Source organism: Tenebrio molitor, chromosome 3 (genome assembly GCF_963966145.1).
Source record: "Tenebrio molitor chromosome 3, icTenMoli1.1, whole genome shotgun sequence".
NCBI classification, from domain to species: Eukaryota; Metazoa; Arthropoda; class Insecta; order Coleoptera; family Tenebrionidae; genus Tenebrio; species Tenebrio molitor.
This window is the reverse complement of record NC_091048.1, coordinates 19,270,698-19,342,786: the sequence shown is the minus strand read 5'-3', so window position 1 is coordinate 19,342,786 and position 72,089 is coordinate 19,270,698. Positions and strand designations below refer to the sequence as shown.

At 34.3% G+C, this 72,089-nt stretch overlaps 2 protein-coding genes and 4 long non-coding RNA genes across 9 annotated transcripts; 3 read left to right on the top strand and 3 right to left on the bottom strand.

Annotated features, from left to right (window-relative positions):
• Nucleotides 1-37,716: 37,716 nt before the first annotated feature.
• LOC138126476 (uncharacterized) lies at nucleotides 37,717-38,681 on the bottom strand. Its single transcript, XR_011157847.1, has 3 exons — nucleotides 38,542-38,681; nucleotides 38,106-38,486; nucleotides 37,717-38,048 (listed from the first exon to the last, which is right to left on the bottom strand). It is a non-coding gene; the product is annotated as an uncharacterized lncRNA (long non-coding RNA).
• A 5,331-nt stretch (nucleotides 38,682-44,012) lies between these two features.
• LOC138126579 (uncharacterized) lies at nucleotides 44,013-44,873 on the bottom strand. The gene is made up of 2 exons (XM_069042370.1): nucleotides 44,815-44,873; nucleotides 44,013-44,742 (listed from the first exon to the last, which is right to left on the bottom strand). The coding sequence occupies exons 1-2, from the start codon at nucleotides 44,871-44,873 to the stop codon at nucleotides 44,013-44,015; spliced, it is 789 nt and encodes a 262-aa protein (XP_068898471.1).
• Nucleotides 44,874-52,962: 8,089 nt separating this feature from the next.
• LOC138127221 (uncharacterized) lies at nucleotides 52,963-54,053 on the top strand. Its single transcript, XR_011158149.1, has 3 exons — nucleotides 52,963-53,182; nucleotides 53,232-53,338; nucleotides 53,400-54,053. It is a non-coding gene; the product is annotated as an uncharacterized lncRNA (long non-coding RNA).
• Nucleotides 54,054-55,560: 1,507 nt separating this feature from the next.
• On the top strand, nucleotides 55,561-65,297 carry LOC138125612 (very long chain fatty acid elongase AAEL008004-like). Of its 2 annotated transcripts, none has more exons than XM_069041038.1 (8): nucleotides 55,561-55,920; nucleotides 60,348-60,416; nucleotides 63,387-63,577; nucleotides 63,639-63,719; nucleotides 63,795-63,972; nucleotides 64,027-64,163; nucleotides 64,216-64,401; nucleotides 64,458-65,297. In XM_069041038.1, the coding sequence occupies exons 2-8, from the start codon at nucleotides 60,356-60,358 to the stop codon at nucleotides 64,641-64,643; spliced, it is 1,020 nt and encodes a 339-aa protein (XP_068897139.1). In that variant the 5' UTR covers nucleotides 55,561-55,920; nucleotides 60,348-60,355; the 3' UTR covers nucleotides 64,644-65,297. The 2 variants fall into 2 exon arrangements, with proteins under 2 accessions (XP_068897139.1, XP_068897140.1); XM_069041039.1 differs by having other exon boundaries at nucleotides 55,568-55,920; nucleotides 63,810-63,972.
• Nucleotides 56,596-57,712, bottom strand: LOC138125614 (uncharacterized). Its single transcript, XR_011157499.1, has 2 exons — nucleotides 56,880-57,712; nucleotides 56,596-56,830 (listed from the first exon to the last, which is right to left on the bottom strand). It is a non-coding gene; the product is annotated as an uncharacterized lncRNA (long non-coding RNA).
• Nucleotides 65,298-70,780: 5,483 nt separating the features above from the next.
• Nucleotides 70,781-71,748, top strand: LOC138125613 (uncharacterized). 3 transcript variants are annotated; one of them, XR_011157498.1, is made up of 2 exons: nucleotides 70,781-71,425; nucleotides 71,530-71,748. It is a non-coding gene; the product is annotated as an uncharacterized lncRNA (long non-coding RNA). The 3 variants fall into 3 exon arrangements; XR_011157497.1 differs by having other exon boundaries at nucleotides 70,781-71,445; XR_011157496.1 differs by having other exon boundaries at nucleotides 70,781-71,455.
• The last annotated feature ends 341 nt before the right edge of the window (nucleotides 71,749-72,089 follow it).

Here is a 72,089-nt window from a genome sequence, read left to right as displayed (position 1 = left end):
TAAATCTCGGGCAATTTACAAAACCTCGGGCCGGAGGCCCTCGGATTTGTAAACTATTGCCCTCGAATATAAACATCGTCATTATGCCCTTGGTACATAAATAACTATTATGAAAAAAATGGGTCAAAAATAAATCATAGTAAACTTTTTTTGTTGTCATTTAATTCAAAATTAAGTCACTTTGACAACAACAATTAACGTTGGGTTGGGATTGTTGAAAATCACCTCGTAGGTCCCTATGTTTTACCTCGCCTTTTGAATGTAGACGGTTATCATCAATTTTTAAAGTTTCGCCCGAATTACTCTAGTAGTTCGAGGAAAAATGTGGCACCTTTACGAAGATGCACCGCTTCGTTACATTCAAAACGCCGCACAATGGGAAACATTAGCCAAAAGCTGGCCAAAAGTCGAAAGAATCAAAATAATTTATTGAAAATTGAGAAATAGAGGTTTTCGAAATCGCTGATTACGAATTTGTTCTTAGTTTTTCCAAAAACGGCGAATACAAAATGATGATTATAATAACGGGTGACTATTAAAATTTTCACTTGGAGTTGGCTTTGAGCGAGTTTTTATTTTTTCTGTTACTTTAGACACACGCAAGAACGAACGACAAATGTCAGTCAGTACTATCCGTTTATTAAACTCCCGCACTGTCAGTGTCAAATTTTTTATTTTTCTTTGGAGTGTACCTATGGTGAGATACCTTTTCAGTTGCCTGTACACAAAATCTAGTTATAAAAACGTCAACAAGAAAAGTTTGGTTATGTTAATGGAGTTAATTCTCTTCTTTCCAAACAATAATTAACAATACCCTGCTTCTCTCTGGCCGTTAACAGTATTCTTTTACATTTTATATCTTCTTTTTGTTTAGCCATTTCGTGTATATAAGTAATACTTTGAATGAAAGAAGCGAATTTATTAAACTTAACTTCAAATTTGAAAGTTCACATTTTTGCGCCAACGTTAAAGTAAAAATTACTTGTCTCAGAACGGCAGTGCGGCAACTTGCAAACACTTTGACAGTGCGGGAGTTTAGTAAATGGATAGTACATACAATTGAAACATAACCATAATATTAATTATAATGTCAAACTTGTCAGTGTCTAAGGTGTAACGGAAAACAAAGAATGATTCATAGTCAACCCTAAGTGAAAATTTTAATAGTCACCCGTTATAACGTTCAGAGTTTCAGTTAAACTTGGTTTCATGAGCCTGAAAAATTGCAATCTCGTGAGATAAACAGCTTTGTTGTCGTCCACAACCGTAACAAAGAAATTTTGATTATGAAAAAAAATACATGATCAAATGGATCTGTAAACATTTTGCTTTTTACACTTCATCACCATTTCCGAAGAAAAATTAAAAAAAAAGAAAAAGCGCAGGTGGTAAAGCTGACTCACAGGTGAATGAACCCAATTACGAGTCAACTGAAAAAGATCAGCTATTAATACTACTGATTCTCATGGCGAGAAGAGTATGGAGACTCGATTAGGTTGTATAGGAACTTAGTGCTCTGATCTCCTGCCAGTTGGTACAAAACACGTTTAACTTTCCCTCCACATCAGAGTAATTTTTGACCATCTGATATAGGCTAGAATATTGTAGCAGATTGGTTCTTGCAGTATCCAGATAGAAGGTATCATGCTTACAACTAAAAGAGGGAATTCTAATTCAAAACTGAGATAACAAGTAGGGGCAATCAACTGAGCAATTAAAAACGTCTGAGATAAACTTAATGCTGGCTAATTTACGCCTAAAAGCTAGGGATGGAATCTGCACCTGCTCTAAAAGGGTCTCGTGTAGCATACCTCTCTGTGGATACTCACCAGAAGAAAAATACATGAAAGATATGGCAAACCGTCTCTGGACTTTTTCTAGAGACCAAGTATGAACTTTGTAACAAGGTGACCAAACAATACTGGCGTACTCAAGTGTAGATCTTACATACGTTTTATAGAGACAAAGGAGAGTTTGTGGATTATCAAATAATTTCCCATTTCGTATTACAAAGCCCAGAGATTTATACGCTTTAGACAGAACATATTCCACGTGTCTCCGAAATGTTAGTTTGAAATCGAATACAACTCCCAGATCTTTAAACTCATTAACACGCTGTAATGCCGAATTTTCAATCGAGTAGTTGAACTTGATAATAGTGTCCCTCCTCGACTAACTTACTACATTACACTTATTAATATTAAGAAGAAGGTTGTTAGTTCTTGCCCAGTTTTGAATCAGATCAATATTGCGCTGTAGTTTAAGACAGTCTTCGTTAGTTTCTATGACATTATAAATTTTTAGATCATCTGCGTATAGTTGAAAAGGCACATTCAGGAGGTCAGTCATGTCGTTGCTAAATATAACAAAGAACAAAGGACCAAGGACAGATCCCTGAGGAACTCCAGAAAGTTGCTGAAACAGCCCGGAACTAAAACCTCTGTACTGAACGAACAGGGCCCTGTCACTAAGATAAGACGCAATAAGTTGAATTAGATTGTCCGAAAAACCAAAACTATCCAGTTTAGTCAAGAGCAACTTGTGATCAACACGATCGAACGCTTTTGAGAAATCGATGTAGATGACATCAATCTGTTTACGAGCGTCCAAGTTTACTTGGAGAAAATGCGTTACCGAAAGTAAATTTGTAACCGTAGATCTTCGGGCCTGAAAACCGTTGAAAGAAGGATGTCATATGTGCAACATGATTGTAGATGCGATGAAAAAGTACAAGCTCAAATATTTTTGAAAAGTTGTTAATAATGGCAATAGGTCTGTAATTAGTTATCTCACACCTGTCACCATTTTTATAAACCGGAGTAATTCGTGATTCCTTCCACTTAACCGGAAACGCAGAACACTTAATTATGGAGTTGAAAATTACTTTTAACGGAGGTGCCAAAAGATGTCTAGAGTCACGAATCAGGAAAGAAGGTATCTGATCAGGACCGCAAGTTTCATTGTTCTTTAGCTTACTATTACGCTAATACTATTTCCCTTTCTGTTAACCGGTCAACATACAAAACATTTTGATTGACTGTTCGGGTGTGTGTACTAATACTAGAATTGCTGTTTCTATTAAACGACTGAGAAAAGTAATTTGCAAATTTGTTCACAATATCTTTAGGATCTTTGATTATTAATCCTCTATAATTCATAACAGCCGGAATTGAAGTTGTTTTTCTCATTGAATTCAGATATCCCCAGAAACATTTAGGATTCGTCTTGATTTTATCGTTCATGTTTACTATAAAGTTCCTATATGCAGCTTTTATTTTAGTTTTCACTTCCGATCTAAGGCTCTTAAAACAAATGTAGTCTTCAATTGCCCTTGAATGTTTGTACTTCTTTAATGCTTTATGCTTTCTTTTTATCAGACCAATGATTTCCCTATTAAACCACAACGGATATGAACCAAGTGATTGACGTTTCTTGGGAACGAACTCGTCGAAAATCGAGAATAGTGCTTTATACAATAAGTCAACACCTTCATCTGGATTAGGAATACTGTCAAGAACCGTCCAATCAACATGAGACAATGCCAGATACAATCCACGGAAATCAGCTTTTTTATAGTTGTACATGTCGCAAGTAGAAGTGGGAAAATTTTCACAAAATTCAGCACAAACTTCGATGTGTAATGCAGGATGGTATTTATCCTCTCTAAGAAGGATATCATTAGCTTTGGTGACACAACATGAACCATTACTCAAAACTAAATCCAACAGTTTTCCCATGTTATTAGCTACATTATTGAATTGATTCAAAGTAAAAAAATTGCAAAAGCATGAAAAATGTGTGTAAATTGAAGATGACGATTTGCTCTGAGACCACAGAATGTAATCAGGCATATTGAAATCTCCCAAGAAAATCACGTCTGTATCGTAGAATAGATTGTTCGAAATTAGGAAATCAAGAAGTGTTGTGTAGCAGTCAACCTTAGACCCCGGGGGAATGTACAATGCGCAAATAACCAAAGACTTGTACCAAGAACAGCCTCAACAGCTACCAAGTCTACACAATTGACTTCAGGCAAATTACCGATGTTGCTAGTGTCCAATTTTACAGCCTTTATGTTACTTTTGATTGCTATCAACACCCCACCACCCCTTTTAATTTTGCATGTGCCAAAGTCTCTGTCACATCTTACATTGTAGGAATTTATGTCAAATATTTCACCATCCATTACAGACTGAGACAGCCAGGTCTCAGTCAATACAATAAAGTCATAGAGGGAGGAGTTACTGGATAGGGACAACTCTTGCAATTTAGAATTCAAACCTGATAATAGATGTGTAAATTTTTAGTCCGCAAGGAAGTATTACCTACCCTATTTGAGTAAGATACTTTTAATTGCTATTTTATATCACCAAAAATGTCATCCTTTAATTTCTGAACATTCCTCTTGTAACATGGGCAACGATCGTGATCCCAAGCTGCATGAGCAACTTCCTCAGAATCGGTTTCCTCCCTATTCATGGTGTTGTGAGTTAGGCAGTTAACACATTTTAACATGTCATCAGTGGCTTTGCACTCTTTAATCTCATGTTTACCAGCACATCTTGGACAACTAACTTGATTCTTACAATTTTTTATCGAAAGGTTATACCCATTACATCTGTAGCATCTTGTAACATCTAAAGCATCATAAATGGTACACCCATCCAATCCAATCATACAGTGCCCACTCTTCAAAGCCATATTATAATTAAGTATATCCACCTCCAACACAATTTGGTAGACGTCGTTTCGTTTCTTAATGGGCGAGTACTTAATTAGTTTACAGTGGGAAGTAGTGGAGAAAATATGTTTATTCTGTTTAACCAGAAGCGACGGGATATGATCTTCCTGGATGTCTCTCGATATACCAGAAATACGCAGATGTGGCTGAATAACTTTAACATCATGAATGTCATAATTCTCTTTCATATTTTCCTTAGAAACTAATTTCTTGAATTCCTCCTTAGGATCTGAGCACTTCAGTAATACTCCTCCATCTTTTATTGATTTAACTTTAACAACATCAAGTTCGGAATCAATGATAGGATTTAAGTTGGATAATATCTATATCCGTTTTTGTTTTAGCAGCTGATTGAGCAATATTTTTCGGTTTGACTACAATCGTTTTTAACCTCTGAGCATAAGTAGAAGAAGGAGGCTGTTGCCTAAGCGGGACATGAGCAGAAACATTCTCACGAATTTTTTTGATGAGGTTACCGATTTCAGTTCGCAGAAGTTGATTTTCATGTTGTAGGTTGGAAACCTGATTACAAAGTAATGCAAAACTCTCCGAAATCTGTTTTGAAAAGTCTGATAACACATCTTTCAATCTGTCCGGAAGATTATTTAAGTTCACATCAATTAACAGAGGCGGCAAAATAGTAGCTCTCTTATCACCATCATCACCGTCGTGCTCAGACACAGGAGTGCAAAAGCCACAGCTCCAAGTTTTTACATTCCCCGATTTTTTCATGGTAGCTAACATCGATTTAGTAACTCCAACGAAAGTAACATGATAAGAACCATTGCAACTTTCACGCCGACAACTCAAGTATTCATCATTTTTCCCAATGCATTTGTTACATTTGCGACACTTCACCGCCATGCTAGCAGGCAAGAAACCCGACAAGTTCAGCAAAAACGAATTTGAAAATAGATAAGGTTGCTGTGATAGCAAAAAATACTATCAGCAGCAACAAGGAAGATAACAATCTGCCAAGAGCCACTAATGTTTCCACTCCCAACAAATTAGATAACAGTGAAAAATATTTAATGAGAAAGTACTTATCTTTGCAGTAAGCAGGATGCAAATTTCAGCACACCACGGCACGGCACCATCGAACGCACGCATATGATTCAATATTATTTCAATTTAATAAACAATATAGGAGTGATAAGAGAGTATGTCACTTTTAATTCAAAAATTTTGAATGAGATTTGCGAAAAATACAGCTAAAGTTTGTCTCAATTCTAAATTTCCAACACCTGTTGAATTATGTTGGCAAAATAAAAATATTTCTAAATTGGGGATTCTTATAACCAAAGTTGACGATATAATTATTTTATAAACATGATTCGAAAACATTAAAATTAATTATCATTGATTTATTTTGCTTTTAGAATTCTATTTTCTACCTACTTACTTGCTGCATTTTAAAAAAGGTTTTCGTTCTTTTCCTTTATTCCAAAATTTTGAGTTGTAAAAACGGAAATTGACAGATAACCTAACAAATACAATCTGACGCATTTTTCACCAGACAGTGTTGCCGGTTGTATATTTCCAACGTAGAATGCAGTGTTGGTGGAAATTTAGAATTGAGACAGACTTTACATTCATCATTACACTAATTACAGGTTTGCAATTAATAAATATTTTGTGGTACCTACATTTCATTCTACATTCCTTGGGGAAGATGATCCATTTTGTTGCATTTTATTAACGTAATTTCTGACGAAATAAGAAGCGAAACAATTAGCAGCACGTTTGACGCTCAGAAACACGGATCATTTATTCGTTTCAATGCTCACTTTTTAAGCGATGCCACGAAGGTATAAGGGACAACTGTGACTTATTAATCGGTTTATTTTATGCCAGAGGGCCTCTAGGAACATAAAAACTTGACTTTTTAGGTTGGTCGTTCGTCAAAACTGCCCGCCAAATTTGAAATTTTTCAGTATTTCCCAAACAACGTGGTTTCCTTGATTTTCTTGTAAACCGTTAACATTTGTATCGGGTGTTTTTTAAAATTTCACCTCATAGTAGGCGTTGAAGTGTCGATTGTGAACGCACTATACAGGTTACGGATCACAGATCAGCTGTTTAAATCTTATGCTTTACACGAGTGGTGCGTTCACAATCGACTCTCCAATGCCTACTACGAGGTGAAATCTAAAAAAACACCCGATATTAGGCAAGTCGGGTTGTTTTGCCTTCTTTTAACACGTTCTCTAAGGTTAAAATATATCTACACAACTTTTAAAGTCACTCTATACAATGTATATCAAATCTCAAACTTTTTTTTAACTGTACTGCATAAACATGACTTTTGTATGTTGCGTATTCTCTGTTGAATAAAATTTCAACACGAGTTTCTACAATAAACTTACTTATATAACCAGGGTATTACTGTTTAATTATCGTCAAATAAAGTAAACAACAAAAGTATAAATTTACAGGAACGTATTGATTCCAAATATTTAGAGACACAATATTATAAAGCGATTTTACACCTTGAACTTCAACTTGAAATCGTACCACGATTGCAAATATTTACAAAAGTCTTATGCAATATACCTACACAACTATTAAACTAATAATTAAACGACGTTATAATGGGAAACTTTGAAATTTTCCTTGTAGTCAAACGTTCTTTAAAAGATGTCTCTGCCGACCACACTTACCATGGATTTATTAGTACCTACTGAATACGGCAATACCCTATAAACATTACTTACACACCATGAATTTATTTGTGAGTGACATATGTAGTTGGACATACTCGGTGCAACATGAAACAATTTTCTAGAACACAATGATTATGCAATAATCTTTATGACATAATTTTTAAATGAAAATATAAACATTCGTTCTAGACCACAGGCTTTTGCTTTTTCCTGGATGACTTTCACCCACTGAATCAAAAATATAAAAGAAAAAATAACTTTCACTAAGTGAATATTGCGCAGTTTAAATAAAATATACAGACAAAAAATTCCCAATTATCACAAACATGTCTTTTGAGAGGCTTATTCAGTTATTACGCTTCTAAATGGCCATTTCCATAGTGCATAAAGTTTCATTATATGTAGGTGTAAATATTAATAAGTTTTATAGTTTGTAATCTTATATACAAATGCATATTTATAAATGCAAAGGAAAATGTCCTTCCTCACGAAAAATTATTTCATTTTTTTTAATTGCGGCAAAATTTTAAGGGGTCAAATAGTTTATTAACCTTTGTGTATAAATTTCTTTCCGAATCGATAACAATAGGACGGAATACTACTCATTAATATGGGAAAATTCCCATTTCGGTCAAAACAAGATCTGGTAGTTTTGGTATTTCTGAAGGATGACTGGACCAGCCACAGAAATTTTGTTAAAATGTATCGAGGAGATTTCATTAGATACCTAGCGGAAGGATAAAATTAAATTGCAACAAATTATTAAGTTGTGGATCGCTCGAAATATACGTATACGTAACATCATTTCCATTTTTTACAGTAGAAAAGGATGGTTGAGCGTCTTTGTATAGTGTTAATTAAAATATTGCGCAACAAAATAATTGACTTTACGTAAGTACATACTACCTTTTTGTTCAATACATTAAAAAAAATTAGATCATATCTAAGCCAAAAATTCGTGTGGACGTAAGTAGCCTTCAACTGTTAAATATCTGCCCAAAAACAATGTTAATTGTGTGTAAAAATACAGTCTGCATCGTTGGCAAAAAACTCATGAATATTGCATTTTTACCGAGTCAGACAAATTCAAACTTTCCCAAGGACTTTGTTTTTCAAAAAAAACTCCACATAGGGTCAACATTCCGTTGCTGAAACAAGTATTAATTTGTTTTGTTTCGGTTCTTTCTTATTGTACCGATTTGTCCCCTTCAGAACTTGACTTTCAAGATTTTTGACGTCACTGGGATTGTAGCAAAATTCCTTGTGTGGGTAGGTACTGTCGCAAGCAATAAACTTTGGTCGTCAAAGTCATTTCAAAATTTGGTTAGATTGTCACAAATTAAAAAATCTTCTCTGCCTGATTATGCCCATGTCAACAAAATGTCAAAAAAAAGACAAAAAAAATTACAATTAATGCCATTCAACATGATGATAGGTTATGGTGTTTATGACCGTTTTACAATGGAGCATTTTCCATTGCGTCAAACAGTGACATTGACGACCAAAATTTATTGTTCGCGACTGTACCTACGAGTGTACAGGCTGATTCACGTAGCCCGTTCTTTGGAAGCTTTCTGTTTTCCCAAAATCGTATTAATATGATTATTTTTTCATGTTTATAACTTCCAATAGTTCATCAGCATTTTTGATCACATGTTCAAATCTGTCCAATTGCATCATTTTATAGTGAGGATAATCTAAGTACAGTATCCAAGTGAGAATAATTATAGTTTTTTTTTGTTCAGTGACAACGTATTTTTCAATTTGACAGTAAGTGTCATCAATTGTTGAAAATGAACGAAAAACGATTCAGTGCGATAATATAATTTATTTTGTACTCATGAAAAAATAATCCTACGAATACCCCTCGAGAGTGAGAATAAATTGAAAACAACGTGAAGTCTAAAAATGACATTTCCACATTTTATCCAACACCTCTCTTAAACATATTTACATAATTTTCATTTTTTCGTGAGAAGTCATTTCATTTGGCATCTGCTTTTAGAAATTATGTAAAAACCCCCTGGACTAGTTGGTATGGTAAGTTGTGTTTGTTATTTATTGTTTTTTTATGCAACGCAAATGAACAAACCTATAATAATTATTCCTGCGTGACTTCCTATTATTTTCACTAGTGAGTAATTGTGAAAATTATTTATTTCAAATTACCACAGTAATATGCTTATTACGAGTAGGTGTTGTATAAACAATTTTATCGTATCATTAACGATTATGATCACTTTATGTTACACATTTATTGATAATTATGAAGTCCATAATATTCGAATAACTCAGCTTCCTTAGTTACTTATAATACGTTAGTTAGTCATAATAATACATTAGTTACGCACTCATAATACGTTAGATACAATGATACGATAAAGCTTGAAATATAACTCGAATATTATGAGATTTAAACAACACTCGGACGTTGAGCAGGTGACTCGGATAATCGCCTCGTCACCTGGCAACGTCCTCGCATATTATAAATCCCATAACTTTCTCGTTATATTAATAGCTATTTTTTCTATTTTGCACCTTTAATACAGTCAGTATAACACTCAGACGGGTTTCGAAAAGAGTTCTTTTCGATACCGGTTTCAGGAACATTTAAATTTTTAATGTTGGTAGCAACTCACAGTGAGTAGTTGCTACGTGATCACTGCACTTCACGACACTTTCAACTCAAAACTTGCAATTGTTCGTCGAGTTACCAGTGCCACCAACCCCTTATATTTTCCAAATATAATTTTCCTAGCATTGTGTTTTGAACTTTTTTTTTAATTTAAAATTTAAAATAAGGGCAAAATAGAAAAAATATTGTATTATACTCGTTTTATAAGCCATTTTGTCGCACTTGTTTACTTTATAGCACTCCTCGCTGCGCCCCTCGTGCTCTAAAAAACGCGTGCGACAAAATGGTGGTATAATAATAGTAATTTATTATACGAGTTTTATAAGACACTCCTCGTGCTCTAAAACACGCGTGCGACAAAATGGTGTCTTATAGATAAAACTCGTATAATAAATTACTATTATTATACCACCATTTTGTCGCACGCATTTTTTAGAGCACGAGGAGCGCAGCAACGAGTGCTATAAAGCAAACAAGTGCGACAAAATGGCTTATAAAACGAGTATAATACAATATTTCTATCTATCTATCTATTTTGCCCCTTAAATTTAAAAAAAGTTTTGAATTTAAAGTGTCGTCAAAGAGTAGGTAAATGTTCCTGAAACGCGTATCGAAAAGAGATCCTTTTCGAAACCCGTTTGTGTGTAATACTGACTGTGTTATAGGTGCAAAATAGAGAAATTACTATTATTAACTTAAAAATTTTAAAATTTGATATTCTATATTTTATTGTTTGCCACAGGAATAAAAACGTAATGCAAACAATTATCATTATCATTAAATAGTTGTAAACCGCTTTAAAAACTATGTGTAATTATTGTGACTTTGGGGAAAAAATACTATGTAATACACATGCAAAAGGACTTACAACTTGCATAACGATATACATACTATACTTGGGCCAACCAACAGATATAGTAGTAAAACCGCCCCCTAGTGCCCGCGTATTTAAAATAGCAGTTTCCAATTGGCTTATTCAAAACGTGCGCAGATTTTGGAAAGCCTGATGTACATCCACAAAAATTACTTCTCATTCGTTTTAATCTCGCTTCGGGAGTTTGACCACGTGTTTATGTTTGTTTGTTTTCCTTGGCATTTTCGATTTGTATTACAAAATATTTTTTTTCAAGACTTACAAGAATGACAAATGGCAAAGAACCTGCTTCATTGTGAAGCAGGCTTCGGCGTATATCGTTCTACGCAACTAGGCCACATCCCCCTTTTTTTATTACTATATCTGTTGGTTGGCCCAAGTATAGGTACACTGGCGGCCATTAATTTGGAAACACCGGCCTAATCTAGTTTACTGGATATTTCTAAAATTTGATAGTGTAAGCGTTATGTCATAAACTCATGTCACTCATGTCATCGTTGAGCGCATTCAACAGACTGTCGCAGCCGAAATTGATATGTTAATAACATTGTCAAAGTGACAAAGGATTTACAATAGAAAAATCGTGGTGTTTCCAAATTAATGGCCGCCACTGTACATATTTTGAAGATGTTAATTGCTAAGCGGTCACTAAGTTGTTGCCTGTAATATTTTTCATAAATAGACGTTCAAAGAATACCTTCAGGGACAATAATAATTACAACTTTATAAATAATTGACTGCGGTGAGGGTCACTGGATGGTCGATTAAAGTTGCATGATACAAATTAATTTCATAAAATTAGAATATTTTTAGTTACAAGTTGTTTCACAAGAAGTACACAATAAATTCTTATAAATATATTTTTTTTAAATAAAATATGTCAATTGAAAATTATTGTCATGTAAAATTGTTAATAAAAATTGTAGGTATTGTATTATGACAATGAAATATCCTTCAGTTGTTAGTTTATTAAAATTTTGCATTTTAATAAGTCTTCGAATTCATATACATATCTAAATATAAATAATAATAAAAGGTAATTGCCAGTGGATGGATAATAATGAACTCAACTTTAATACTCATAAAGATAGCAACACACATACATACAGTGTGGAAACTGCTTATGGAATACATTCAGTAATTTCAAAACTAATGACATTTGTCGATAACGCTGAAACAGGTCAATTTTTATTTATGATAATGCTTATTTTAAGTAGCTTCACTTGTTCATGACGTCATCCATTTTTGAGCTATGACGTCACACTCATTTTTTTTAAATGACAACTCCCACTTTTTTCTTCTCTTTCTGATAGACCTTAATACTAGCTAAACGATTAATGAAAAAAATTGGTACGTTACATAACAATTTTTTTGAGAAAATGACAAATTTTACTTCACAAAATTCAATTTAATTTTTAACGTCAAAATTCTTTTGTATGGGTTTATTTAAATTAGAAACACCAAACAATATAGAAGATTTACGCCAGAGAATTTGCGCTGAAATGAAATAAATCAGCCGGGACATTATTGAGCGCAGTGTACAAAGTATCGGTGGGTGCCAAATAGTTGGCGGGGGACAATTTCAACATTTGCGTTACATTTTATTGTTAACCTTAGATCTTTGTTTGCTTTTGTTTAAGGTCAATTAAAATTTTTACATTAAAAATTAAATTAAATTGTTAAAGTAAAATTTGTCATTTTCTCAAAAAAATTGTTAAATAAGGTACCAATGTTTTTCATTCATCGTTTAGGTAGTAGGAAGGTCTATCGGAAACAGGAGAAAAAAGTGAGGGTTGTCATCTAAAAAAATTGGTGATGACGTCATAACTCAAAAATGGATGATGTCATGAACACGGGAAGTATAGTCCAATTTTTACCCTTTTGAGGTGACGTCACGATTTCCTTCCTCGCTTTCTCTTTATTGAAACGACAGAAACAGAAAAAAAAAACAAAAAAAAAGGCACTTTTATTTATTGATGGTCACTTTGAAGTTATTTTATGCTCCTGTCAATTTGACAATTTTTAATTTCTTTCACTTATTACATTGATTACAAACATAACATTTCGAAGCAATTGTCAACAAATTTGACACATTTATAGTTATTTATGATCGATTCAAATTTGTTTCTGATCCTAGCTCAAACATACGTAAAGTTACTAGATAATGACGTCATCGCAAAAGGGTAAAAAATGGACTATAACTTAAAATAAGCATTGTGAGAAATAAAAATTGACCTGTTTCAGCGATTTCGACAATTATCATTAGTTTTGAAACTACTGAATTTATTCCATAAGTAGTTTCCACACTGTATACTTATGATTGTTAGAATATAAAATCAAAAAATTGACTAATTGACAATCTGACATGCATACTTATACAGGCTGATTCACGTAGTCCGAAACTTTCTGATTTCCAAAAATCGTATTAATATGAAAATTGGTAGCCGACTATCATGCTCCAAGTAAAAATAAAATATTTTCAAAATGGCGACACTTCCGGAAATGCCGGAAATCGACGCCATCTTAGTTTTTTTTAAATGGAAAGGCCCCATTTTGACCCCATATTTCGATTCTATGTTAAATTTTGAGTTTATAACGTCCTTTTGTCGATACTTATGTGTCATCATTTTTGACCTATTTCATCTTTTTCATAAAAAAGCGGGGTTGCAGTGCTTCATTAAAAAATGTATAACTCCTGCACCATTGGAAATAAATAATTGATTTTTTTTATTGAATTCCTAAAGGCTTGGCCGATCAGTTGCCCCATTAGTGAAATTTTTTTGTTTCATACGCCTACTGCAATTTTTCAAAGTAGGTAATCAAAAAATGTCGAAAACTTCATTTTTTTTAAATGGCAACTACTATTTCTGTCAAGAGATGTATCTGTAAAATTTAATTTTACGGCAGTCGTAAGAAGTCAAACTGTATACGAAGTCTAGCAATCAGAGAACTGGAACCAGTGTATAAACATTTTGTTTTTAAATATCCAGTGTTTACGAAACAAAATTGGTGCAATCGAAATGGTAATGGAATCACAACCTTTAGATGCTCTATGTTTTGGAGAACACTGGCTCAAGCCAGCGGAAAGTGACATTGTGCGAATAGAATCATTCACGACAGCGGAAAGCTTCACTAGGTCAAATCATACCCATGGAGGTGTCATCCAGTTTATTCTCAGTTGCCATCAGTTCAAATCCCTTCAATTTGTCAAGAGCCTGTCATCCGAAATTGACTGCGAAATAATTGGCACTTATCTACCAGAATTCAACTTGTATTTGATTGTCGTCTACAGATCACCATTGGGTAAATTCGAAGTTCTATGCGAAAACATTTGTAAAGTATTGGATGTAATTGATTATAAAGATAAGAATGTGGTTTTTGGCGGGGATTTTAATATTCATTTTAACTTGAAAAACGAAAATGTTCAACAACTAACAGATTTATTCAGTAGTTTTGGGTTATATGCCCTTGTAGATTTTCCCACTAGAAACAATTCCCATATTGATAATGTTTTCACAAATATACCGTGTGATTTTGTGCGCACATCTCCACTGGAAACGGATTTTTCCGATCATACAGGAGTTTTAGTGCAGGTAAAAAATTGTTTCTTCAATCGTAAGTGTAAAATGGAAACAAAACGTGTTAGACCCATTACACAATATGGAAAATTCATTTTTTACCACTGCTTAGACAATATTGACTGGGACTTTTTAACTTATGACTTCGATATAAACCATAAATTTGATATGTTTTTAAATAACATTTTGTCTATATTCAATACTGCTTTTCCTGAGAAAATGGTTACATTTAAACGTAATTCTAAAGTCTCTTGTAGTAATAATTGGTTTAATTCTAACTTACAGAAAATGCGAGAAACTCTTGGTTTACTAAATGACGCTTATAAACTTCATGAGACTATAGAAACTAAACAACTTTTGTCTAGTTTTAAAAAAAGATATCTTGGCGCCATAAAGGAGGCAAAAGTGAAAGCAAATGAATGTTTCGTAAGACATAACAAAGGTAATCCCAAAGCCCTTTGGAGCATCATAAATCAACATAAACCTAAAAAAGACCTTCAGTGTACCATAACAGCAAACGAGTTTAATGATTATTTCTCATCTATGGCCGATAAAATTATCTCCAGTTTACCGACAGCCACAGATAGTCCCATAAATATAATGAGGTCCACGAATGTTACTGATGCCAAGTGCAGTGGTTTTTTTTATTTTCACGAAGTTTCGGAAGTAGAAGTCAGAGATGTAATTAAACAATTAAAAAATAATAACACCAAAGACATTTTTGGATTTTCGACGTCTCTTGTAAAAACGGTGCAGAACTGTTTGATCTCGCCTATAACTAAATTATTCAAATGTGCTGTTAAACAAGGGTTATTTCCCGACCAGCTTAAAAAAGCAGCAGTGGCACCGATTTTTAAGAAAGGCGACGCTGAGGATGTAAATAATTATAAACCCATTTCAGTATTGCCCATCTTTTCTAAAATTTTTGAAAGACTTATGTTATCTCAAATCATCAAGTTCTTGGATAATAATAAACTACTTACACCCTACCAGTTTGGTTTCAGAAAGAACTACTCAACGACTTCAGCAATTCTCCATCTTACGTGCAACATTTTAAACAGCTTCCAACAAAATGAATTTTATCACACATATTTTCTTGATTTAACCAAAGCGTTTGATTGTGTATCGCATGAACTATTAATCAAAAAACTTTTATTATATAATTTCCACCCTGCAAGTACAAAATTTATTTTGTCATTTTTAAGTGATCGTACACAAATTGTTCGTACAAATGGGTCTTACTCAGTTGAAAAGAAGATTATCCACGGTGTACCTCAGGGATCTATACTTGGTCCCATTCTCTTTTTAATTTTTATTAATGACCTCCCAGGATATTTATCAAATAAAAATGTCACAATGTATGCCGACGATACGACTGTCAGTAATAAGGCCAAATCTTTAACTGAACTGTTGATTGATCAAAAGAATCTTCTTACACTTACTGAAAATTGGTTCATATCCAACAAATTAACTCTAAATAAAGAAAAAACGATCTCTATAATTTTCACATTAAAAAACTATGCCACTGCAGAAACGTTTTCTAATGTTACAAAATACTTGGGGGTATTTATAGATAAACAGCTAAATTGGAATAAGCATGGTGATGAGGTGGCCACAAAGATATCCAAAAATTTGTATCTCTTACGTAACTTGAGCGATGTCTTGTCCCAACAGTATTTAAAAATTGCTTATTACGCTTTAATTCAGAGTCATCTACAGTATGACATTTTGGCATGGGGTCATTCATCTTCGCGGCATAGACTGTTTAGGTTGCAGAGAAGAGCCATTAGAATAATTGCAAAATTAGGGTACAAGGATCACTGCCACGAATATTTTCAGAAACTCAATATTCTCACTCTACCCTGTCTATACATCTACAAGTGTCTAGAACATATTATAAAAAATCTTGATTCCTACCCTACTCTTGGTGCATTTCATGACTACCACACCCGAGCCGAAGCCATTAGCTTTAAAACAATAAGATTATCTAAATCCAAGGATGGTATAAATTATTTTTGCATAAAATTTTTTAACAAACTTCCGGTGAAAATAACAAAAACCATTAACGAAAAGATGCTGTTGAGTAAAATCAAATCATATCTTATAGAAAAACAATTTTATTCGTTTGAAGAGTTTTTAGAGAATAAATTCACTGATTTTACATGATATGGGTGCACAAAGTCTTGTAGTTGATCAATAATTTTTCTTTGCTTTCATTTTTGCTCTTTTACGTCTTATTAATTATAATTTGATGTACATATATTATTATGCTTAGTTGAATTTTTTAGCTGCATTCTCTTATAGGTAGTTAAATCTAGTTGGTTGACGTGTGCAAATACGCTGTATCTTGGCATGAATAAACTTATTATTATTATTATTATTATTATTATTATTATTATTATTAACATTGTGTATGCCTATTCCCAGCCGTTTTGGCATAATTTCTAATTTTTGAATAAAATATTCTTTTTTTATCAAGCAATTGTTTTATTTGAATTTTTATTCAAAAATCGCATTGCAATTAATAGCAGATAACAACAAAATAAAAAAAAAATACTTTCAATGAAAACGGTGCACACATTTACATTAAAATATTTTTTTGTTAATTTGCTTGTTTTTTATTATTTTGTTATCTACTATTTATTGGAATGCTATTTTTGAATAAAAATTCAAATAAAAATTGCTTGATAAAAAAAAGAATATTTTATTCAAAAAATTGAAATTACATCAAAATGGCTGGAAATAGGCATACACAATGTTAATAACAGTAGCCTTAAAATTAAATTTTACACTTATATCTAGTATGAGAAATGGTAGTTACCATTTCGACATTTTTTGATTATCAATTTTGAAACATTGCAGTAGGCGTATCAAACATAAATAAAAAGTTGCTAATAGGCAAAAAATTTTTTGGCTACGTGGTTTTGTTGTAAATACTAAATAGTGACATGCAGGGAACCAACATAATGCGAATTTACAAATGTTTGGCTAACTAGCTCTTTTTACAAAATAACGTTTTCGAATAAATTAAATCATATTTTATTATTTTTCTCGATTTTTTTCTGATGTAAGTGTCAACTTTTTTTACACATTCAAATATAGAAAAAAAACTTTACAAGAATAGGCTAAGAAATGTATAGTGAACTATTTAAAAAAAATGTTAACTATCTTAACTTTGACATATGTCATCGTAGAGAAGCTTTGACAACATCATCTATTGTAGTTTCACAAGCGATTTCCAAATATAGTATATGGTTTCCTATACTTTTTTCTTAAAACAAAAAAGATGTAGGGGCGCGAATACCAATCTGAATCACCCGGTATTAGATAGTGACTGAGATACAATCGACGAAAGATGCAATTTAACAAAATTTTATCTCCAAAAAACGTCAAAAATCAAATATTTTGTGTAATGTAATACTGTAGTATACTATACTATTAATTATACAGGGCTTTTCACAACTCGCGCCCTAGGGAAAAAGAGGAAACAAGAGATCGCATTTGGATGTGTAATTTTGAAGAAAAAAAAATCTAGCTTAAAAGATATTCGAAAAAAGACAACTTAAAGTTAACCAATCAGAGATCTACACCTTCAAGGTGTGTTTTCCGTAATTTTACGTTGTTTGGGTTTCATTAAAAAAAACATCCTTAAAATATTTGGACGACTGGAGTTGTTTTTGAAAGATGTCACTGTCAAATTAAATTTGTAATAAAAAAAGGCAAAACCTTTGTTTATTTGGTTACAATCATGTATTCAGCCGTTAATTATTTAGAAATGATAATAATTTTTGGGGAATGTGAGCGTAACGCAAGGGAGGCAGCAAGAGCCTTCTAAGAACGTTTTCCGGGCAGAAATGACAATTATTTATTCGTTTGCAACACATTTATTATTTTTTTCACGATCGGGAGTAGAAACCAACTTTTCGGATGTCAACATCGTGACAGAAGTAGAGCATTTTCTCCCTAGGGAGCAAATATTTGCAAATACTTGCTCCCTAGGGAGTTTTCATTTTTTTTACAGTTGTGACAAAAATCCAAAAATCTAATGGGAGTTTTCATTTTTTTTGACTGTTGTGACAAAAATCTAATTGTGTTGTCAAGGCAACTACTAATTCCATTAAATTCATCGAAAGATGACAACTCATTTGTCATCATTTTTTTATTCTTAAAATTTTTGTGCTGTTTCTACTCCCTACCGTGAAAAAAATAGTATATATACTTCTGGAGAGAATGCTCATTTTTCCCTCGGTGCTTTGTAGCCCTCGGGCTTCGCCCTCTGGCTACAAACTGCACCTTAGGAAAAATCATGCATTTCTCTCCCTCAATATATAATATACTATTTTTGCTACAACACATTGTAATAATAATTGAAATGACCTAGAATGCTATTTAGTTGCGACTATCAAGCGTCAACCACTACCCCACGAGTCCGAGGCCTGCGGCCCGTCCAAGACAAAACTTGAAAGCGCCACCGACCTGGTCATACCAGCCAAAAATCATCGGTGGGTTTTGCGCATCGACACTGGTGGAGTGGTGGCTCAGCTCAGATCCGTGGAGTCGCTACACTCCAAGGATCTCCTAGAATCGCCCATAGACTTTGCTTAAGCAGTAGACATCTGACAGCTAACATTTCAGATTGTTAACATAAATTTGTTGAGAATGAAAAGTCAAATCTAATAGTGTCAAAATCACAGTAACTCAAACATTTTTTGTAGCTGATGGTATTATTTTTGAAACCTAGCAACTGGCTTAATTTGGTTGAAATAACATCACACCTCGAGCTGCCCTTCTGGGATTGGTAGAATTACAAGTCTTGTAACTCAGTTATGTAAGCAGTAGTAAATTCTTTGTTTCTATTTTTTGACAACTTATTGTCGTCGGCAGGTGCCCTTTTTCTCTAGGGCGCGAGTTGTGAAAGACCCGGTATATATAACAATATTTATTGACCGCACTCGTAAGTACAAGCCAAAGGGCCATTGACCGAGGTCTTTCAGCCCGTGAATTTATCGAAGCAATGAGTTAGTCTTCTTCTTCATGATCGGATCCGAAGATTATTCTTAGAAGTGATTCTTCTTTGCCGTCTACGTCGAAACTTAGTGCTAATGTAGATAGTATGTCGAAATTGGATTTTTTGGCGGCGAATCTCCTTTTCAGTCTAGTCACAATTCGGTGTACGATTGGTTCTACGAGTATTGCCAACTTGTTGTATAGGAACGCATTCGATGGATTGTGCAGAGGATTGTTTAAATGTCTCATTTTGGTAATTTTCCTTAGGCAAGTGGTCTCTGCTACTTCTACTCTTCTTTTGGCTGGATTCTTTGTTTTGAGTAAGAGTAACGCTCCATATTCTAACATTAGTCGACAAAGCATTTTGTAAATTTTTGCTGCTGTGGTGTTATTGATTCCTCTGTTTTTATAGGTGAGATTGCGAAAATGTTTGGCCCTAGCAATAGCATTTTGTTTCACTACTTCGGTATGCTTGTTAAAATTCAGTTTTGCGTCGATGTTGACTCCCAAATATTTGACAACCCGGCAAGGAATCGATTTTGTACCGCACATGATGATGGTGGGAGAGTTTTCTGATATCTTGTGGTAAAATATAAGGAGTTGCGACTTCTTTGGATTAGGCTTTAGTCTCCATCTACGGAACCACTGGACTGTATGCGAGTAATTCGAGTTGTTCTATTGTGTTTCCTAGGTTGTTGCTGTGCGATATCAGCACAGTTTCATCGGCGTATTGCAAGATGTATAGTTGGGAGTTTAGATAGTTACCTTCTTTGTGTCTGAAGTTATAGATGTCGTGGCAGTATATATTGTACAAGATTGGTGCCAGAGGAGACCCCTGAGGAACCCCCTGCTCTGGCTTGAACTCTTCCGATACATGATTATTTATTCTTACTGATAGGGTTCGGTCTTCTAAGTAGTTCTTTACTATTGACACCAGGTATTTTGGGCAGTTTAATTTGAATAGTTTGTATAAGAGACCCTTGTGCCAAATGCTGTCGAAAGCCTTATTTATATCAAGAAACAGAGCCGCTGACTTTTTCCCTACTTTCTTATTTTCTTGCACGTTGTTGACCAAGTAATTAACGGGTGAATGGTTTTCCTTAAACCCAAATTGATAATTAGGAATATTGTTTGCGGTTACTTCAAGCTTCATTTTAATTATTAATTCAAAGTTTTTTCCTAACACTGGTAGCAAAGTAATCGGAGGATAGCCAGACGGTTCCTGATAGTTGTGATTTGGTTTGGGAATAACGATGACAATACCTTTTTTCCATTCTTTTGGGAAGTATCTTTCTCGTAGACAAAAATTGTATATTTTTATTACGTGTTTGTGTATTTTGTCGTCGAGCTTGCGTAGAATATTGTTTGAAACTAAATCGTGTCCTGGCGCTGTACTCTTCCCTCTATGTTCTATTTCTGAAGTATTGTTGTCCGTAACGCTGTCATTAGCAAAATATCGGTTATACCAATTCGTTACTTTTTGAAAGGTCTGTGTATCAAATTTGGGATTAATTTCTTTACGGAATGCCGCAGTGTAGTAGTCCTTGAATATCCTTGCTTTGTCTGCGTCCGTATCGTATCATCTATTATTTTCTTTGATGCTTTGGATTGAAGTAGAGTTCTTGTACCGTGACAGTCTCTTGACAGTTTCCCAGTACCTACTTTTTCCCTTTCTTTTCATTAGTTGATGCAAAAAAATGTTGTTACACAGTCTAGGACTGGTTTACAAATCTATGAGGGGCATGATGACCAACTCAGTAGACCGGGACCAATGGCTTAACGTGACTTCCGAATCACGAGATAGATGCATACTATTAATTATTAATATTATATTTAACAAATAATTGAATTTTTCAATATTATTAGTAAAGAGCGATCAAATTAATTTGTAATCGAGTTTATCCATGAATCCAAAATCGTATGTCGTTACTTGAACTCTACGCTTGAAACACAGGTACACAGGTTAGATCTCGAGATATCAATTGCAAAGACATAGGGATTCAAATCCATGGATGACTCGATTACAAATTAATTTGATCGCTCGATACCTACTAGTGTATATTAGTATGAACATTTCAATTCAAATTTCATCGCTATGTTAACGTGTTTTGCAGTAAATATGGTCGAGAGCAGGTATAAACGAATGTTATTCGATCGAATTTTATTAATATGATACAATAAAAAAAATCAAAATACATAATTATGTAGTATATTTTTTTAGTTCGTCCCCGTATCGTTTTTCCAATTAAACTTTCACATACGCTAGTACTAATAATATTGATAAATTCCATTATTAATAGTTATTTATTACACAAAATATTTGATTTGATCATTTGCAAAAGTTACTAACAATAAAGTTTGACGATTTTTGGAGTAAACATTTCGTTAAATTGCATCCTTCGTTGATTGTATCTCAGTCCCTATTAAACTTACAAGAAAAGTATAAATACAAAAATGTTGCCAAATTTTTATCCTTTACAACTTTTATTTTAATATTTTTCTCATATAATGAACGGTTATCGAGTTATTCTGTGAAAACCTGTTTTGTACACCTTTCAATCAAGATGGCGGCTCGCGCTCACCACCCCCAAGGTCGAAAACTTGTATTTTTCATCAGGGTCACTACTCAAACAACATATTTTAAAATGATTACTACCCCACCCTTTCTAAGGCAAAATCCCCTGCTGAGTGGACTAAAGAAAAATTATAAAATTAATGCGTTAATCTCTACAGCTTCCCCATTGTAGCCTGAGCTGTGAGAGCCGGATGCGCAGTGGTCTAACTCTAATTTTGTCGCATTTCTTTGCTGCTTCCAGGACCTGTTTATCGGACCTCTTTATTCAACTTTGCGCATCCCTCACAACTCAAGCTACAATTGGCAAGCTGTATATACTCTGATTTACTAACGGTTCAGCCTGCAAAGGGACGAAATCGTTTGGAAAATTGATCCTGTTGCTAAAGCAAATTATTTCTTGTATGACAGATTAAACTTCTTCAAGGGTAATATCCCAAAACCTTATAATAATTTAATCGATATATTATTATTTTATATAAAAGCTTCGTTATTTAGCAACAAAACGAAAACTAACTGCATGGTAATGTTGTCAGTTAGTTCGAGTGTTGTTGCTTACAATAACAAAACTTGTGCGTATTAGAATTTAAAAAATTCAAAAAAAAATTAGAAGGTCGTTGGTTATTTAAATAGATTATTTCCCGAACCAAACCAAAAAAAAACAACAAAAATGTTTTATGCTTAGGGATATACATATTTTTATTTCTTGTCAACCAAAATGCATATGCAGTTACCTATATTTTCTTTGAAACAATTTCCAAAACGTGTTTTGTTACTCACTAATCATTATGCATAATAAACTGCCTGCAATACAAAATATGTAATGTGAAAGAACGTATGATTATTTTTGAGTTTTCGTCAATCAAGCTGCAATGATTTTTTAAATAAAATGACAAAACAGCCTTTTGATTCGTGATTGGTTAGAAATTTAAATGTAGTAGGTGAAAGAAATAATCAGATATATCTAATAAGAATAAGTACACTTCTGTTCACTGAAAAAGCATACACTTACATTTTACTTGTGTAAATCAGACTGATCATTACCTGATGTCACTGTCATTGTCAGTGACAGGTAATTGAAATAATTCGATTTCAGTCAGTAAAAGTGTACTTAATGCGCCTTCTAATGTTACTGTTATCAACATTATAGGTATTATTCTTTATTTTCAAGGTTTATTGTGGGTTCTTTTAAGTCTGGTATAATCAAAATTCGTTTGTAAATTCTTACCTGATAAATTAATATGGGTAAACATGGAAACAAACATCAAGTAAATTTACACAGCCAAAAAATCGCAAAAATATCTCTCAAGACTTGTATGCTTTTTCCGTGAACAGAAGTGTATGAGTGATTTATTTTGAAAAGTAACTACACACATTGATCTAAGTATCTACTTTTAATTATAACTACATACATACTTGTACTTGTCATAAATCAGTTAACTCTGAGTGTATGGTAAATGTCGAAACATTTCCCAACACCGTCAGATTCACGCAAAACTCACATTATGATAAATGAATTATTCCACATTAACTCCGTTCATGCATAAAATATGAATGTCATGGATTTGGTTCATATTTAAAATAGTTATAGCTTATCACTAGATTTTTAATTTTCTTATCATATCTTAATTTTTAAATAGTCAGAATCCACTCCGCATTTACTCCGCTAATTTTTTACAGTGTATGAACGTAAACAATGAATGTTTTATTTTATTTAATTTAATGTACATATTTGTAATATACAGGTGTGCTCAAAAAAGAAGACGAGTCCATAACTCCCTTATTTATCGGAGGGTTTCAATTATTTATACACCAAATTAAAAGGTTGTGAATAGGCCACAAAAGGCCCTAATAAATCCGCATATAGCCCTAAGGGGTTCAAGGCTAAACTGTCAAAATATTTTTTTTCAAATGCGAACACATTTTTTTTAAACAATTCTGATACAGATTTTTATTGTGAAAAGAACAATGTATCACAAGTATACACTTACATACCAAAAATACAAAAAAAAAAGTTGAAAAACGCTACTATCGTCTATGCTTAATCCCCTCGCAGTGAAATCCACTCCAAGAAGGAGTTTATTTAGATTATTTATTAAAAAAAATCTTCGGAGTGAAATACAAATTCTTTGACTATTAGTGGTTTGCCACCACATTAGTTAGTATTGAAAATTAATTGCATCGTTTTACTGATCAGAAACTTAAATACAAGGAAGCGTTAGTCAATGGAAGGAGAATGCGCACATCGTAATGCGATGTTTTAACTTGAACCGCACTCAATTAGAGTATTTTTATTTCACGTATTAATTTAACTTATTCCTATTTTACCATTTAACTTTCAAAGAACTCAATAGCCACTTATACCTGTATTTGCGACTACAATAAATTAGTCTCAAAAACCAACATTCGAAAAAATTGGTATTTTATTTAGGCAGCCAGTACACATGGTCATTTGTACGCTTCTAGTCATTTTTTTACCGCCCGGTTTTTTGGTTTCAATAAAAAATATATAAAAAAATATGAAACACGTATTCTTTATTTCATTTTAGTTTTTTGTATTAATTTTTTATTTAAATTTTATTTAATTTGAAAAAGATAGGCAAATTAACTGTGTAGCCTTGGCGAAACCTGACCAGTATAGCAATAAAAAAACCGAAGGAAATGTCAAAAAAACAATAAATTTTTTTTATTGTTTTTTAAATATGGCTTAGCCAAGCTATACCTCATTTTATTTTTTAGTAACACGATATTGTTTCTTTTCGTCATAGATACACATTATGAAAAACAACTCATAACTCCCTTGGGATATTTCAAATTTTTTCGCTCTCCACATTGTTTACAACAAACTCATGAGAACCAAACTATAGCAACCATATATTCACGCAATCTTCCCTGCAAAATATTTTTAAGAAAGTTTTAACTTGCAAGGACAAACCCTAAAAAATAATAGTATAATTTGTTTCAAAATCAAAAATCTACCAACACTGCATTCTACCTCGAAAATACAACCGACAACGTCGCCAACTTTTGTTTTTAGTGTGTTTGAAAGTGTCAGAAAAACGTGGGGTTATGAAATAAAACTGTTGACAGCCATTTTGGTCGTAGTTCATCGTGTTTTTTAAATTCTTCGAAGCACTTAATGAACGCTCGCTTTAATTTAGCGGTTAAAAGATTCCTTCTTTTTCGAGGCATTTTTATAATTTGATATTTGTGACACACTGAAGGTCAAATTTTGGCGGAAGGTTAGGCCAACCCAGAAAAATGAAACTTATCTAGGGATTTCTTTTTTTCTGCCAACATAATTCAACAGGTGGTGGATTTTTGGTTTTGAAACAGATTATAGTTTATTTATCGAGTTTGTGTGTAAATTGGGCCTTTTTGGCATGAGTGGGTCTCGTTTCACTCGCGTTTTAAGGCCGACGAGTGCTAAAAAAGGCCCAATTGACACACGAACGAGTTGAATACAACGTTTTTTTGTTCGACGAGCCCCTTAAAGGTTCTAAATCGCTTAAAATCTTTAAAATTTGCTTGACGTTTCATTTTGACAAGTTGTGACATTTATCAAAATCCGTTCACACAGGAGAAAATTCTCAAATTCTAACAGTGTCGAACAAAAAATATTGTATGCACCACGGGAGATTTTCATGTTTTTCCCCACGGTCAACCTCAGAAAAATCATGTTCATATCTCTCTTAATGCATAAATATCTATTTCCTATCAATCGTATTTTTCAAATAACTCGAAATTTAATGCATAATGACGTATGTATTTGTACACGCTCACAGCTGACGTAATAGAACAAAATTCAAAAAAATTATATGCAATGATTATTGAGGTATACTCTTTGATTAAAAAAAAAACTCAATAACGTTCAAACTTAAAAATTTAATCAATAACGGTCGAATTTCAACTGCTGGGCTCTAATTTTTATTTTTACTTGATGAAATGTGTACTCTCAGCGAATTATACTGGGTGCCCTAAAATTCGCGAAACAACGTAGTAGTACGTTGTTAAGTAGTCATTAAGACATCAGGTAAAAATGTTTAAAAAAATCAATCTTCTTTTTTGTAGAAGATATGAACCTATTCGTTACATTAAATGTGGCAACATTCTATGCATCCCAATAGTCTGCAAATATTTCATTTTTGTTGTATCCTTGGAAATGAGAGGTAAAAATCAAAGCCGTGTTGCCATACGCTATTTGAGGTAAAACGAACATAAAATTACTACTTGGAAATGCTGGAAATAATGGAGAAAATAATTGCAAACCTGCTCACAATCGTTCAAAATTATTAGGCCACTGGCTAGTAAAAGACAAATAGTCAAAATCTTTTTTATTATTTAAAATAAATGAGATCAAAGCTGCACCTTTTGGGCCCTCATATCTTCAAATCTAAGAGGTATAGAATTTTTTAATTATTTTTTTCGTTATTTTCTAACATGAATTGACATTACCTCATTGAATTGTTCCGCGAATTTTGCGGCACCCAGTATTTAATATAATGTAATGCAGATTAAACAATCTGGTCAAGGAAAATTAAATTCTTTATCAGGAGACATGACGGTATGGTGGTATACATTATGTATGGGTATAGATACATAATAATAAAACTTTAAAATAATGGACCTTTGACCGTCAGTTTAATTTAAAATGATGATAATTAGGCGAACTTTTTCAGAATGTTTAAAGAGAGATCTTAAATTAAAAATTTTAGAAAACTAATATAGGTAGGTACTGTAACGTAAAAATTTTTTCTCCCACCGCCCTAGGCGGGAAGAATCAAATTAAGGCGTTGTGTTAGTGTCGCAGCCCGAAGAGCGTCGAGTCCGTGTTCGCTGGATCAAAACTTGAGGGAGCGGATTACATAATAACCCTCAGGATGGTGAATATCCAGGAACCTTCCTATATTTACCAAACTTACAACCCAAATTTGACACAACAATATTTAACTGTTTAACAAAAAAGGGGATGACCGAAAGAAGTTCCATCTGGTCTTATCTCTAACAAGGTCTCTGCCCGAGATAAGAGTGGCGAGCACGAAAAAAAATCTCAAACCAAATGGGCCTTTCGTCTTGGTTCTCTGTCAGGTTATCCTGAGGGAATGGCGCTGCTGATGTCGACTACTCTGATCCAGGTGGTGGATGGTCGGGTGCTCCGGACGCGGAGTTTCTGCGGCGGAAGCGCTCTGGGGGAAGAAAACTCCTCGGATGAGAGTCCCCGGTTGGCGAAAAACGGGGCCGGCTCGTCGCGCTGCGGTGGATCTACTCCGGGCCCGAAAGTCTCTCGTATGGTGCTGGACCACCTGTCTCTGGAATTTAAGCCGCTGCCAATCGGTTCCTCTTCGACCTAAGCCCGTAATTTCTGCAGATCAGCCCGAGGTACTACTTGGTCCTGAAAGGGATAACGTAAAGCGTGTCGAATCTCTTACATAGCCGGAAGTCGTGCTCTGAGTTTTGATCCGCCCTAGGCGCACGGTTCACCGAGCGCGGCCCTCTTTTCCGTCTCTGGACGTGCGGGGCTAGATCCCCTCGGCCTTGCCACTACTGGATTCTGCCCCTATTGGAACCCCACTATCTCTTCAGCTTGTCGGACCGGAAAAGAACGTGGTCTTCGCAGGTCTTTTGGCGCAAAAAATTTTTCTTTCGAAATGCGCGAGCGTTTCCCGAGACGAGTTCTTGTGAGAACGCTCGATCCGGCGCGAACCGTTGAATTTGAGAGAAATTTTTAGAACGTTAAGGCGGCATTACACCAAGGCAACAATTGGCAATACAGGGTGGACCATCGTATAGCATATTTGCGATAAATCCCTTTTTTAATTGTCAAAAAAAAAATGAAATTTAGAAGGCATAATCTTCAATTTCGGACATACGAAATGGCCGAATCATTTGTTATAAAATAAAATAAATGTGAAATTTAATTTTGATGGCGTTTTATTATCAAAGTAATAAAGCAATCTAGAGTTCTTTCTTGCACTCTCACCCACAGGACAAGGTCGATTTTGATTATACAAAAGTTGGCAATTAAATTAGGATAATAATTGAATAAATCGACATTTAACATCTATGAATAAAGTTGTAGCATATTTATGGTAGTATTTTAAAATGACGGAAATCATCAAACGGTGGTAAAGTTTGATTTACAAGGGTTTCCAATACCTTACAAATCCAGGACTGTACCGCCAGTTATGATTTACAGCTGTTTGTTTGCGGTAAGCGACCATTGTCAATCAGGAATTATGACCCATCGAGGGTTGTCGTAATAAATTACTCACATTTTGGTACCAAAAACTATTACGTCAATTAATTTGAAATCAATGACCATAATTTTTAATATCAGAAATGAGTTCTCTGTGTTATTTTCAATCCAGGGAGTCGATAATAGTTATTTACACAATTAGTGGGATAATACTGGGTGATCAAGAAGGACTGTTTAAGTTGGCAATACAATTAAGAAAATTTTTATTTATAACACTGTAACTGGATATGTTTTGTTGGTTTATTTGACAAATATCTGATATAGGAATAGCATTAACAACGACAAGCCACCAACAACCGGAAATTACTCCTGTTATACGATTTAAAATACGATTCAGTGTTACCAACTTAAACAGTCCTTATTGATCACCCCGTAGCTATTAAGACAACAAGGGTTTTATAGACGATTTAAAAATCGAGATCGTAGTTTAAATCAGAGCGACCGCAGGGAGCGAGGATTTAATAGATCGAGATTTTTAAACTATAAAACACGCGTTGTCTTCAAGATTTTTTCTAACACTAACATCTTATCAGAAATTTTAATAAATTCAGAAATTATTCGAGGCGCGTCACAATACACAGAATGCGGAGGTTGCCGTGGGTGCTATGGTAATAATATCAACAAATTTGGAAAAAAAAAATTTCATCGTTGAAATGTGCCAAAACGTTCCAGAAGAAATAAGAAAAAAGGGGCAATTTGTTACAAATGAAGTCTAAAAGTGCATACGAAAAGGTGTATGTTTCGTTTCAAGGCCGGAACAATAAAAAAAAGCATCACGGAGGTAACGGAAGATGTCATTTTGGCTTTTCTTGATATGGGGTAAGCGTGTAGAACTTCATTAAAAGTTAATTCACACTACGGCAAGAATCATTTGAAGGAAATGTAAAGATTGCCATTTTCGATGGCCGGGCAGTTGCATTGGATGAAACAGCAGAAGTTAAAGAAGAAGATGTTAGGAACAAGAGCACGAATCTAATGTGGCAGTTCCAATTCAATAATTGTACTTTTCACTTTTGTGATAATTACTGTAAAAATGATGAATAAAATGTTACTTGAATGATGTGTGTGAGCGTATTTTATGACTCTATAAGATAAGTTGCTATTGACGACGTGTCTTATAGAGACAAGCGTATTTTATGGGAAACATAAGGTGTGAGTTCAAATGCACCATGGAAACAGTATAAGATATTAGTGTTAGAAAAAAGCAATATTACAAGATTCGAGTGTGAAGATTGCAGATGACGAGGGCGTTAGCCCGAGTTCATCTGTAATCACACGAGTTTCCTGTAATATGCTTAAGCCCACGTGTTATATACAAAATTTTATCTAAGACCGCCCCGGATTAAAAAAAAAGGTAAATCTTATTTATTTCCGCCAGTTTCATTACACCACTCAGTGGAATAATAACTTACTTATCCCACTGAGTGGGGTAAAGAAGCTCACTTATCCCACTGAGTGGAGTAATGAAATATGTCCAGTAATGAAGTTCCTTATTCCACTCAAATGAGTGGGATAAGTGTCATTTATCTCACGGGATTAGATAAAATAAATTAAGCAATTTTAATTTTTTTCATTTTTTAGCGTCCTGACGCCATTTGGAGCGTCTGTTTGAAAAAATACAAAATTCATGTTGTAGTACTTTCAGTGTAGATTATTAACAAATGTGAGAGTTTCAATGAATCAGCAATACAGGATCAGCGAACACGAAATTCTTTATTATGACAACTCAAAAGTACAATTGTTTGTTATTATATGCCTACTATGTAATACAACACATGGCAACACCAAAGGGTAAAATTGCCAAACTCCAACACCCCCCCTCAAGTTACAGCTGAGGTGTTGTCTGATTGAAGTCCCAATCCAAGAATACATCTGTCATGATTTTCTTTGGGTAAGGCTTTCGTTAGTACATCTGCTATCATTTCCTCGGTCGGTAGATACAGGATCTTGATGGAATGTTTCTTCACTGCGTCGCGAATAAAATGGTATCTAACATCAATATGTTTCGATCTTGCATGATAGACGCAATTTTCGGTTAATTTTCCAGCACCTTGATTATCGTTAAAAACCACAACGTTTGCTAGTGATTGAAATCCCAATTCCTTGAGGTAACCAATTAGAAAAACTGCTTCCTTGGATGCATCACTGAGTGCCATATATTCGGCTTCGGTAGACGATAATGCGACGGTTCGTTGCTTTCTGGATTCCCAGGAGAAAGCAGCGCCGGAGAGTATGAAAGTTGATCCCGTGTAAGATCTTCTGTCAATCTCGCAGTTCGCCCAGTCTGCGTCTACGTAGCAGGTTAAATTATCCTGATTCTTCCTGTAGATGAGTTTCTTGTCGATGGTTCCTTTCAGATATCTAAGAACTCTCTTAGCCGCTGTGCAATGTTTCTTGCGGTAACAATTGCTGAATTGACTCAGGACGCTCACAGCATGTGATACATCTGGACGAGTCCCCACTGCAACATACATAAGCGCTCCTATTAGCTCTCTAAAAGGAAAATTTGTATCTTCGTTGTCATCTTCAGAATGAAGTTCAGAAAGTTTAGATCCAACTGCAAGCGATGTCAAAACGGGCTTACAATCTTCCATGCGATATCTCTTCAAGATTTCCCGGATATATCCTGCTTGAGACAGGCATATTTCATTTTCATTTTGCTCTATTTGAATGCCCAAACAGTATTTTGCTAAACCAAAATCTTTGATACGAAAAGTTTTGTCAATATCAACTCTTCCGTTAGGATCCGTATTGTCCAATAGATCGGAGAGCTTAAACCTTCCATTTAAAGTTTTACTTGAGATTATATCTTCGTACTCATTGCTTTCGAATTCTTCGAAGAATTTGACATCTCTCGAAATTCTAATTTTTTGCTCTGACGGTATCCACACTCGATACCCTTTTGGATAATCTGAATAACCGACAAATATTCCTTCAACAGTTTTCGAGTCAAACTTCCCTCGATTAGTTGATTTATCCAAAACATAAGCTTTGCAACCAAATATTTGTAGATGACTAACATCTGGAGACTTCCCAGTCCAACGTTCATAGGGAATATCTCCGTCAATACTTTTGGAGATGCATCTGTTTCGAACGTGATTTGCTGTCATTATGGCTTCTCCCCAAAATGATGCAGGAAGACCAGATTCTAATAACATACATCTGGCAGCTTCTACCAGCGTTCTATTCTTCCGTTCTGCCAAACCGTTCTGTTGAGGACTGTAGACCGTAGTCAAACGACGTTGAATACCAAAGTCTCGGAAAAACTTGTCCATTTCCTTGTTGCAATATTCTTTTCCATTATCTGATTGAACTGCTTTGATTTTTCTTTCCAATTGTGTTTCCACAAAGTTCTTGTACTGTCTGAATTTTGATGCTACTTCGGATTTCTTCCGAATCAGATACGTTTGAGTCCAGCGACTGTAATCGTCTGTAAAAGTAACAAAATAACGAGCACCACCCTTAGACTCAATTCTCATAGGCCCGCATACATCTGTATGTACGATGTCCAGCAAGTTTGAGGATCGATTAGGGCGTCTTGGAAACGGGGCGGTAGCAAACTTGCCAGCGATACAAATTTTGCATGGGTTATTGGTACTCACAGCGCCTTTTAATTTCGCACCAGTAACGAGATTTTCCTTCATCATTACTTCCAAATCTTTGAAATTTAAATGACCAAAACGTCGATGCCAATTGCTAAAAATGTCACATGTCATAGTTCTTCTTCTTCTTCTTGGTGGTTTTCTCGAAGATAGAATAGGTCTCCATCTCGATCTGCTATCATCTTGACACCTCCACGACGATCTTGGATGAATGCCCGATTCTTCGTAAAAAGAACTTCACGATTCTTGTCCACGATCTTCGCAATTGACAACAAATTTGTTCTGAAATCAGGAGCATACAGAGTATTTTTCAATTCAATCTTCTTTGCTTGATTTCCGACGGAGGTTAGTATGTTCACGCTTCCTTTCGCAATTGCCTGAGTTGTTGCGTTACTTGCCAATTTCAGCTGGCATTGAGCTTTTTCTGAATTGATGAACAACTCCTTGTCGTTGCAAATGTGTGATGTACATCCGCTGTCCAAACACCATTTATTGTTAGTTTTCCCCGAAAAATAAGCTTCATGAACAAGTCCAGCTTTTTGGTTTTCTTCTCTCTTCTTTTTGAAGCAATCAGCAGCCTTGTGACCACGTTTACCGCAGTAATTACACTTGTAGGTAATTTTGGGCTTCGAAGATTTTTCGTCTTGTTTCCTGTAGTTGTCTTTTGATGTGTTCGAATCCCTTGAGAAGTGTTTAAAGAACATGACACCGCCGGTTGAACTTCCGTCAAGTTTCTGATTCCGTGCGTCATTCTCCTCGACACTCTTCACCTTTAGATTTTCCACATGAGGTAAGCTATCTCTGGACTCGATAGCGCATCGAAAATTCTCAAAACTACTAGGTAAACTATATAGCAACATGATGGACAACAGATCACCATTTATCTCGATGTTCATTCCTTGTAATTTATCGACTGTGTCCATAAATCTGGCTACGTGTTCACGAACGTCGTCATCTTCGCGCATCTTGTGTTGTATCAATTGCTTTAATAACGTTGCCTTGCGTGCCGGTCCTTTGGATTCATATATGGATTCTAGTTTCATCCATATCTCCCGCGAAGTCTCACAACTGCGAATCTGCCTAAGTTCCGATGCGTTCATGGCGAGGATTAAGTCTGATTTTGCCTTGCGATCGGCGGCGATCCATTTCTTTTGCTCCTCTTCCGTGACAGCACGAGCTTCACCTTCACCGGTAATTTCGGGTTTAGGCTTTTCGCCGGATACATACGACCAAGTATCATTCTTGATAAGAAGGGCTTCTACCTGGATCTTCCATGTATCATAATTGCTTTTATTTAACATTTCAAATCTTGTCGAATTTGTGAAACTCATTTCCACTAAATTGCGTTAGATTTTGCGCGATAGCAGTCTTCAAATTTCAATTAATCGTGAACCTGTTTGTACTGGGCCCATAACCTGTGAGAGTTTCAATGAATCAGCAATACAGGATCAGCGAACACGAAATTCTTTATTATGACAACTCAAAAGTAAAATTGTTTGTTATTATATGCCTACTATGTAATACAACACATGGCAACACCAAAGGGTAAAATTGCCAAACTCCAACAACAAAATTCAAATTTCTAGGATGATTAGAAATATGGTTTTTGCTATACGATGGTCCAGTCTGTATGTGCCGGCAAAATTTTTTAGTAATGACCGGCAACATTACTAAACAATGTTGCAGGCAACATGTTGCCAATTGTTGTCTTGGTGTAAGGCCGACTTTACAGTACTTATACAGGGTCATTATAAATGATTGTCCCATCGCAGTTGGCGTTGAAAACCCACACAAATTTTGGATGTGCCGCAGCCTCGCAACGTTAGCCAAACTATGTAGTAAACTTGATTTCCATTACCGCCAGGACCGCCACCTATCGGCGATACTAGTCTCACTCATTTTATAAGGCTTGCGGCACATTAAACCCTGTCACCAACGCCAACTGCGATGGGACAATCATTTATAATGACCTGTAGAAGTCCTACTCACAAGTTTTGAAATGACTCACATCCGGGACTGTAGCTTTTGTACAGGGTTATTCTACATGATTGTAGTCGAAGTAGGCCATGTCCATGTTATTACGTTTTTGCCGCTTTCATGTGAACTGTCAGTTGTGTCGCTGTCACTGTCTTTTTTTAAGTGAAAAGTGCGGTGATAAGGGTTTTATTCATCAATCAATATTAAAAATATTGAGTTTTGCACCCAATTTAACACATCATTTTGATGATTTTTTTATGTGGAGCGGCAACCATAAATCTTACATTCAGTTTTCACGCCTACTTCGACTACAATCATTTAGAATAACCCTGTAGCTAATGAATGACATTTATATCTAGTTATAATTATCGGCGAATTTTTCATTTTTACCATTTTGAAATACAGGGTGTCCCAGAACTCGCGGATCAAATTGAAACTGTATATTCCTTGATGGTAATGAAGGTAAAAAACGTTTGGAAAAATATTCAGGGTGCAACAGCTTTTTAGTTATGAATTAATCAAATTGACCAATAGAGCTCGATCTAATTTTCCCTTTATGAGAAAATTGAGTACCTTTCCTCAATTGCCAAGCAACGTATAATTCGATGAATAATAAAATTATTTTCAATATTTATCTGGTCAACTTGTCGAAACAGGCGTCAAAAGTGACAGCTACTTTTGAAATAACCAAAAATGGGATAATTTCGCCAAAGGCAGGTGAACAAATCTAAATCAGAGAACGCAAGAAGTTTCTTCTTCCGGCAATGAATGAAATATGGTTTGTTATGAGTGAAAATTTCCAGAGCAATTGTAAGGTTGAGGGGTATGAGAAATTGACGGGAGGAATATGATGAATTGAACCTTTGTTGATGGAAGGTAAAATGGCGACGTAGCGTCAAGTGAGTAATATTACTACCTTAAAAATCTTAGTAAAAAGTGAAATATGCAGGGCCTGTGAAGTGAATCGGAATCACAAGAAATTTATCCTGATTCCTGTGCATATACTCTGCAACGTATTAGCGCAGCTACACGAGCGGGACTCGTCATCGTCGAAATGAAAGAAAAGACTTTTAGGAACATTCTTGACATTGCAAAAAAACCTAGAGTTACAGGTAGGTTTTGAACAACAGATCAAGCATAGTGGCAGTTCTGAAAGAAAGAAGACAAAACTGGATTGAACTAACCTATTTATTTTAGCATTATTATTAGTAAAAATGTAAGATCAAATTTTATAACTAAACGATGTAGAATGCAACAAATGAAATAAGAAACATGCAAAATAAAAAGAATAATTTATAACAAGTGTTCAAAAATTCAAAAGTTAATATGTATTTGGAGCAAGCTGCAAATAAGTAGGTATGTCAAAAATATTTAATATAAAATGACCATCATGCGATCGTGGTTAGTGTTTGGATGCCGGTCCCCGGGAAGCCCTTTCCGTTGTATTGTAAACGTCGTAGAGGGTAAACGTCCTTCATAAGTCAATGACTTGGTTTCAGTATTGTCTGTAATCCGTAATTTATATGTCCTAAATAATAATATTGTAAAGTTTCTCCAGCGAGAGATTGGTTGACATAAAAATCACTAAATTCTACGTAGAGATAGTAATACCTAACGCACGTAAAATTTGAAATTCAAGCCTAAAATTTTGTCCTGAAATTAATGCTCTAATTAATGTAGTACCTATACGCTCCATTAATAGACTCTTGGTGGCGCACAGTGGGGCGAATGACCTATTTCCCTGGCCAAAACTCGAAAAGTGAGTGTATCGCTCTGAAAATATGTACTGTAAGATTTTCGGGGTCTCTGATTACGAATTTGATATTAGATTTATCAAATTCAGAATGATGGATCCAAAATGGCGAATATATTTTGAAAAAAATTAAGTTATTGTCCTGAAAGTATGTACTCTAAGCTTTTCGAGGTCGCTGATTACGAACTTGATATCAGATTTGTCAAATTCAAAATAGCGGACCCAAAATGGCGGACTTATTGTGAAAAAAATTAAGTTATTGTCCTGAAAGTATGGACTATAACCTTTTCGGGGTCGCTGCTTATAAAACTGGTATCAAATTTATGAAATTCAAGATGGCGGACCTAAAATGGCGGACGTATTTTGAAAAAAAAATTAGTTATTGCTCTGAAAGTATGTAGATACAATAAGGTTTTCCGGGTCGCTGATTACAAATTTGAGATCAAATTTATCAAATTCAAAATGGAATCGTATTTATTAATAAGCAGTGAACAATTTTAAATGAAAACGAAAATAATAGAAGCGAAATAAACATGTACAAACTTCGATAGAGACGTTTTGTTCAAGTCATTTTTCATTTTTTGCGTTCGAGGAGCATTATTCCATCTCATTTTCATTTTCAATTTAAGAGGCTGCAACAATTTGTCCTTTGAGTTTTGGGAAATCGAGAAACGACCACCTTTTATTGTTGAAAATCGTACGACACTCATTAATGACCAATAGAAAAATTAGTTCACGAGCCATAACCATGCCAACAAAAAAATTTCTTGGAAATTTTTTGTAGGTAGACCAACCTAACTGTGATTAATAAGTGGAAATTTTTTCAGCCAATCAAAATCATTTATTTTGTTGTTGTCTTGGTTATGGCTCGTGAACTAATTTTTCTATTGGTCTTTAATGAGTGTCGTACGATTTAAAAATTTATAATTTAAGAAGCATAATGTCCGTGTCGTTGCGATTTTCTTACCGAATATGCCCTCGTGCATTGATTAATATCCGGAAATTTTATTCTCATGCATTTCCAAAACATAATTAGCCCTCGTGTTCCACTCGGGCTAATTAATACGTTTTAGAAATGCATTCGAAAAAATTTCCGGAAATAATCAATGCACTAGGGATATTATAAGTGAAAATTTATTTTCAAGAATTTCTATTTTTTTTTAATGTAGAACTCCATTTATGAGGTACCTATGACATGTACCTTACGAAAATTGAAGCTTAAGGAACTACAAAAAGTTGCGCTTGCTTTTGTGATACAACTTCTCCCTTTCTACAGGCATCCTGGTGGTCCTGAATTATAACCGAATCAGAGGCATCGAGTCTGATCTTCTTCTTTTTATTCTACGTATACTCTGTATTTACTGTTTTGTAAATAAACGCTGTGAAAATCTCCTACAATATAAAATACGTATACATACTTCGTCCAGCGAGAGATTGGGAGATTTTAAATTGTATTAAATGAACCCAACATTACAAAACGCACTAGAATACATTAATTAGAGTATAATTTCAGAGCAAATTTTACGTGCGCTAGGTATGTAGTATTTAGTGATTTTCATGATAACCAATCTCTTTAGTAGTTTATTTAACGAGTTTCACTCGCGTTTTAAACCTTGCCCACTCATGCCAAAAAAGCCCAGTTTACACACGAACGAGTTGAATACAAGGTTTTTTTGTTCGACGAGCCCCTTAAAGGCTACAAATTGTTTAAAATCTTTAAAATTAGCTTGACGTTTCGTTTTAACAAGTTGTGACATTTATCAAAATCCGTTCACAGTTCACACAGGAGAAAATTCTCAAATTTTAACAGTATCCAACAAAAAAAGCTCTTAATGCTCCATTTTCCTAATAATAATATTCACAGTATGACGCACGTCATTATTACATAATTAAAATAAACAAAAACATTAAAATAATAACATGAACATTTGGACTTTTATTTGCATCGAAAAAGTTGTATTCCATAATTATGTATCTTCTTAACAAAAATACATAAGTAAGTTCTCTAAGTAAGTTTTTCGTTGACTATTAATTCTTCCTAACAATTATAATATATGTACAGAGTGATCAACAAGAAACCAAATCAAGAGTGCTACCTCATTTTTTGTTTTATCGAAACGTATTTCTATCATGGATCAGCCGCTTTTATTTACTTGCTGTGGACACTCGTTTTGTTGGTTGCCTACCTCTCAAAAATCTATCATTAATTGCCTTTATAAATTTTTTGTAATTCATGAATAATAGATTTAAAAGCAAGTTATAATTAATTATTATTTATTATTGATTAAGGAAAAAACACACAGTTACACAAAATTCCTTCATAAGGCACAATCTTGAGTTACAAAATTTTAAAAATAATTATTTTTCAGAATTCTTTGTTTTGTTGTTTTCTGTAAGAAAAGTGTAAAAGTTATTATTCTCTAAATTTTGGGTAATTGAGAACTTACTCATATCTTTTCTAGCAGTGTTTAAAACATTTAAATTACTCCAAGGTCAAAAAATAAGTTTTCACAAAAACTGCTCAAAATGTTCTCCATTGTGGTCCAGACAGAATCAAACTCGCCTCTCATAATTTCAAAAACCCTTATGAAGCTGTCAATTTGTTTAGGGTAATGTGTGGGTTTTATTTCTTGCAACACACAAAGGGAAACAAATTAATATCCTGAAAAAATTTCTGATAAGTGCCATAACACAATTTAACTTGTTGTCTTAAACGCCTTATGGAAGTTGAGGGATGTTCCTTGATAATTTGTGGAACATTTTGCACCATTTCTAAAATTTGAACTAAGAACTGACCTGACTTCTTCTTAATGATGGGTTATGATTTGCTAAAATTAGACACTAAAATTTTAAGACATTGATAAACTTGTTGATAACCAATACCATCAGGTTCGGACATCTGGCTTAAAATTCTTCAGTGTAAGGGGGTACAAAGTAAGGCCAATCTTCATTTTCTTGTTTCACCCTCTTTCGAAAATAATCTAATAAAAATGCCATCTCTTTAATGGTAAAACCCATTTTACAACTTATTCTGGGATAATTATTGCTTATAACTTCAATAAACGTCTGTAAACTTTGCCGAAATCGAAGATTTGTTTTCTAGGTTAAATCACTTAAATTGTCAACAACAACAACCTTGAATTTTGAAATGTGACATTTCAACGAAGCATCTCCGTACCAGTAGCATCGCGTTTGGCAATAAAGATGATAATTAACTTACTCTTACAAATGTAAAATGTTGCTCTTGTTAATCTTATAAATTGTTTCCCTTATCTTATAATAATAATAAAATGCACAATTATAATTTCAACGTCTAAAATTCATAAAGTATCATTTTTATTAAGTAGCGTTTGAGACCATAAATTGTATACGCCCATATTTTGACCGCTTATGTGCATATGATTTTGCTACGACGTGACCGATAATTTGCAACGCTTGCTCTGATTTGGATTCTTGTTGATCACTCTGTACTTTAACCATACGATTTAAACAAGTATTATTACATAAGCAACATTTTCCTACAACAAGGGACATGGAATCCTGGGCAGTCTGTTATTGTCATTTCAAAAAGTGTCAATGTAAATGCACCTTTACCGTCATTATGATTGATATTTTCAAAAAAACTGTCAACTTGGTTATGAGTAGCTAAGGTATGGTTTAGAAATTTTGACAATTGAATCACACATCTGCCCAGTTTTCCGTGTCCCCAATAGTACGACACTATAAGAAAGAGTCAATTTCAGACAATTGAGTAGGCATGAAAGTTGACAATTTAATTCATCTGTCATCTGTTATAACGTAATAATTTACTTTTATCAAGTATGTTCCTATTTTGTTTTTCTGAAACGAGCATTCAGAAGCAAGAGAAACGTCAAAAATTTTCAAGCAAATTGTGAGCTATAATCTGTTTCAAAATCAAAAATCCACCAACACTCCATTCTACCTCGAAAATAGAACCGACAACGTCGCCAACTTTTGTTTTTAGTGTATCTGCAAGTGTCAGAAAAAAGTGTGGTTATGAAAAAAAACTGTTGACAGTCGTTTGGATCGTAGTTCATCGTGTTTTTTATTCTCATTTTATTATTTCACTCAAAAGATATGATATGGTAGTTACGACCTTTTTGTACATAATGATTATTTTGTGTTACGTAAATAAACTTAACACAATTCAATGTCAAATTTTGGCAGGAGTTTGGGTCAACCTAAAAAAAAATGAAGCTTATTCTAGGGATTTTTTTTCTGCTAACATAATTCAACAGGTGGTGGATTTTTAATTTTGAAACAGATTATACAAAGGGTTATCGGCTTTGTAGAAAACGATGGATATAGACAGCGACTCGTCTATACATAGATATGGAACGAACTTACATCACCAAAAGTACTTGAAGCCGCAAAAATAGTGTACAAAACTCGCTGGAAAGTGTCTATCGTGAGATTCTCACACGTACGATATCACTCACTTTCCATTCTCATTATGTAATATACTATTTTTATCTAGTCGACGAAAAATCCTAATGGAACAAATGCCTACCCAACAAACTGTTTAATTACTAAGGGGTAGATTCACGAAACTCAGATAATTTGCAAATCGTTAACCAAATGTCAAATACGATGCTTCAACAATATCAGTTGTCATGATTTTGAAATTACAATGTCTTATCGAGCCTTACCGGGTTCCATGAATGACCCCCTTAGGAATAAATTAAGGGGTAGGTGCATTCAAAATCCATGATTTTCCCAGTCTCGATCGTCACACCTCCTGCGGGGGCGGTTGAAAAGTGAAAAGAAGCGCTTTAATCAGAAAACCAGGTAGCACTTGTGTTAGTCCTACATTAAAATGGTTTGGATGTTTTCTTGTAGTTCATTATATTCTGAATAGATATGTTACGGGAATAGTGCGTAAGGGGGCGAATGTGCACACTTACCGGCAAACGTTCATAATGACCGGTTTCCATGGTAAATGTGCATAGCAATCTTTTTCAGTCGTCGTTTTCGTACCTTTCAAACATGGATTGTGTGCACATTTACCAGAGGCGGATGGTAAATGTGGATATAAATTTACTATAGTCCGTACGTTTTGCACGTTTTTAAATTCTAGTTCCAAAACATAACACAGTGAAAAATACTAAACTCTCCATCTCAATTTATTTATAAAACTGTTGTAGCCTTGCAGATTAATTCCCGCCATACATGTCTCTGTGTCTGTCTTCTGTCAAAAAACGAGCAATCTATCAGCATCAGCGTACGGTGTACTAAAGCCAACGTAGAATAACTCATACACAAATGAATACACTAAACGAAGTATGTTCATTTGTCTATGGAATGACCGGTAAATGTAGTTTCCCGCCGTTGGCATTGTGAGGTTAGGAGAACAGTGCAATTGGTGGGTGTTTTAATAACAATGGGACAAATTTAACGTGCAACTGAGTGCAGTCATAAATGCTAAGACACAAAATAATGGTTATGTCACTAAGGAAGGGCAACAAAACTAAAAAATTATAATCAAGGGCAAGCAACTTTGAAAGTCAAAGTTACTAGTTACCTTTAATACCAACAGAAAATTAGATTTTCATGGATTGCTTAGATGCACATTTCTATTAAATTGATCGTATTAACATCTTAGTGGTAACAATTGAATGTTTAGTTAAGTACTTAATATTAATAAACCTGCTGAAGCCTGCTCCAGTTTACTAAATTGTAGTGAAATAAACATTTCCCAGAAGTACTAGGACACTGTACACATTTACCGGTCAAATCAGACCATTGAATTGTCAATAGATTTGTCAGTGTCTATATAATATGCCATACCAAAGTTAACCTATTTGTGATAAAGCCGTAATTAAACGATGCAAATTTGTAAATTTTGACTTATGTGATTGTCATTTTTGTCCCAGTTTTATTTGTCCATCGACTGTACATTGTACACATAAGCCGGTGGATGTTCACATCGACCCTGTTTGAACTCTTACCGTAACAGATATACATACAGCGTGAACATAAAGTTTGAAACAAAATTCATAATAGCGTTATGTGATGTTTTTAGGAAAATCGCTCGGACGGATCGATTTTATTTCGAAAAATTCCATCCTGTGACGTGCAATTTGTTTAAGTGATGTCATTGGTTTTTGCACAATGACGTCATCACCAATTGTTTTAAATGACAAACCCCACTTTCTTCCTCTCTTTTTGATAGACTTTCCTACTACCTAAATGATGAATGAAAAAAAATGTTACCTTACCTTTTACTCCAAAAATTTAAAAATTTTAATTTAAAAAAAAGTTAGCCTTGTATCTTCAGAATAAATGATGTTAGAAAATTTAAAAAAATCTCAGATGATAGAATTTAAACACTTCCAACTGTGGGCCAAATTTCAACGAGTTCTGCTAAACCGTTCTGAAAATATTGAGCTGTATCCATACTTTTTAGCGATCCTGTATATCCCTAAACACGTATTTAATTGATATGGGTTAATTTTATTTTATTTTTTTTGTTCGACACTGCCAGAATTTGAGAATTTTCTCCTGTGTGAATGGATTTTGATAAATGTCACAACTTGTCAAAACGAAACGTCAAGCTACTTTTAAAGATTTTAAGCGATTTGGAGCCTTTAAGGGGTTCGTCGAACAAAAAAACATTGTATTTGGCACTCGTGGGCCTTTAAAATGCTCATTTCACTCCGTTTTAAACATGCTAAAAATTTACACACAAACTTGTTAAATAAATTTAAAAAAAAATCGAGTTACCTGGATTGTGCTATTCTGATTGGTTCAAACCACCATTTTCGCCTACTCTGATTTTTTTTTTATTTGATCGCACAGTACTATTTCTTAACGTGAATATGTCTTATTATTTTGTTTTTGTTTAAACTAAATGTATTAGAGACAAACCAATCTTGAGTTTTAAACAAGTGAATATCTTTTTCCGTTCTAAACTTTTCCACTGTTGATAATGCAGAATTGATGGTGGTGTCATCAGCATAAAGCGTGGTATGTATCAGTATTCGACATGTATAGCGAGAAGCCATTAACATAATGCTAATGTAAAAATAGAAGCGGTCCAAGTATAGATCCTTGAGACACACCATGAGAATGCAGACTTCGTCAGGAAAAAAGAGAGTCAACATGGTCATCTTGTGATCTATTACTCAAATATGACAAAATTAACTTCGCAGTCTATGTAAAAACATAGATGGGTGAAAATTAGAGTTTCAGAGTCTTCTTATGAGAATGACATAGTTCTTTATTTTCTACGATCTACGAAATATATAACGTAGTAGTGGAACATTTTTTCCTAAATTCAAATTGATTATGTGATAATAAATGACGTGGCAAGATTTGAATTGCTTAGTAACTCTTGCGTCACGTTATCGAATCTTCTAACTGCATTATTGTGAAAAGTATTACTCCTATCGAAATTTAGCAAATAACCAAATTTATTCATAATTTAATAAGTTAGGAAGAAACAATGAGGTCATTTTCATGCAGGACTAACGTAAATTAGTACTTTATTAAGATGTGAAAGTTTTTCTATTTTTAAATTGCAAACAGGTTTTTCATATTCATTAATAAAGTACAATCGCGGCCATCCAAAAGTGAACGTTTTTTTTAATAGTTTGATTTTTACTTTAAATCATTGGTGTCCTAAAATGTCACAGTTTGACACTAGCGTTAAAAAAATTATTGAATTTTTTTTTTTAAATGCCACGACATCTCACTCCGATTCAGCCAGCTAGGGCTATTATTGATCGTTGGCTGCTGTGGCGAGAGACTCATTTTTATTAAAAATTATTTCTTAGAACTTTTTATTATTAAAATAGTAACTCCTGCTGCACGAACGCCAATGAATACAGCCTAATTTAATCTAACGAAAAATACGGAAATTTTCGCAAGGTATCGTTCACTTTTGGATGGCCGCGATTGTACCTATTATTGAAAATGGTTTTTCGAATTTGCGTCTCTACTAGGTCTATTATTGTATTCAAGTTGGAGTTATGGCTATAGATCTCTAAGAAAATTTTTATTATTATTGTCATTTACACCAAAAAAACTTCCAATACAAACGTTTAAACGCTACTTTTTAACATCTGTTGCAGATGTAGTTGCATCCGTTACGTTGAATTACCAATTACATACTACAAAATTCCTTAGAATTTGAAAATTTAATTTTTTTATTTAAAAATTTAAAAAACGGTGCAAATTCGAAAAAATAAGATAAAAAACCCGTTTTATAAGGGCATTGGCGCATTCGTCCCATAGAAAACTCCCCTACGGCTCGTTTTCTACACGCGCCAAATCAACCCTTATAAAACTTGTTCTTTAATATGCTATTATTTGCCCTACGGGCTTTCCGATTCCTAATTACAAACACAAAAATACAATTCCAAAAAATTAACATTTTTTTCGATCCTCCACTCCTTTCTTTTTCTATCCTTTCTCTCCTCTTCCATATCACTTTCATCCATCCTATCTCCCTTCCGTCTTCGTTCAGTATTTCTTCCCGGTCCGGTTCCTCGCGGCACCTCTCTTCTTTTTCCGTCCAATACCTGTTCTCTCTCTCTTCGTTCCCACATCTGAATCTCGCCATCGCTTTTCTCTCTTTCGCGCTCTCTCTCCCCAGGTACACCGAAAAGAGGATGTTCCGCCGGAACATCCTCTGTAATGCATCTCTCATACTCCCTGTTGAACCTGGATTCTCTGATTCTCTCCCTTCTCTTTTGCTTGTCCGGGTCTTTGTCCCTCTCGCTCAGCTCCGCACTCTCTTTCGCATCCGCCTTCTTTTTCTTTTCTCCATAGTACTCAGACAGTATCCTGCACTCTTCCCTTTCGCCCATTCTGTCCTCGAACTTTGCTACTTTCTTTCCCGCTTTCACTCTCAGCTTGCTCCTCCTGCACTCTTCTCTCCCTCCCCACTTTCTCTCTCCTATTCCCCAGACGCATCCAACTACCATGTTCGCCTTCTTCACTAGCTCTCTCATTTGCGCTTTGTCTGTGGCTCTCTCGTTGAAGGTGTAGCCCAAGAATCTAAACTCGATCACTCTTTCTATCGTCCTTTCTTCCCACTTCCACTCGCTCTCCTTACTCTTCCTTTATCTCTTGTTGAAGACCATCATTTTCGTCTTCTCGACATTCACTTCCAGCTTGTTCTTCCTCACATACTTCCGCAGGTTCCTCATCATTTCTTTCATCTCTCTCTCACTCCTTGCCACAATCACCATATCGTCCGCAAACGCCAGGCTCCAAACTTTCTCTCTGTATATATCCCGGTGATATCCCGCTATTTTTACGAAAAAAATTTGCGGGCGAAGCCGCGGGTAAAAGCTAGTTATAAATAAAAGTTCAGTTTGTTGAGGAGTTAAAATTCTACAGTCTTGGTATGTATTTATTAAAAACTTTAGATACATTTTTTGTCGTTCACTGATAGTTAACGTATTCATGCGATTTTCTTGCCGAATATCCCTCTGCATAGATTCATACGAGTATACCGAAAAAATTTTTCGTGCATTGCTAACAAAGTAATCATTCTCGTCTTCGACGGGCGATTAATAACTTTGTCAGCAATGCACTAAAAAAATTTTTCGGATAGAATCTATGCATCGGGACATTATAAGTGAAAAATTTTCCATCAAACTATAAATTAAGTAAGATTTGTCGACAATCGTAATGTATTAGAAATTTCTAACCCTCCACCACCCGGCGGTACGGCAATTTTCCCGGAGTACATACACTATTACGGATATTACTATCAAGTAAGTGCTTATTCACAATGGACATAAGGTTGACATAAGGCATAAGAAATTCATGATACGCGCAGTGGATATACTATTAATTTTTACGTAACTTATGAGAAGTGACCTCAGTGAACATTATTGTTGTGTACAAAAAGGCATGAAGAATCATATTCAAATTATATGGACACATCAATTATTTTCCAATTGCCCAAATTTACAAATTATTCTTAGGTATCTCTTATATATTTCTTATGTCTTATGTCCATTGTGAATAAGCACTAATAGTGTAGTGCTAATCAACATAATTACCGGCGTCTCGCCTCCACATTTTGACTTTGTTGTGTTATATTATGTTCTGTGTCAATGTTAAGGAACTTCCTCACGATACGATATGAGTATAATAATATACCTTTTTGAATTTCAACTACCAATGTGTTACCTAAATCAAGAATTTTTAAATTTTTAAAAAGAGATTGCGCTACTATTCCCGTTCTAAACACCAAAGATTTCTCATAGCAACGGAGAGCTCTAAATATTTTTGTGTTATATGTCTGTGTTTGTGTTATATTATGTATGTGAATTTGGAACAGCTATATCTAAAAGATATGCTTGCTTTTGTTGTTTATTTAAAATAATAATGTCTGGTCTGTTATGTTTAATATGAATGTCAGTTAAAACTGTTAGATCAAAATATAATTTGTAATTGTCATTTTCCAAACAACTTTCTGGTGTATAATTATAATGTGGTTGTGTATTCTTTAATAAATTGAATTTAACAGCTAAATCATGCGTATAATTTTAGCGAATATATCATGACGTTTCTTATATTCGCTTTGAGCCAAAACGGTGCAAGAAGAAATATTATTTTAAAATTATTGATAGTCACCAACCAATCAGGATGAGTGATATAGTTTGTCCAGCGGGAGATTGTTTAACATAAACATTACTAAATTCTACCCAGAGAAAGTACTACCTAGAGTAAATTATTTATTTATTTACCTACAAGCAGTAACATTTTTTGCCCTGAAATTATGCTCTAATTAATGTATTCTAGTGCATTTTGTAGTGTTGGGTTAGAAGTATAAAATTAAAAATCTCCCAATCTCTCATTGGACGGAGTATACAAGCGTCATATCACATCATCATAAGAATTTAAAAGCCCAGTTAGTCAAAAACAAAAACTGACATAACTGCGAAACTAAAAGTAATTTAAGTCTTCCATTAACATACAATAGTATATTATGTTATGAGGAGCAAAAATGAAGTTTTATGTGCTGCGGCTGGTAGATTGGTTGCCGAACGCAGTGAGGCAGACAAACCAACCAAAGCACATAAAACCATTTTTGCTCCGAATAACATATACTATTTTTTCTTCAAACCTTCATAACAAATTATTTAAGACATGTTAAGAAACCAGGTAGGAATTTCAAATGATTTATCTAGTTTACTTTACTGCCGCTCATCAGCGGAGATAATAACTTCACGGACACCTCAGCGGAGATAATAACTTTATGTGCCGCTCTCAGCGGAGATAATAACTTTATCTGCCGCTCGTCAGCTCGTTAGATGCCATGACAATGAAGTGACACTTTAGCATTATCAATGCAGCAGGATAATGTCATAATTTACGGACGTTTGAAGAAAAAATTGTTTATTTAAATACCAAATTTAAACCTTACCGAACTTGCACTGCATGATAAAAAAAATTAGAATTGCAATGAATGATATAATAACATGAGCCTAAAAGCTGAAACAATAGTAATTATACACCAAGGTAGAGAAGACATTTTTTTAAGCCGAGGTAGTTTATATAAAGAAGCGAGGCTTAAAATTGTCTTCTCTACCGTGGTGTATATATTATTTTTTTCACTACTAGATACTTTAAAACCCTTTTAATAATAATTATTAATTAAATTATTTTGTCCGATGCGACGATCCGAGTTCTCATTTTTCAACGGTTGCTATGAAAATTGAAAATCGTCTCCGTCTGCCTACGTTAACCAATGAAATCAAAGAAAATCTTTCGTTGGTAGGTGACGGCTGTTCATTATTAACCACTGGTATCCCACCTCCACCCGGCGGCACGGCAATTTTGCCGGAGTACATACACTATTACGGATATTACTATCAAGTAATAGTGCTGTGCTTATCAACATAATTACCGGCGTCTCGCCTCCACATTTTGACTTTGTTGTGTTATATTATGTTCTGTGTCAATGTTAAGGAATTTCCTCACGATATGACATGAGTATAATAATATACCTTTTTGAATTTCAACCACCAATGTGTTCTCTAATTCCAAAATTTTTCAATTTTTAAAAAGAGATTGCGGTACTATTCCCGTTGCTGAAATTATAAATGGTAAAATCGAAATTTTTTCTAAACACCAAAGATTTCTCATAGCAACGGAGAGCTCTAAATGTTTATTAATTTTTGTATTATGTGTCTGTGTTATATTGTGTGAATTTGGAACAGCTATATCTAAAAGATATGCTTGCTTTTGTTGTTTATTTAAAATAATAATGTCTGGTCTGTTATGCTGAATATGAATGTCCGTTAAAACTGTACGATCAAAATATAATTTGTAATTGTCATGGTTAATAATGAAAAATTATTAACTAGTAGGAGAGAAATTCTACTTCTGGGTTCAGTTCGAGAGTCAATATTTCTCGTATAAAAACTCCAACGTTATATTACACTTTAACTTCAATAATGAGAATGTTATTATTTAACACTTTCTACTGAGAAAACGACCGCTCAGCCCAATATATGTAGACTACCTAAAACCTGAATTTGGTTTACAGAATTTTTAGTCCTAATTCAAACCTGCCGAGTCAAATGATTTGTTGTTGTTGTTATTCATAAATCTATACCTAATTATAAATAACTAGAGGTTGCCCAGCGGTCGAAATTCGACCGTTTTCATTAAATTTTTAAGTTTGAATGTTACTGAGGTTTTTTTTTATCAAAAAGTATATACCTCTATAATTATCTCATACAGGCTGTTTGATAAAAAATGCCTCAATCCATAACTTTTTTATTTGTTATCCGATTTCAATGAACAAAAAAACCAAAGATATGGTTTTTCATGCGCTACGAGCAGCCATAAAATATATTTTTTTCACTACTAGTAATAAAGTCTAGCGTTATCGGTTGTCGTAGAATACTGAGAAGTTTCGTTTTTCTACGTTGGCCCAGTTTCAGGTAAATAATTTTTCATTATTAACCAGTGGTGAATAATGGAACAACCGTCACCTAGCAACGAAAGATTGTCGTCTATTTCATTGGTTAACGTAGACGATTTTCATACCAACTGTCAAGAAGTGACAACTCGGACCCGTCGCATCCGACAAAATAATTTGATTAATAATTATTATCAGAAAGGGTTTTAACGTATCTAGTAGTGAAAAAAATAGTATATAAACCACGGTGGAGAAGTCCCTTATAGCCTTCGCGCCTTACAACCCTCGGCGCGCCTCGGGTTCTAATCTTGGCGCTCTGGCTATAATCATGAACTTCTCCACCTTGGTATATAATATACTATTTTTTGGCGTTATTTTCAATGGCTAACGATAGTTAACTTTTTTTTTAAATGGACACATGTAGTTTTTTAGGCTCAGTCTGGTAGAGTTTTTTTTCTGATGATGTATTAAAAGTTATCATGTGGTCCCTAGCTACTTAAAAAAAAAATTAAACAATTTGTAATTGTGGTTCAGCTTATTGTAAAATTTTCAAGTAAGCCGTGAAAAACAATTGGAATATAAATAGCAACAAATGTCAAGTGTCAGTTTGAAAATTTTCAGGTGCAATCTTGAGGTGTTTTATTATTATTTTCTTGCAAAACATGAATTATAAAAAAAAATTATAATTTAAAACATGAATTATAAAAAAAAAATTATAATTTAAAACATGAATTATTAAAAAATGTTGTTACACAGTCTACGACTGGTTTACAAATCTATGAGGGGCATGATGACCAACTCAATAGACCGGGACCAATGGCTTAACGTGACTTCCGAATCACGAGATAGAATATAGCCTTTTTTTTTCGCCCTGGGTCGGAATCGAACCCGCGACCCTCGCGTCCCTGAGCCGAAACGGACTCCCTTAGGCTATATTCTGCCTAAATAAATTATTATTATTATTATTATTTTTCTATTAAATTTTTGTTATTGACTAATTGCAATTTTTATTACACTCGAATATAAAATAATAGTCAAATGACTGCTATCTTGCATGACTGGCAATGTTGTTATTTTATACTTAAATAAAAAAAGTTTAAAAAAGCAGATGAAAATTTCTAAGTTGACGTTTGGATGACATTTACCGCACTTTGTATTTCGATTCTTTTTCACGGGACTCTTAAAAATTTCATAATAAGCTGAACCACAAAAAAAAATAATTTTTTTTCAGTTATCTATGAACCAAATGATAACTTTCAATACGTCATTAGATTCAGAAAAAAAAACCTTACCAGACTGAGCATAAAAAAAAACATGTGCCCATTAAAAAAAAAAGTTGACTATCGTTAGCTATTGAAGATAACACCAAAAAAATATATTTTATGGCTGTTTTGTAGCGCATGAAAAACCATATCTTTGTTTTTTTGTTCATTGAAATCGGGTAATAAATAAAAAAGTTATGGGTTGAGGCGTTTTTTATCAAACAGCCTGTATATTCGTACATCATTACCTTGCAATGTTACCGTAGTGGATTTAAATATTTTTTTCGATTTCCAAAGCTTCTAAATTCTCTATTATGCAGGATTAAATATTGGTAGTGAGTGATCTTGTACTTTGTGATAATATGTACGATTAGAGGTAGCTGTCATGACAATTTCATACATCTACTTCAAAATAATTGACTTTCAAAGACCGCCAAATCAGCAAATAAGTTCAAGAGAATTTTTTTAACATTTTTCTGACGTTTACGGTAATCTCTTCTACACCGTAGTGCACCGTTAGTACGCAATTTTTGGAACCCCTGTATATGTATTACACTTACTGATTCTCATCATTTTCCACGTTATTTTGATAAGAAAATTTGCTGCAACCAAGTCCATCTTTCAAATTAGCAAGATGATTCGTCACACGTTTATATAAAAAATTATTCTCGATAATCCGATTACCGTGCGCACGACTCGCGGCGAGCTCGTTTTCCGCCAAAAATGATAAAAATCCAAATTTACGGATCCCCGACGGAAGATTCGTGGAGACCAAGCGCCGGAGTGCGGAGTCAGATTCCACGCCCGGATTTCGTCGTCCACCGTGGGCCCGAGGAAGTCCCCGAGGAACGTAGAGGTCTCCAGAGTCGTCGACCGCCCCGTGACGATCAAGGCCAGGGTGATAGAGTAAATTTTTAGTTAGCGAGCGCGTCGTTGCTGGCAGAACGTTTTTTTTTTGTTCGGGTTTGGGTTATCGGTCTGTTGGTGACCTCGCCTGCAAACGGCCGGTCAGACCGATAACAGTTTTCTTTTATTGTTCTTTTACGTATTTATCTTTTGTGTCCTCGTCCGCCGCATGACTTCTCTTTCTATTTGAATTTTTCTTTTCTTTTAGGCAAACGAGCTGAGGCCGGAGGGGACGGTCCCGCCGATCGTGGGCAGCGTAAAAGGTTAGCGTCGGGGACGATATAGGACTTCGCTTTCGGTTCCCCCTTTTTTTGATTGATTTCGAAATCAATCTCCTTTCAAGAATTTTTCTTTTTTTATCGCGGCGAGGGCACAACCCTTCGTTTTGTAAATAAAAATTGAGTGTGAGAAACTTTTTTGTTGAAAGTTATCAGATTTGAATATGTATCGGACTGAGTGAAAATATATTGTATTAAACCACTCGGAGTTTTCCTTTCTCCTGGTTATCACCACCCACCCCTACATTTTTGGTTGTACTCTCGAGCAGTCTCCAGTGGATCTCGACCCGAAGTCTGTTAAATCGTTATTTTGGGAAAATTTCACCAAAAGGGAGAATAAATAACGTAACAGTATGTATTTAAAATAAATGAGATCAAAGCACCTTTCGAGCCCTTATACAGGGTGTTTCTGAAATAAGTGCATTAATTTTAACTGGTAATAGAACTTATCAAAAGGAACAACTTTTCTCTCTGCCATTTTGGCGAAAAACGTTGCGTAATGGCTTAAAAAACTAGGAAAAATTTTCTTAAAACCGTTCATATCTCCAAAACTAAGCTACCTAAAAACGTGAAAGAACCAGATTCTTACGAAGTGGATTTTTTGCTATACGGTTATATTTATTTGAATTTCGATTTCGGCGTTAAAACACGTTTTTTCTGGATGAAAATGGATGTTTTTTTCATATTAGCGCTGATCTCAATTAGCCATTGCAGTATTTAGTGGCGTAGGGCTATTTTAGTGAAAAATCTCTCCAATTTTTTTTTGGAATTAAACATCGTTTTTCGGCAAAATGGTAGATAGAAAAGTTGTTTCTTTTGACGAGTTCTATTACCAGTTAAAATTAATGCACCTATTTCAGAAACACCCTGTATCTTCAAATTTATTTATTATTTTTCTCATAATTTTCAAACATGAGTTGGCATTGCCTCATTGAATTTTGGGGCACCAGGTATATAAAAAATTAAATTCGGATGGTTTAAATCGTCTTCATCACAACGTTTAACTCCTCTAAATATTATTATAGTGAATTTTATACGTTCCTTTTTCTTTAGAAGAGAAATTCCATTGTTAGTTAAAGCTCACACTTTCGTTCTTTCAATATTCTTTCAGCACTCCTCGTTGTCGTTGACACTTCACAGCAGTCAGACATACGCTCCTTTATTTCAGTTAGACTTTCATTAGGAAATAATGATCACATATAATCAAACGAATTGCACACATTTGCACGTAGCTGAACGATGAGCGTGTAAAACTCTTTCGTGAAAAAATGGACACATTCGTAATTGACCTTGACAACTTATTCTTATAGCACGAAATCTTTTTGTTTTCGCCAGCAAATTTGAATTCTACTCTGAATCTATAGTCATCGCCAAAATTATAAAACCACCACCTGTTGAATTAAGGATGAACTGGAGTAACATTGAAAAATGGCGAAATTTGCTTGAAATTGGTACAATAGTCCTTTCATCCATTCTAAAGTACTGTGCCAAATTTAAAAAAATTTGATCGAGGAATTTTAAAGTTATTACCTTTTAAAGTTTCGGGATATTTTACACGTGTTCTTATGAGAAATGGAGCAATGGTCGCATAAAAATTGATAAAAAACATATTTCAAAAAGGCCAATTTTTCTTAAATTTTTCACACATAAAGTATCGATATCGTAGAATTTTCTAATGAATTTACAAAAAAAGTTGGTCGAGGATTTTCCTTGTAATCGCTAATTACATGTGGAAAAACACGGTTTTTGAGGTTATGTATCTGTTTTAATTTCAATAAAAGTGAACAAAATGCATATAATTGACGTCGGTATGCAACATTAAACTCATATCGCACGTTTTACTGCAGTTACGTTAAGAACTTTAACAGAAATCAATGAAAATTGAAATTCAGTGTGCTTTTGTTTACTTTCACGTACAGTCTTAGTAAAAAGATTGTAAAATCACATGTATATGCCATTCACGATGTTTTGGCATAAGGGGAGGCTATGATTTCATTTTTTAAAGTTGGATACATGTTTGATTTCTGTCATCTCTGCTGTCACTAAAGTGCCTGACATGCGGACCTATCAAAATGAACGTAACATGTTGCCGAATTTACCGTAATCATAATTAAGCGACATTAAAACGTATTGATGGTGTTTATATTAGACTGCAGAACATATTTTCAGTAAGTTACAGTGAAGTCAAGTTCTTTTTATGTATAAATTGAATCGTAGGTGAGTACGAGATAAATATGTAGCACGGATAGTGAAGGAAGAAACAACGACCCAATTGAAATGGCACAGGGGTTTTGTAAGACCTATTATAACTTCGCCATAGAGTTGTAATGAGTGGCTTGAGTCTATTTTGAAATGTACTCCTGAAATTTGCCAACATTTTTGTAGATATTGTAAAGAACTTATTTTGGAAAATTGGACAAAATTAATGGGAAATCTTTCATTTGAAAACGTTCTTCCTTTAATAATAATTTCATTAGGAGAATCTGACTCGGAATTTGATTGGGATTTTCATGCAGGTAATGATGATTCAGAATTTTCTAATGAATTATGGAAGTTGAATAGTTTTGTTCTTTTTTGTCATGGACGATGGGTGTGTAAATATTTTGCAGAAAGATTCGAATAACGTAAGGCTTAATAAGTAGGTACAAGATTTTATACAATCTAGTTCTAGGAACGTTTTGGTTAACATGAAAAATTCATTGAGAAGTTACTAATTGGTTGGTTAAGATACTGTATAAATGGGTTATCTAAGTGGTGCATAAATTGACAGGAGTCACTTTGTCTTTCGGTCCCGGCCCTTACTATTCTGTAGTTTGTTCAAGTCAGTTTCCTGTTTTGTTAAATTGGATTAAAAATATGTGAGTATTGTTCTATTGCAAACTAGTAAAACTGACAACAATGCACTAGACAATGACGCAGTTTATAACCTCAAACTTAGAAAAACATAACCTAATTCAACAGACAGCTTTACTGCCAACTTAAATGCACTTTTTCCATGGCCTCCCCTTATGCCAAAACATCGTGAATGGCATATAAGTAATTATCTAAATATCAAGAAAATAAACACAAAATTTACTTGCAACTCATTACAATTCGTTTCCAAAAATTAAAAACTATTTTTTCAAATATTGATTTCTCGTAATAAACGTTTCATAGCATTATAAGAATTCCGCAACTTTTTGCTGAGATTGTTACTCCAGTTCATCCTTAAATTGTCAATAAAAAAAAAACCCTAATGGTTATTTTAACGTTCTTAGCTGTTCTTGGTTATTATGTACAATGTCCAAAAAGTTTGGAAACACCCCAATAAAATATAGAAACGAATGATTTTCAAGAAAGTGAAAAAGCTGCTGTTTTTGATGACCTTGAAAGAGTTATGATGTCATTAGAGGTTTTTTTAAATGGCAACGTCGCATTTTTACTACCGTTTTTAATAAATATTTTAATTGTCTACCCGACGGTCAAAAACATTTTCAATTTACGAGTACATAAGAAATTTCCTGAAAAAACCTATTTTTTTTATAACATAACTTTTTCAAGGTCATCGAAAAGACCATTAAAAAGAATTATTGACCTGTCTTTAGATTTTTTTCAAAAATGTTTATGCGTTACGTTTTCATTTCGGTGTTTCCAGGCTTTTTGGACACACTGCATGTATTATTGTAAACTATAGTTGACTCAAGTTGCAAAACACCACTTGTCATTTGCAACAGCATTTTTTTCATATTTTTGAACCAAATAAAGGCACAAAGGGACCAGAAAATCATAGTTTGGGTTGAATATTTTCCATATAAGTACAGTTTTAAAGTAATTTCAAATTACTAATGCCATAAAAGTGCTGTTGCAAATGCAAAGTGTTTTTTTGCAACTTGAGTCAACTTTAATTTAGTATAAACTTGCGTTTAACGCGTTTATCTTTCAATCGCACAATCGTAAAGAAACGCACAAGGCCTAATCTAACATTTTATTTTTCCCACGTCAAACGTCGAATGTACGGTTGGTGGACAAAAAAAAACTGGAACACTCAAAATTTCTAAAGCTTGTTTGACACGATGCTAAATTTTGTAGAAAATTTGTTAGAAAATGAGAGAGACCCTCGATCAGGACCAATGAACGATCAGGATCATAGTCTGTCTTTGTCAGATCCTGATCGTTCATTGGTCCTCTCTCATTTTCTAACAAATTTTCTACAAAATTTAGCATCGTGTCATACAGCCTTTACATTTGTATCAAGCTTTTAATTGTCAAGATAAAGTCAAAGTAAAACTGACTTTTACAATCACTGTTGACAGTTATCTTGTCAGCTGTAATCCCGAATCTAATCTTTTTTGTCCACCGACCGTACTTACACAACGTAGCCAATTGTATTTTCCAGGTAAATTGCGGTATTGGTGGTTTTATAATGTTGGCGAGGGAGGCTGTCAATTTTTTTTGATCACACGGTACGGCATTCGCGATCGGGTTGGTTCGAGGCGCGCTTCGAAACGCTGTGAACGCGGCTTTACCAGTCAGTGGCGAATCGGTAAAGATCGCTGACGTACGAGTCGGTGAACTATATATAACCGCTACGAGTCGGACAATCCAACCCCAGCCCAGCCAGATAACCGAGTCTGACGGTAGAGAGAGATTGACGATTGACGGCTGTTAGTTGTCTCATGTCTCTCTGACACCCATCGGCACGCCTATAAAGTACTCCAAAAATCAGAAAAGAACGTCTGTCGGCAAAAATCAACGATGTGTTCAGACCAGTGATACAAACTCGTTCGAAAAACCGCTAAAATCGAAACACTGTTCCTTCCTTCCTTAAAAAGTACCGGTTTTAAATTACACTGTGCGGAAAACGGAAGAGATTCATTGGTGCGGTGACAAACGTTTTAGTGGTGTTTTATTGATTTATTCGATAAAGGTGAGTCTCTATCCTTCGTCCTTACAAATTTTCATTAATTGACACACCCTCAAATCGGCCCATTTTACATAATCGACCCATTTACCACCAAACATTTCTACGTTTGTTTGACAGTTGTGGGTTTGTAAGGTTATGTAGCTGTCACAAAAGTCGTTAAAACACTCGCACAAACGGAAATCCTTCACGATATCACTGATTGGAAAACCCGACAGTACCGTTTTCGACGAAAAATCGATGGTTTTGCTGCAACTTTCGATACTCTCACAACATCTCCTCCCCAAAATTAACCTCAAAACGGAACCCGGCTTTGAGAAATTTATTTTGACACAGGTGATTCATAAACGTTGAACATTAATCAAAGTTAAAATAATTCATATTGTATTGCTTCCGATAGGAAAAAAAATGAATTATTACAACTATGAAAAATTGAAATTAACATTAACAATGATGGGTTAACCTGAGGGTCAATCCACAAAATATTGTTGAATATTCACTTGACTGTCTAATTTGAATGTTATGCACAATGGTATGGTCATGTTTTCCGCATTATTGACATGTCACACGCGTATCCCAACTGGGTCACAATTTCCTTTAAATAACCAAAAACGTATCATACTGATTTAAAATCTTCAATAAGAAAATGTCGCGAACCTAGGTGTTAAAACTTCAATCAAGTCTACCACAAATTTTGTTTTTGCTACTTTATTTCTTTTCATTCTTCCAAAAGTGTACTGATTTTTCCATTTTCTATTACACATTATAATTGTAAGAATTGCATGCACACCACACACATTTTCGAGAAAAAACGGAGTGTGTCATAGTAACGGACGCCAGGAAGTCATTGCTTTCTTGTGGAATTTCACCCAAGACGTTATGTAAACTCATCAAGAGTTGCATGATGAGTTTTAGCCTGAAATCAAGCGAAGTTTTAAACTTTAAATGCGAATTAGAACAAATACCTGTTTCCGAGCTAATCATATGTATATCTAGGTAACAATTATCGGTTGTAATTAGCGTGAACTTGAGTGATAACTAGTATTACCTCATATTTTGTAAAACTGTTGTATCTATCGTACCTGACAGTCAACACAATTGTGTGAGCGCAAACATTGTCACAGGTTTAACATTTTAGGTAACGGCCTCAATACGTAGTGGACGTGGTGTTCATGTTAAAATAAAAAGAAACCGTGTACCCATTGACCTGTTGAGGTTTTCTCGAAAATAATTTTTTCTTCAGTATAATAATTCATCGTACGTGTCTTGGTTTTAACGATCGAGGAAATGTCTTACTTGTGTTTGTTGTTCCTCATAATTGGAATAATTTGAAATGTGAATACTAGTCCTAAGGTTAACGAAGTTTTGCAAGGTAGAAGGTCATTTCCTTGAATTCTAAAATCTTTACTTGCTCATATACTCTCTAGTTTTAATTTTTTTCTCGTCATAATAAATGCACGAGTCAGTGTTTTATCTGATAAAATAACAAACAGTTGATAAGAACGTTCAATAAACGAAGACGAAAGACGTGTAAATATGTATGTGGGATATCATTGTGCGAAAATCAACTCATGTTGCAAATATGCACAACTGTTTTCACCTTTTTTTAAACGAGTTTAACAACTACTTGTAACCGTGAAATGACAATTTTTGATTTACAGAAAAGGAAATGTAGTTTATGCTGTCGTAATACATTCAATACAATATTCACGACAATTTCAACGAAATGCTGGAATGTATCTTTGAGACAAGTTATTTTGTTCGACAGAAACAGATTAATTTCGTTCACTAAAACCACTCTTTAATTAATAAATTATTAAATACAGTAACTAGGGCTCAAATTATAAAAAATACAATTATCATTCTGTACACAATGACGATTTTGGTGGGAGTTTGCCATCCGTAGGATGACTTATTTGTCTTATTGAAATTAAGTGTTATTCAACGGAAGAACATTTTTCTTAGTATATTAGTATTAGTATTAGTATTAGTATATTAATTATTTGGCGTTTAAACAAGAACAAATTGCAGCATTCCAATATTTAATTAAGATCAAATTGCGAATTAAATGTTTTGACAGTTTGACACACAAATTAACAAATAATTGTCATCAGATACAAAATACTACTCCTTCCACTAAATAACGGTAAGATTTTAATACACACTATTCCCAGATCTATTTAAAAATGTATGCTTTCACCACTGATCTATTAATGAAGAGCGATAAGTTTGACTTTATCTCAGCAATTCGAACCCAATTCATTAGCTTACATTGCTTTACAGCTTCTGTATTAAATGTTTTCGCTTCTTGTATTATAAACTCGGAATTAATGTAAATATACAGTTCCGACAAAATCAACAGCAATTTATTGTCACCGACGTATTTTAGCTAAAAGTACTGACAACTTTTTAGTTAGGCGACTTTTTTAATCACATGTAACCAGTCTTATGTAATGAAGAAAAACATATCCGATTAACATTTTTCACCTTTTGGTAGCACACAAAATTTAAATTATGTACTTAAAAATCCCTTTTACCATACGCGAACGCTGGTCATTGGAAAGTAATTTTAAAACTGTGCTTAATATCTTTTTGACATTAAGCCCGATATGTTATGTAAACGTAGAACATCCCATTCGGCGATGAAAAGAATTTCAGCTTTTTGTCCACCATCTGAAACGAGTATGTAAGTACATAATTGACTTGTTACGTAATGAAATACATAGTAATTACGAAGTTAGACTTATTTATCTTCTTGAACGGAAAACCCATTTGAATCGAGTTTGTTTTGTTAGCAAATTCTATTCTCTTTGGAATGTTTGCTGCGAAGTTTTTACCTGTCACCTTGTAAATTTTCCGAAAACGTTTGCGTCATTGCTGCGATTGTCATCTTGTTTTAAAAAATTGACGAAGCGTACAAAACCGTTCAAATTTATCTTTGCTTTAACTTGATAACATTGCACTGATGTTTGACACACACATGTTTATCTGCTAATACTTTTTAAAATTTCGAAATTCTCGAATCTCGAGAGTACTTAAAACTGTACCGGTTTCAACAGATATGTTAATAAATGTTATTGTTATTATTTATTATTCAGGTGTGCAGGGTCAGTTGAATGCAGGAAGCAGAGAAAAAAATTGCCATTGTCACAGGGCAGCAGAATTATAAATTAAAACAACAAAACAAAAAGCAGAAAAATCGGATTTAGGACACTTTTCAAGATCATTTTAGAGCAGCTAGTTTTAACGCGGCAGCAAAACCAGTAAAATAAAAGAAAAACACTAAGGAAACCTTCTAATAATTTGCACCATTTACTGGTTACCTGAGCATGCAACTTTATTTTGTTAAAAATAATTATTTGTTTTTAAATAATTGTTGTACATCTTCTGAAGTCGGCTTTGCAACTAACGATGTGCCATTGTTAGTGTTGTTTTATAAAAAATATATTTGCGACTGCTATTCTACCAGTTTTATACCCTAACTAAGCTATGGTCGCTTCAAGTATGTGGTACAAGGATAGCAAGCCTCAAAGTTCGTAGTTTTTCGTACCATCATTGGCTACGCAGAAATTCGTCATTAATAAGTTAAACTTGAATGATTAGAAGAAATTACAATTATATTTGATTGGTAACCGTGATAGGTCAAATTTTATTTCGTCAGCAGTGAAGGCTCATAACAAAGGTTACTTCCTGTTGTTAGTTTCCGTTGTCAGGGGGTAATGAAAATAGGTACGAACTCGGAGATAATTGTGCCACATTTATTTGTGGAATTATGAACGTAAAAGCCAAAGTGTGTATGTAGTAAATTAACCAGAATATATTTAGCAGACGAACATCTGCATTTCATCGACACAATATAGTTCCAACAGCAAAACACATGTAGCATGCCATAGTCGTTTAGGGTTTAGTATGTATTAATGACGAGATAAAAAAATATGCAATAAAGTGGAAAAAATAGATGGGTTTGAATGACGATATTTTATTAAAAAAAACTCTGTGGTTTAATAAAACGTGCATTGTAGCGTAACACTATCGAAAGATCGTACGAGATACCGGGTTTGATATCAGAGATTAAAAGGATAACGTTGGAAATAGATCGAATGATCAGAATTGTGTGATTTAGAAAATGAGTCACATTAAATACCAGAGAGATGAATTGTGAGCAGAATTTTGAACACGAATCGCAGGAGTAGGTATTCGAATCAGATAAATTTTTCTTGTTTGTGGTCGAATCGGAGAGACCGAATCTTCCGGAACTTTTCTATTTCCCAGTCGCGCCGTCGAATATTTTGCAATTTGTTCCAATGCAGTCAAAGCAATTCCCGGAGTGGGATTATTGATTTGACCTTAGTCGACCTCCGCGCCCGTTTCCATCATACTCCCTCTTCCCCGTGACGCAAAAATAATTAAGTAAATGCATTTCTCGGTTGCAGATTCCAGAATGGCTCACCTAGTTACCAGCGTCGTGGACCACTACCAAGACTTGTTAGACAACAAGAGTGGTGAGTATCGAAAAAGGAACGGGGTGGGTGGAATGAATGCATAATTTACGTAAGACGGGACCAGTCCGTTACAAAATATTCGGAGAAATTGTTACATAAATTATAAATATGTACAGCGAAGATAGCGCAACCTGTCTGCGTCAATATTTCTCTAGAACTTTCATCTGGTGTTTATATGATTCGACCTGGATAAATCCGGTGATCTTATTTCTCCAGCTTTTCACTTTCTTCGCCGGTATAACGTGTCTACGTTCTTACGCAATCACACACGATTAAGTAAGGTCGGGGAAAATACATTTTTCGAGGTTGTAATATGATGACATTGGAGTTTTTATCCATTGACATTGACACTTTAATTCATTTAATTTAAGCTGGAATTCTATCAACGAACGGGAAGAGGTGAGCGCGGACCTACGAAATCATTTTAGTGTTTGAGTCTGTCTCAATTAAAATAGTGAAAGTAATCGCTTTTATTGTTGGCAAGAACTACATGCTTTCTAAACCTTCGACTTATTGTTGTTCGGCGAGGGTTCACTTAAGCGAATTGTTTCACTAAAAAGTTTAATGGTAAAGGCATGCTTTTTCTGGAATCATAAGAAATGCGTTTCTCACTGCTTCGACGTTTTAGCCTTGACTCATGGTGGCTTCTTATTGTGGGAGCTAATTAATCGATTTAGTCCTAATTGCAGGATTCAGCACACAATAATAGTCCCAGATAAAAATTATAAACGTAATTATAAAGCTGTGTTCTACCGATTTTTTTTTCTTAAGATCCGCGTAGAAAATTGCAAATTTTATGTTCGATTAGATTTACTGCCCGAAGTTGTTATTGCTATGTTTGTCGGTGTAAAAGAATAACACATTTTTTGTAAGTTTTTATAGACATCCCAAACACGTTTTTTCGTTGTTATGAATGATACGTTCCTTGTTGTTAACCTTACTAAATAATAATTAACAATTTGTTTGTTACACCTCTAGTAACATTACGAAACGTAAATATTTACTCATGGAACGACTTACATTGCAAATTTATTTGTTTGTAAACGTAAAACGCTTTTGCAATTTGTGCCACAAATACACTTTTTAACGATTGTTCCAATGTGAGAATTTCTCCACAAAACTCCCTCTTCTATTTTTTATATTTCTTTACATTTGATTGACGTAAACCATTTTATTGTTCCTAACATTTATAGGTACAATACGATTATTTTTATTTTGTTGTGCGTGATCGACGTTATTTTGTAAAAATGATGAAACTTGCAATTAGGGTAATTGGTAATAATGGTCGTAAAATAGCATAATTTACGAAATTTAAATCTAACTATTATAAATGAAGCTACCAATAGATTGTACAGTCGCAACAGTAAGTTACATTAAAAATAATTTCTTTGAAGGACTTTCCTATTGCACAACAGCTTGATGTGAATAATCTTGTAATAATCCAGTAATGGCACTCGTTATTTGAATAAAATATACTTTTCTAGTTGTTAATACATATTTATAAACACCAAAAATGAAAATACGAAAAATAGAAAGTACATTTAAACTAATAAAATTGGCTACGGCATGTAGCTGTTAATGTTTAATTTAAAAGAGAAAAGGGAAGTAAGTAGATCATTGTTTCCTATTTTTTCTCCAGACATCTGCTCTCTAAAAATGTTTTCATCGTTCTGCTTTTTACACAACCTTGCACTATTTAGTCTTGTAAATAAAAAATAAAACCAAGGGTACTACAATATAAATTCTGAGTTGTACAACATTTTCAAGTCATTTGGCAACATTTGTTGTGTCTAAGGTCGGGGTCAGGTAAAATAGAGTTCAGTTTTTATATCTAAACAAAAACAATTAAAGACAATTTGTAATAAGTAAAATGTTTAAGCGAGATGTAAAATAGGGAAACATTTTTTTCGTGTTTAAAACTTTCCTGGTTATATAACATCTGTCAAAGATAACCTCAAAATTTGCAATATATTAATGTTTTTTAAGACTTTGCCCAAACGAACACGAAAAATGTTATTCAATATTCGGCCTGTTTTGCAGCACTTGGCTAACGCCTCGTGCTTCAAATTTCGGCCTCATACCTGAAAAGTGATCTGACAGCGCTAGTCATATGAAAATAACTATAAATATACTTACAAAATTTCAAATTCAGAAGTGTTGCATTTTTGTCATTTGAACGTTACCAGTTTCAGTTTCTCTTTGAGTGTTTAATAAACGCAAGGAAATTCTCCGATGTTGTAGTGCAGCGCGATGTGAATATAAATTTAACGGAAGTCGAAAAGATCGAGAGTTTTTGAACCTTCTGAGACAAAAATAATCTTTGCAGCATTCAATTTCGCCGATTTATATTTTTAAAGCTGATCCGAATCGCGCAACGATTGGAGTCGGCTGGCAGCACTTTTATCGAATCGGTGATAGGAGACGGTGTACAGGAAACGTGCTGGTATTTGAACAGGAACTAGCAGTAAAAGTCGAAACCGTTTCGAATGCGTCACGAATATCGCATTTTACCTTAAAATATGGTAGCAACCTCGATGCGATTAGACGGAAGACAACAAAATGCTTCGGAGTATCTACGCAACGGGGCATTTCAGATATTCGAATCCGTAATGTAATTGACCTTGTTCAGATCAGTTCTGATGAGGAGGTCTTGTGGGTGTTACACTTTCTTTCGTTCCACTTTATCTATGGGAAGTTTCAAACGAAAAATCGCTCTCGATTGACGAATCTTCTCCGAACAGTGGTTATCGGATTGTCGCGGCATTGGTCATCGTCTTATCGGAATTTCTGATTCGTGTTGTCTTCCAGCCAATAATTATGTAAATGGAAACGGCTCTTCGAGTCGTAAGAACCGAAGGTATTATGTGGTACGACTTCCATATTCAAAAAAAAATTGCTGTGACATAACGACAAAGTGGGTCGCTTTCTCTTTCGATTTCGTCGGTTATAATAAAAATTCATTATTTCCAGACCCGAGGGTGAAAGGATGGGCCATGATGTCCAGTCCCGTGCCGACCCTGCTAATTTGTTTATTTTATGCCTACTTCTCCACCGTACTAGGACCAAAATTAATGGAAAATAGGAAACCATTTAACTTAAGGAAGATTTTAATTTTTTATAATTGTGTCCAAACACTGTTCAGCGCTTGGATTTGTTACGAGGTGAGCTGGACAATCAGACAGAATGTTTTAATTAATAAAGTATCTAATTATGCATTTTTAGTACTTAATGAGCGGCTGGTGGGGCAGCTACAGCTTCAGGTGTCAACCTGTCGATTATTCCGACAGTCCCATGGCCCTGAGGGTAAGCACAAACGAATTTTTTAATGCGAAACGAGATAAAAACACAAAACAATTTAATTCAATCGAAATTACGTAGAAAAATATCTTTCAGATGGCAAGGACGTGCTGGTGGTACTATTTTTCCAAATTCACCGAATTCTTCGACACGTTATTTTTTATTTTACGCAAGAAAAATAGTCACGTGTCGACTCTCCACGTCATCCATCACGGTTGCATGCCGTTTTCAGTGTGGATGGGGATGAAGTTCGCCCCTGGTAATGTCAAATAAAACATTTGATTATTTTTTTTATTGACATTTATTGTATCAGGTGGCCACAGTACTTTCTTCGCTTTGCTCAACACTTTCGTTCATATTATCATGTACTTTTATTACATGGTGGCGGCAATGGGGCCTCAATACCAGAAGTACATATGGTGGAAGAAGTATCTAACTACCTTCCAGATGGTAAACTATTTATGCACCAATGTCAGAAATGTTTAAATTTGTCGTATTGCAGGTGCAATTCGTAGCGATTTTTACTCATCAGTTCCAGCTTCTCTTCACGGAATGTAATTATCCTAAAGGATTCATGATCTGGATCGCTCTTCATGGTATCATGTTCTTATTCCTATTCTCGGATTTCTACAAAGTGAGATATACCAATTCAAAGGCTGTGAAGAGTAGTAATAACGGTGCTTGCATGGTGAGTAGTGTAATGTCACGGTTTGTTTTATGTTTTTACAAAAACATCATTTACAGCCTGTCCTGGAAGATGAAAAGAACCAAAACGGTTCTGTTAAGAAATCCGACAGCAACGGCACTTTAAACAACACCTACATCAAAAGCGAATATTCAGATTCTTACAAAGCTTGTTACTCGAATGGTAGCACAAACGGTTTCGTAACGCAAACTGTAATACAGCGCAACTCAAAGAAGATCAAATAGATTTGAGACAATCTATTTTTATACTATTTAATTTTTTGGGTACAAAAGATTTTTTTGTATTTACATCTGTTTAATTTTAGATAATTTATTAGATATTGAATAATGTTAATTGTTGTTTTTTTTTTGGCAAAATTTCGTAACTCAGGGGCGAAATAAATTGGTTTCTTTCTTTAAAAACATGTATTCTATAAGTTTATTACGGCTGCAGGGACCATTTTTACATTGTGTTACGTCGCTTTATGTGTTTTTTTTTTTTGTTTCGTGTATCAGCCATTAGTGCCTGAAATTTTATCACAAATTCTAGCTTTAGCTTATTGTTGAGACTATTGCACATGAATCGTTGCCGGTTGTTTGTACTTACAATTTTTTAAAATAATTTATCGATAATGTTTTAGTAAGGGAGTTGGGCGACAACCGAGGCGACTATTTGTTTAAATATTTTCAAATTGCGGTCGCAGCTCTCTAACTCCAGTCTTTTCCAGTTCTGAAATTAACTACGTGTAATGGAAGTTGTATCACTGTAATAAATGTCGTTTTATTATCATTGTATATAATACATATTACGCGTTTCTTTAGATTTTAAAGTTGTATAGTATTTTTGTATATACTTAAGAATCTTAAGAATTAAATAAAGTGGAAACCAGCATTTTGCAATTCGATTGTTATTTCAACACGTCAAAGGACGAGTTTCATACAATTTCTATCAAATAATACTCACGTGTGGGAAAGCTAGACGCACTTGTTTATATTTTTTTCAACCTTGATTGTTTCCTTTTAACTACGTAAATATTTACCTGTTTTCCATTAAGTAAATAAATGGCACTTATTTAACTCCGAATGACCCTTTTGCCGATTTGTAAAGATCGTTTTGCCGTTGCATTTATGTTCGTGTCTTTCAAGAATCTGCAAGTGTTGATGAAATGTTTTGTCGTTTATTTATGTACTTCAGTCAGCCGTTTATTTCTGCGGATCAATCTCGACAAATGAGCGTTCCACTAGCACTGTAACCCATAAATTTACGATGTGTCATCGTTATTGTACTTAATCGCCATTTCACCAATTGTCAGCTTGAGGATTTTGGAAAAATTCGCCCCAACGATGAAAATGTGAGTGCTAAAGTGTTATTCGTCGACTTGAAATGACGCACTTAGAGATTTGCAGTTATCGACTTAAAAATTTTAGAAAAATTCACAGATGAGTGCTGAAGTGCTATTTGTCGATCTAACGACGCTGCACAGAGTATGCATTTAATCCAAATATAGCTTCAGTAAATAATGGATCCGCATTTCCTTAATATCATTTAATTCTTTAATCTTGCTTGGCTAACGGTGATGTATACCATTGAAGTGATGATGTGCAAATTGTTCATTTGCTATAAAGAAAGTGAAAACTATAGTTTGCGAGCAGAACATATTGTCAGATATCTTCCTCCACACAACCCCTTTTTTTTCTTCGTTTTATTCGTCGAACTCACGATGAGTGCAAATATGATACTTTGTATATTAATGTCAGTTCCTCCGAAAATAACTCTAAAACTCCAACTTAATTTTGAAAATAACGTCCAGTACAGTGCGTAGGTTCAATAAAAGATAAAATTAGATGGTTTACTAAGTTATATTTTCGGTTTTGAGTAAGTACCAAGGTCTGCATAAAGCATTGCTTTTACAAGTAGTATAGGTACTTAAAAGATCAATTCTTAGTAATAATCAGATAAACACAATATTATCTTAAAAGCAAACAAAAATCCGATAATGTTTGGGATCATTTTCGCAAAAATGCTGATATGGATAGGTATACTGGATGCCCCAAAATTCCAAATTTTAGATTTAAAGATATGGGGGCTCAAAAGGTGCAGCTTTGATTTGATTTATTTTAGCTATCGAAAAGGATTTTGACTATTTGGTTTTTACTAGTCAGTGGTATAACAGGTACATAATTCGGAATGATTGTGATCAGGTTTGCAATTATTTACAGCAATTCCAAGAAGTGTTTTGATGTTGGTTTTACCTGAAATAATAACATATGGCAACGTGGCCTTGATTGTTCTTTATTATTTATTTCCATGCTTACAAAAAAAAAGAGATATTTGCAGATTATTGGGATAAATCGAATGTTTTAAATGTTGTCACATTAAGGGGCAGTTTATAGAAAGAGAATTAAATATTTAATTCAAATTAAATTTTAAAGCGCGATTAACTTCGATTGGTTCAGTCTGATCACGTGTTCAGTTAATCTGGCATGTGATTACGATTGACTTAATTTCGCTTCTGTAAACTGGCCCTTAGGGTAACAAAAAGGTTCATATTTTCTACAAAAAAGAAGATTGATTTTTTTTACATTTCTACCTTATATTTTAATAACTACATACAGGGGCGGCTGGTGTATAAGTGCTGTAGAGCTGCAGAACTCCCAAAAATTTTGTTATAGATTCTAATTTTAATTTCAGTAATAAAACAGTGACATGATTAATTATTTTACGTTAAAAAAATTGAAAATGATTGCTATGCTCCATTGTGACGGGCAAGACGAGTTCCATTAAGTCAAAAAAAATTTGTGGTCGGTGCAGCAGCTGGGCGGCTTTTACTGCATTGGGCCACTGGAGCTGAACTGTGCACCTCTTCGCAGTTCCTTTCAACCGCAAACGCGGTAGGCATTAGTAGGATTGAAGGAGAAACTGAGCTGCAAAGGCATCAGTTCATGGAGTAATTTCGCTCGGTGTAGAAGTATTATTATACAGGGTGTTTTCGAAGTTGAGGCGTTCCTTGTAACACAGGTCCTATATATACATTATTCTTAAGAATTTTAGCCTAAATCTTCTTAGTAAAATGTTTGTATTAACGGAGATAATTGATTGTATATTTTTATTGTTTTCTAAAATTTTGAGTCCGGTCCTGCCTATTTCTCCGCTGTACTAGATTAATAACTGACTCATGATGGTGTCTTTCTGGAAATCGCTCTGCGTACTCTCTGGACGCCGCGCCGCAGCTGCATTCTGATAACGTGATAATATTGCCCATACATTAGCAACATATCTGAGAGCTCATTAGTCATTATTTTCGTAATGATAAAGCCATTCCGATTAACTAGATGACAGTATTTTTGATTATTGATTAACGTCCATGCTCATTTGATTTTTTTGGCAAATTTGAGCAGGACCGGTTTCAAAAATTTCAAAAAAATTAACTTATTGTATCTTCATTGGCGTACACATTTTACTAAGGTGATTTTGGCTAAAACTCTTTAGAACAACGCATAGTATCACATGTTAAAAAGAACGCCTCAACACCCTGTATTGTAATTTATAATTTTCGGAAATATATACAGTAGGGCGTCGATTATTATCTAAATGGGACTGAGGGTAGTGCCAATAATCGTAAAATATAGCTGAAATTAACAAAAAATTTATAAGAAATATGTTTGATTTACGACACAGACTCGAATTTATAATAAATTCCGATGTAAGCGGTAATAATTTTAAATTAGGATTCAATGTTCTTATAACTAACATTCGGCTAATCCATACTTTACTGTAAACAAATTAATAAATTTGCAGAACACGCGCTTTATTTCATCACAAGCCGCGCCTGACTACATACTTAACAACATATTGCTAAGCTGTTCCACCAATTTTGGGCTACCCCGTATGTCAGAATTAATTTTAAAAACTTTCCTATTGGGTTTAATTGCGTCAACATTGTGGTGACGGTGTTAGCTACAGTTCTAAAAATTTCCAGAATAAAATTAATGTAGACGCTGAATGAGGAGATAGGTAGGTACGACTTTTTAGTTCACAATTTTCCAATCTACAATAATCTACATACAATGTCCTAATCTAAATCTACATACCTGATAAAATGTCCGCCAGTGCGAAGTAACCTCTAGGAAATATGCTTTAAAACAAGGAAACTGCATTGGTGTACGTTTTATAAAATATGATATACAGGGTGTATTCTTAAAATGTGCCGAAATTTTACCTACGTGGTTGTGGGACAACGTAGAAGACTAAAAGCAATTAAAAAAATGTAACTCAAAAAATAAATGTCATTTTATTTTTTACAGTTTTTTAATAGCTATTTATGCACCAAGGGCGTTACAACCATGATTACACCCGGAGAACGATGAATCCAGCTCGAGGGCTTTAGCCCGAGAGATGGATATCGTTCGATGGGCGTAGTCATTCGGTGACGCCGTGGTGCATACAAGATTTTATTTTTCACTATACGTGTTCTTTAAAAAAAAAATCGGCATCTTTGCAATTATGAATTGATGAGGGCGTTATGAATTAATTACGCCCAGTCCTAGACTGTGTAACAAATTTTATTTTTACGCCCTGTCATTATTCCCCGGTTGTTATGGACATGTTTACGTATTTCGTATCCTAGGAGTTATCATGCAATTATACTAAAGTGAAAAATAATAGTAGTTTATTTAACGAGTTCGTGTGTAATTTGGGCTTTTTTTGGCATGAGTGGGCCAGTTTAAAACTCGAGTGAAACGAGAGTTTTAAAGGTCCACGAGTGCCAAAAAAACACAAGAACCAGTTGAATACAACGTTTTTTTGTTCGACGAGCCCCCCAAAGGCTCCAAATCGCTGAAAATCTTTAAAATTAGCTTGACGTTTCGTTTTGACAAGTTGTCAAATTTATCAAAATCCGTTCACACAGGAGAAAATTCTCAAATTCTGACAGTGTCGAACAAAAAATATTTTTTCCGAGTTCTACATGAAGCCAGTAGCTTGTGGTTAAAATTTTTCCGCGCATTTCAATAACACTCCTGTATATACAGGGTCTCTCAGAACTCGCGCGCCAGAGAAAATGAGGAAACACGAAATAGCATTTGGATGTGTAATTTTGAAGAAAAAATATCTGGGTAACTGGACTTTTTGAAAGATGTCAGTGTCAAATTAAATTTGTAATTAAAAAAATATGCAAAGCCAAAGGTTACAATCATGTATTCAGCCGCTGATTATTAAGAGATGATAATCATTTTTGGGGAATGTGGTCGCAACGCCAGGGAGGCAGGAAGTCTTCTTAGAACGTTTTTCGGACAGAAATGCCCCAGATCATAAAGTAAAGTTGACGCAAGTTGCAAAAAACCACTTTGCATTTGCAACAGCACTTTTATGGCATTAGTCATTTGAAATTACTTTAAAACTCTACTTATATGGAAAATATTCAACCCAAACTATGATTTTCTGGTCCCTTTGTGCCTTTATTTGGTTCAAAAATATGAAAAAAATGCTGTTGCAAACGACAAGTGGTTTTTTGCAACTTGAGTCAACTTTAGGTACTATCGCGGATTCGCGGCCAAAATACTTTGGTCGTCAGTGTGACATATACTCAATTTCATATAAATGTGCATCTAAGCAAGCCATGAAAATCTGATTTTCTGTTGGTAGTAAAGCTAAAGCTAGTGGGCCGTATGATTTCCCTTTCATTAAAGTTAAAGAACGTCGTTAAATTGTTTTGTCTCTGTCTAACATAGTGCTTGGCATATACTCTCACTTTCTCTAATCAATTATTTAGCTAATGAAGGGCTTAACGAAGGGGAAATCATACGGCCAAATGACTTTAACTTTCAAAGTTGCTTGCTCTGCGCGAACCCGATTTGACTAATTTTTTAGTTTTTGTCCATTTTAACATTGCTGATTTCAAAAGCAATGTTACGTCTTTTTACTGATTAAATTAAAGTAATTTTTATTTATTTTTGTCTTTGTATTTTTACCAAGTAAAGATTTATTGGACATGACCTTCATAAATGTGACTTTTGTAATGTAACTAAATCAAAGGTGATTTTACAAATGCACAGCTCACTTGATGAACATTTATATGAAATCAATTATAAATGATATTCAGTTGTAAAGCAAGCTTTAGGATGTTTAACCTTATTTTTTACTGTTGTCAAAATTATTTTTTCTACTTTGCGTTTCTAATGATGTCATTATGTCAGTATCGAAAGAGAGCTCATTATGAAACGCAACATTTTATTTTCTAAGGTTGGTACCGGGTTCGTTGATCGGGTGTTAAACGTCGAAAATGATAAACAAGTAAGTGCAAGTAACATAACCTCAAAATACTTTTATTTTTAAACTTTAAAGATTACAGACTAAAGGATTAACACGGAAAGTTAGGGTAATGTTGCAATTTAGGTCGGTGTAATAATGATACTTATGCGGATGTACAAATAGCGAAAACCTAAACACATTTTTATTAAAAATTAAACTAATGCACCGACGATAAAGTGAAACATTACCCAAGTTAATTTTGTTCACTTGAAGATCTCGAGTTATTATAAACATTAATGGTAACGGTGGACGAATCATGGCTGTTAATTGTGATGCCAGGCATGCCAGGGATAGTTTCACTCGACCTGAAGTTTTGCTGAACACTCCTATTGTCAGACACCACAATGGTTGAAGTTGCTTTAGTGTTCTCTTTACTGCAAACAACCACAGGCACAGGATTACCTGGTTGTGAAGCTCTTGATGTAGATGCACATGAAAGAATTTGTGCCACTTTAACTTTCTTTTTTAGGGATTGTTCGATGTAGCCCTCAGCCACAGCTGAGGACTTCCAGCCCCCATGACGCTTAATTGTTATCAAGTCACCTCCCCGGTTTGCTAGGGGGGATGCACTAGACCGTCGAAAACAGTGCCCTGTAAACAACTCGGGATTGGGTAGTTTTAAAAAAGTGGCAATGACTTTTGGCATTTTGCCAAATGTGTTTATCCCAATGGGGCTGTTAATGCAATACCCATTTCTGTATGTCAGAAAGAAACGACTGTGAGTAACATTTTTAGGTCGTAAGTTGTGGTAAGTCTTAATTAAGTCAATCCATTCATTGTCTGTTATTGCAAATAAACATGGTTTATTTGTTTTTGTTTTAGGTATGGAAACCAAAATTGAATCACTTTTAAAGTCAACGTCGTTTACGGACATAATCGTTAACTCTTCACGTCTACAAGCTCCACAGTATCCCATTATTAAGGCGATCTAAAAAAAAACTATCAAGAGCAACTGATAATACAATCTGTTATGAATTACATTTTTTTATTACGGTTTCTGTACTTATTTGATTCATAATAATAAATATAAATTGAAAATGACTACATACCTTCATTGCTAGATACATCTTATTATCCGCGTGTCCTATGAAGCGACATATATCTTCGACTTCCAAAATTTTGGATTTTTTTGGTTGATAATTCTCTCCTTGTTTTTTTAAGAAGGCTTGCAATTTAGCGTAACGTGATATATCCACGTTTTTGTAAATGTTTAAACATGATCTTAACATAGAATATATCGACCATAAGGTAGAGGATTTTTTCGTCTTACTTTGCATATCGAAATATGCAATTAAAACATTCTCCGATATGTTCTGCGCCTTATTTTTCCGACACCAGGCTTCAAAGTTCGCAAATTCCTTTTCATACACCTCTCTTGATTT

What these genes read in the sequence shown, in the direction of transcription:
- LOC138125612 (XM_069041038.1), top strand. Translation starts at nt 60,356, where the DNA reads ATGGCTCACCTAGTTACCAGCGTCGTGGACCACTACCAAGACTTGTTA. An exon ending in ACAGTCCCATGGCCCTGAGG is followed by an intron (nt 63,720 to 63,794) that starts GTAAGCACAAAC and finishes GAAATTACGTAG; the next exon opens with AAAAATATCTTTCAGATGGC. An exon ending in ATCTAACTACCTTCCAGATG is followed by an intron (nt 64,164 to 64,215) that starts GTAAACTATTTA and finishes GTCGTATTGCAG; the next exon opens with GTGCAATTCGTAGCGATTTT.
- LOC138126579 (XM_069042370.1), bottom strand. Translation starts at nt 44,873, where the DNA reads ATGGTGATTGTGGCAAGGAGTGAGAGAGAGATGAAAGAAATGATGAGG. An exon ending in ATGATGAGGAACCTGCGGAA is followed by an intron (nt 44,743 to 44,814) that starts GTATGTGAGGAA and finishes CAAGAGATAAAG; the next exon opens with GAAGAGTAAGGAGAGCGAGT.